We start from the raw sequence: 72,089 nt of genomic DNA, 5'->3' as shown, positions 1-72,089 counted from the left end.
TTATCTAAGCTTAAGACCAAAACTACAAAAATCAAACACAATTAAAAATATGACTTTAGAAAGAGTATTAAAGAAAAAAAAGCGCTTGTAGAAAACAAATAGCACCACCTGGGCCTATTACAACATCATGACGCAATAAATCCAAAGTACGGCGCAGAGCACTAGGAGCACGGCATCAGGAACTGAGACACATAGACCCCCGAACAAACAGTACCTTGGAAACTAAGTCTGTGCCGATGAACTGAGGCATCAGTGCCGAAGTAGAGGCCGGCTGCCACGGTGGGGGATGGGGGTGCAAGGCATCATGCCAGCAAGGAGGCGACATGTCCAAGACAGGGAAAAGGCGGTTGCGTTGGCAGGGGGGCATCAGTTCCGGTGACAATGCAAAGTCAGCGAGTTTGTGGAGTCACTCTCAGCGGTTATCAGCGTCACAATAACAGGATGCAGGCGTTGGCTAAGACAGAGTTGGTGCAAGCACTGGCTTTGGGCACAGCCAATAACTGCAGGTGTAGGCAGAGCGGCAGTGCAGGCCCGGCAGTGCATCGTTGACTTCACGAGTGGTGCCCCAGTACAGGTCGCGGCATCAGAAACAGGGTTTCTTCCAGCTCCCTACAGCAATAACCACCTCTAAAGGCGCAACACAGGCACCACTTGGCAGGTCAGAACTCCCAGCAAGGGAGTTCAGGGGAGCTGGGGGTGAGGTCTTTGTGTCCCAGAGATTTCAAAACAGGAGGCAAGCTCTACTTCAGCCCTTGGTGGATCTTGCTCAAGCAGGGGACCCAGCACACAGCAAAGTCCTTCTCCTTTTCTTGGCAGAAACAGCTACTGCAGGCCAACCCCAGACAGCAAAGAGGTAGTACTATTCAGTTTCTCCAGCTCTTCTCCTTGGCAAAGGTTACTCTCGGTTCCAAAATAAGTCTAAAAGTCTGGGCCCTTCTTTTATACAGAAAAGTCTTTTGTTCTCTGAAGGCATAGTGTCTGTACCCAGCCAAAACCAGTTCTGCTTTCACTGGTGCAGCTTCCTGGCAGGAGGTGGAAACAACACTGTGGAAGGCAGCACAGGCCCATTCAAGCGAAAGGAAATCTCCTATGCAGCCCAGCACAGACTCATACAGACTCTCTCCAGCCCCAGTCACACCAAAAGCCAGACAATACACACCCTAGCAGAAGCACACTGGGTGGCTAAGCAAGAAAATACCTACTTTCTAAAGTGGCATTTTCAAACACAGAACGCAAAAAATCACCCCCACTAAAAGATGCATTTTAACATTGATTTCAGGCATACAGAACTGTATTTCTCCATTTTATTCCCATGGAAGTTATATTTATAAGATGTAACAAATAAACTCCAATTCTCTCCTATGGGACAAGATAGCCTTTCAATAGTAAAAAACAAAATTGGCAGTATTTCATTATCAGGACATGCTACACACATCAGGGCACGTCCTACCTTTCACATACACCGCACGCTGCCCACAGGGTTACCTTGGGCCTACCTGAGGGGTGTCTGACATATGAAATGGGATGTTAGGGCCTGGCAAGTGGGTGCACTTGCCAGATCAACATGGCAGTTACAATGCACACAGGCACTGCAGTGGCAGGCCTGAGACATCTTTTCAGGGCTACTCATGTGGGTGACACAACTAGTGCTGCAGTCCACTAGTAGCATTTGATTTACCAGCCCGGTCACACTTCGTGCACTTTACTAGGGACCTAGTAGTGAATCAAATATGCCAATCAGGGCGGACCAATCATAATACACAGGGAGCACTTGCACTTTGACACTGATCAGCAGTGGCAGAGTGCCGAAAGCATCTAAGCCAGTAACAACAAAATCTAGCACAGCATCAAAAATACAGGATGTAGCAGCAAAAAAAATAATAATAATAATCAGGGGAAACCACGCCTAAGATGCCAAGTCTAACACCCACCATTCTCAAAAACATCCTGACCTCTGGGGGGTTGGCAGATTCATTTTCAGACTCACTGAGATTTTCTTGTGACACTTCCAATGATTAGTCCAAGATGTAGAACTTTGACAGTACTGCAACTTACTCGGGACGCTTTATGTCCTCAGCCAGGTGGTTCAGCAGTGCAATGGGTATCTGATTAACCTAGTCTATATATTGCACCAGGACAGAGTTACAGAGCATCATTAAGGACTCAAGGTTTTTTCCAATTAAAAAAATTGGACTTAGAACACTGCACCATGCCAAAACACAGCTCTGGAACCAGAAGGCGAAAAGGTACTGACTGTCCTCATGCAGGGGTAAATTTAGGAAAAAGGCCCGACACAAATCACCTAAAAAAAAAAAAACTCCCATCGAATCTGAAGGAAAAGGAAAAATAATCACAGCTGGATTTAGTACCACAGGGAACGATATTATTAATTTTCCTTCAGTCCTGCACTATGCTATACTTACCGCTAGGATTCTGCAAACCCATGATGGGTGAGTTACATGGACTCTCATTAGCTTTCAAAATGCTTTGTTGTATCATTGACTCAATCACCGGTGCAATCCCAACAATCGTTTTAGGAACCAAATTGTATTGTGGAGTTCAGTCACTCAGCATTTGGTCTGGCAGCTATACAGACAGGTTCAACCCCTTTTATAAGATCTGTGCGTCTTTTCCCGAAAAGTTGCAGACTTCACATCTGAGATCCAGTGGTAAATCATTTGTCATCAAAGGGTAAAATCCAATGGTTGGCCCGTGTCTTGCCAATTTGAAGGCAACAGTCTAATCGTGCATTTGGAAATCCACACCTTGTGGCATGCAATTTAACTTTCACAATGAATCATGCCCTAAAAGATTTACAGGACTAGATTCACATAACTGAGGTTTCTCCTCACAGGACATTTTAATAGGCACAGTTTTTGCAACTCCTACAACTGGATTTTTTTCCTTAGAGCAGTAGGTTTGTGCCATTCCGCTGCTTTAACAGTGGTACGAGTAGCACCAGTATAAATCAGAAATTATACTGGGTGGCCGTTCACCTCACCTTCAACAAACAGTCAACTCTGTTCTACCTCCAAGACTGTCAAGCCTACAATCTCTCTTCTTCCTCCTCCTCTCCCCCTACCCCGACTCCATCATTGTGCACGATCTGAGCCATAGCCCTCAAGTGTGAAACACAGGAAATAGCTCAACCGGGTTTAGATTTAGGAAGGAATTCTGACTGGAAATCAGGACAGATAGAAATAAATTTAGGATCTACATTCTGCTGTGGAATTGGTGTTTGAGGAACTTGCATCACTGGGACTTGTACATTAGGACCTTGCATTCTCTGTCATGGTACATTTGGTCAGCAGGTGGGTTATTCATATGTGGCTTATTAATTAGTGTTTTATAGAGCACGAACATGACCCATTAGGGTATCAGAGCACTATACAGGTTGAATACAAATGATCAAAAACACTGAAGTGACTGCAAAACAAAAGATTAGGAGAGGAATTTGCCCATTAGGAAGGTTTTGGCCTCCTTTTAAAAGCGTGCCAGAGATGGAATTCTTCTAATGGCGGGAGTTCCATATTATTGGTGCAGCCCCTGAGAAGGCCTGATTGTACATTCACAAGCATGCTGGTTGGAGCAAGATGTCTCTGGCAGAACGGGAGTTTCTGGTTCCTCCAGATACCACGAGTTTCTGGACAAGAAAAGCAGGGGAATTTTAGTATAAAGCCTTGTGAGTGATGCAGGCCAGTTTAAATTTGATTATGGCCTCAAAAAGGAAGACAGTTCAGAGCTTTCAGGTGTGGTGAGATGTGGTCGAATTCACTTGAACCTGTTAGTAGTCTGGTGGCTGCGCTGAGGTAGGCTTTTAGTGGGGCCAGGGAAATCTTGGGTAAACCAGAGAGGGTAGAGCATCCATATTCCAGCCTAGAGATGACTAGTGCCTGGAACACCTTTTGTAGGTCCGGCATGTCAAGGAAGGATTTCAGTTTCCTGGTCATTGAGTTGATGTGGTCACACATGTTCAAGCTGCAGTCTAGGGTTATTCCGAGGGGTTTGGCAGAGTCCACTATGGTCGGTGGGCAGTTCAAAGCTGTGATCACATTCGTTCATTCCTGAATGTCAGGGTTAGTTTTGGGCAGTGAGATTAGGAGAAAATCTGTTTTGTTGAGTTTGAGCTGGTTAGCGGTGAGCCAATGGACAGTCAACTTCAGGGCTTCATTCAGGGAAAGAATCTCCTCAGAAGAGATTTTGATGTAGATTTGGGTGTCGTCGGCATACATAGGGTAGGAGATATGGAGTTGTGCAGTACTTCAGATAGCAGTACCAGGTAAAGACTGAAGAGGGTATGGGGACAAGGTTGATCCTTGGGGGACTCCAACCATTGATTAGGAATCTGAGCAGTTCTGGAAGGACATAAACCATTCCAGGACAGGGCCATCAAGACAAATCCTGAGTTTGAGGCATTCAAGTTTTGTGGTTGACCGTATCGGAAACCAAGGATAGATCTAGAAGGATTAGGAGACAGGTGTTGCCTTGATCAAGGGCATCATCCACAATGTGTAGAAGTGTGGTTTCAGTGCTATGTCCAGGCCTGAATCCGGATTGAAGTCATCAAGTTGGTGATGTGTTGGCTCAACTGCTGTTGCACACGTTTCTTTAGAACTTTTGCTAGGAGTGGGATATTAGATATAGGTCTAAAGTTGTCAGGGGAAGCAGGATCTAGCGTAGGATTCCTGAAGACGGGGAGGACTTGGCCAGCTTTCAGTCAGGTATCAACCCCTGTAGAAGGGAGGTGTTGATTAATGCAGTCCAACTAGGAATGATCGATTGAGGCACAGTGGCTAAGCAGTTAGAGGGGAGGGTCAATAAAGTGGTTTAGGGAGGAAAGTCTGAGACGGAATGTTAATCATAAACATTGAAATTGGTCCAGTGTGTTTGGTTTTTGGGTGAAGTCAGGCGATGGGGGGGGGGGGGGGGGGGGGGGGGGGGGGGGGGGGGAGAGACAAGGAGCTTAGGCACATCCAGAAAGGATTGGTTGTATAAACCCTGAATTTTGAGCCAGATTCTCATTCTTTTCTCTTATGGGATTAAGATGACATTCCTGCTTCAAATGTATTGACTTGTTGCAATACTGAGATTAGATTTCTTCAGTGTAGCTACAACAATTCCAGTACTTGTGTCAATCGGAACACCATGTCCTTTACACTGTTGTGGATAAATATTTTCACCATGCATCACAGGAACTCCCTGCCGATACACTCATTGCATTGTACCAGCATTCTCTATGAATAGGGGACTGACCACCTTTTTCTGCTGTCATATGCAACAACTTCACCTTCAACCACTTCAGTTTCATTTCCAACTCATCAATATTTTGCATATCTCAAAATCTTATTGACTTATTCTGCCAACAAATTAAATCAAGCAAAATTCAGATATCTGTCCTGTCTCAAACCTCAACCCTAAACTTCCCATTTTTGGATTACAGATTCCCCATTCCAGTGTTGTTTGAACATCTACAACATGGGTACTCCCAAACTTTCTGTCGGGGGGCCAAAATTACAGTGTGGTTTGTGGCAGAGGGCCGCACCGGTAGGAGTGAGGGTCAGTGGGGGCAGTCAGTAGGAGGGGTGGGGCTAAAGTAAAAAAATAAATAAAACACGTTTGAAAACAGCCAATGCGACAATGCTGTATTTTAGAGGAGATGTAACTACAAAGAGCACATTTTGATAATACATTTGTATAAGCAAACAATAGCAATCTTAATAGGTATTGCTCTGGGGGACCATGGGTACATTACCTAAAAGGTCCGCAGGCCGCCAAGGAAGGCCTGCCGGGCCGCTGGCAGCCCACGGGCTGTGCTAAGAGTACCACAGTACTACACTGAACTCCACATCCATCTGCCTTGACAATATGTATATGTGGAGTTCAGTATGTGTATATTGTCAAGGTACTTACCAATATATAATTAACCCCACAATATTCTGGGAGTGTATATTTAGGGTGCAATATTTTTGCACAATATTTCTTTTTAATATTCTGGTACTATATCCTGAGCTTAATTTGCAAAGGAATAAGTGCTGGGGCCCAAAGGTTATTTAAGAAGCCCACTGCCCGCACTATCAGAGGTCGGGGTGCAGAATACCAAGGCTGCAAAATTCCACCTCAAGCCTCTTTAATCTACCCCAGACAGTCCCTGACGCTTTATCTCACTCTGGTAGGTTTTATTTCCAATGCTACTTCCTCTCTCTGCTACTATTTTCCGTCTTTTTCTTCCTCCTCATTCTCTCCTTTTGTGAGTTTCGCTCTTGTTTGCATCAAAATCTGTTAAGGGAAAAGAAATGCGGATGTCCCTCCTAATTGCGAGGCGTTGCTTTTCTGAACATGTTACTTACCAAATCTATTTCAAATGCCTCGGAAAATGACACACAGGAAGTGCCTGCGGGTTAATCGCAATACACACAACTAAACAAACAATAGGCACTGGGTGCTGTGAAGGGTTGATGTTATTTTCAGAATACAAAAAGAGCAAAAGTGTAATTCCATGATGCTGTGAGTGGCACATTATCACCTTTCACAGCCCATTTGCTGGCAGGCACCACAGGACGGTCCCCCTCGGTCCTGCCACCTTCTGCACACACCACAGGAGGCGGGCGATCAGGGGCAGCTTCTGGAAGAGTCCAAATGGAAAGGGGGCAAGGGTCCAAAAAGGGATTTAATTAACAGCTCAACTTGGATCCGAGTTCACGCTGCTGCAACCGTCGGTGTTTGCTGACACTAAAACACCACCGGTACGATGTCTGCAAGGTCCGCGGGCCGCCAAGGAAGGCTTGCCGGGCCACACTATGAGTACCCGTGATCTACAACATTCTTTCATGTAAAGAAAGTAGCGTCTCTGTAAGCTCCCAAGTTGTTCTGTCAATCTTAACCCAATCAATGTCTTTCACTGGTATCTTGAAATGAAGTGAGGTGACCCCCTACTAAATTAATTTCAGGTCAGGGAACAGGGGGGACAAAGAACAACAACCTATAATATACAGTATCCCTCTAGACCTAGATTACTTCTTAGTTTTTGTGGGTTCACATGGAAATACTGATTTCCCCATCCCTGCCCGTGACAGAATCACTTAGTAACAGGTCTTGAGGAAGATGGCATTGAAAGAAGACTAAGCCATCGAAACGTGCGTCGACCAGTTTGCATGATACACCCCAGCGTTCAGCACAGCATCAGAGGGTTGAACGGTCCACCCCTGTTTGGCTTGTTCTGTGCATGCTGGTTGGTTCTGGGGTGGATAGTATGTATGTTATGTATGAGAGTGATATGTATATGGTATGCTCAGAGGTGTAAATGGTGTGGGGATTTCTCCTGAATTAATGTGAAGTATAGGTTTTTGTAAAAAAAAATTTCTTCTACTTTGTACTAATTTTGATTTTCCAATGCTAAAACGCTAGAACACATGTAAAAATTTGTTATACATTTTTGTATAGTGGAAATAGCTTTGTAAATATACAAAGGAATAAACCCTTTTTGTATGTTTTTTTGTAACAAAAAAAAAAACAAAAAAAGAACTTTGCCCATAAGTGAAAATAATGAAAAAAATAAATCAAAAAATAAATAAAACTGAATAATAAATATACATACGGGGTTGTACTTTTTCCATGTGAACCCACAAAAACTAAAAGCAATCTAGGTCTAGAGGGATACTGTATATTATAGGTTGTTTCACTGGTATCTTTCCTTGCAAAGGGAAGAGATCGATTTATCTGTGGCACCACAATGTCAAAGGGCATTCAAATCTATCCACAATACCTTTGAAATCTTGACAAATCAACCTGGGTACCACTCCACAGGATTCGATCTCAATGTGGAGAAACCATTGATAAATTACACAATCACGGCACTTGAATGTAACCACCAGGCACTTCTCATCTGGAATGTTAAAGCACTTTCTCCTCCTGGCAGAGGCAGTTCTCCTTTCACTTTCTATTGGTCTTTCTTAGCCCATCTATCTTCCCACTTTTCTATTTCACATCATTACTATGCTATGGATTATTTCTACAATTTTTTTCCTGAAGTTCTCATGCTCGTCATTTATCAAAACATACACAGTAACTTTCCTGCATGGATTTGGTTCTGCTTAAATCATACTCTTTAGCCACTTCAGGCAGTTGCAGAAGTCTGTCCTGCATGCTTTGTGACATCTTTACACATCTAATCTGGAAAGATCAAGATTTCCTGAAATCATCTCTAGTTTTAATTTGGCCTCATCCACCGCATTCTCCCTCCCTGACTGAATCTCTGCTCGATCAGGACCCTACAGCTTCACATGAAGAATCAAATCATCTGTTGCTTTCGAATTAACACCATTTTGAACTCCAGAAGTATTAAACACAAACCTTTCCATGGGAGGCGATTGCTAAACAGACATGATAATTTTGTGACCTCCGAGAGGTCACCTCTACAGGGTTAAGTGATACAGGAGCATCTTGTGGCCATCACCATACTGGGGACCAAAGGAGCTCATCCCCAAACCTCCCTATCCAGGAGGAACTGTAGTTGATGTATTTACTCCAGTAAGAACCATCAGTGAACATGTCATGCTTCCTGGTGAATTCAGTTTATACAACTGAACCAATTGTAACCAGAAGTTACTACATCTGGTGCATTAACAATGGGATTACCAGGAGCAAAAATCCATAAACTCCCTCCCATAGGGAGGTCTTATATTCACTGGAGCAGTGGCTCAAAATTACCACCACCATTCATTCCTACAAATTGGCTTGCATCATAAGGAAGCGGACAGGTTGGCAACACAACCAAAGAGTCACCATCTTTGCATGTACCCTCTACTTTCCCTTTCCAAAGTTCCTCACTTGTCATTGTAGGTTATAACTAGGGCTCCCAGTTTTACTGTATTTATTTTTTTAACATTCCCATCCATATTTTTTGCTCATCCTATTGGTATTTATCCATATTTATTTTGTGAATTGCAAAAATATGGAGTTATAAAATGGTCTATTTCCACATTTATTTAACTGATAAACATGCTCTCATACTTTGCTGCTTGTCATTTTTTAGCAAATTAAGCAGCCAAATATAGCAAAAACACGGCACCTTCAGGTAAATTTGGCAATTATAATACAAATATATTACCATAAACCTGCATTTAGGGAAATCTAAAACTATTTTTAACTTCCCATGCTGCCTATCTGCTCAGCTGTTGTCCTAGAAATTACACACAGCATGGAGAGTCACCCTCAAGAAGCACTTTTTTCTGCATTTTTCCACTTTTAAAAATAAATACAGACAGGAAACACTTTGTTTGTAAAAACGGAATACCAGGAGCCTTAGGTTTTATGGTATTTATTTTTTCAACATTTACGTCTGTATTTATCCATATTTATTTCTTGCTCAGTTTCTGTATTTATCCATTTTTATTTTGTGTTTTCTGTAAAAATGAAGCTGCAATGTGTATTTTTCCACATTTATTTAACTGATAAATGTATACTCGCATTTGAATGTCAAAAAGGTTTTAGCAGTATACAGTGCAATAACGTTATCTGAAAACACCTGCATTGCAGAATAGCATAAACAACTGTATATCTGCACTTACTTAAGCTTAATTAGGAGATCTATTATCTTTTTTCATCTCTCCTACCTCTCAGGCTGAACACCTACTGACCTGGCACTCATGACTGGTAGTAGAAAAAAATCATTCAAAGAATGCCTATTTTCCGAATTTTTCTGTATTTAAAAATAAATACAGACAGGAAAATTAAGTTTGTCTGTATTTATCTGTAAAAATCAGTAAAAACGGAAAACTGGGAGCCCTAGGTATAACTTAGCTTCGATATTAGTTCTCCATCTTGCTGTGCTGCACCCCCATCTAACAACGGCACAGATACACATCACTTTTCCAACTGTTTCTCTTTTGGCATGAGCCATACACACCCAGGCATTAAATGCTTCATACTGTGCAGGCCTAGGTGGCTTCATCTCATATAGCACCCTTAGATTTAACAATTCACAAATTAAATATACCATGGATTCAGCCAAATACGTGTGGAGCCTTACATTTATAGCCAATATTGTGACCCTTCGTACCTTCTGGCAGTGCCTCTCCTCCAACAGGGACTGTCAATTCTGCCCTTCTCTAATCTTTTTTAGCTCTAAAAAGTTTAAATATCCAGCAATCACTAATGACAAGTAAATTTCACTTCAAACCAGGAAATCACTTCAACCAGATTGTTGCACTGTGTCAACAATCAAACAGCGCAACACTTCAGGACTTAAACCACAAACATCCTGCCAATCTCAGCATGGCACATAACAGTTCACTCCTTGCAGCAGTCCACCCTCTTGTACAATTTATGAATGCACCTTTGTCAGCACAAATCATACAAACCAAAACTCAGAATCCAATAAATAACTTCCCTGCTCCACTAGAGAAACCAAAGTATTCAATCACACAAGAACTTGGTATAGACCACACTTTGACCTACACGAGTGAAACCTCAACCAGCAGGAATCAAATCAGTGAATTTGATTTGTGCAACAGGATCCACTAGCCGAACCATATCCTACTCACCACGGTATATATCCCTACTTCAATTGTGCCACAAAAATCTCACGACTGGCACCACCAAACTTTTATCCGACAAATTACAGTGATTTCCACATTATCTCCATTTCCCAGGACCTCAGACTACATCAAGCCCGACCTCAGCTTTGACTGCATTCACATCTCTACCACAACTAAGCCACCATAGCAATCACAGCAAGCTTGACATTAAGTTACAACAACCCCAATAACATTCACACCTCCGCTGCTACAACTTTTCCAAATCACTGGAACTCAGCAAATACTCATATTGAACCATGGGCTTTTGGGACTGGGCTTGAGCAATGCTAAGATACAGTAACTCCATTTGCTTCAGTAGCTAACCATCTGACAAGCTTCCGTCCAAAAGAGCACTGGGCCTTGAAACAGTCAAATGTTTCCTCCATTGGTCACATGGACCGTTGCTAGCTGCCATGAAGCATTGAAAATTTGTTTTTCTAAATCGAAATTAGTTTGTTTTTTAAATCAAAAACATATTTTTAACTTGTGATGCCAGGGTGACTGCTCAAGAAGGACCAGGAATAACTTATCTGGTTAAAGGGTTTCGTTTGGATTACCAATTTGAGTATATATAGAAATAAGTTCAGTATAAGCAGTAATAAAGGCAAACTGAAGTACCTCAGTAGATTAAGGCACAACAGATTATACCCAATTACAATAATCACAACTGTATAAACACAGATGAAAGCACACAGGTGTCCCATAAAGCAACTTTGGAAAGGAAGTTGCTCTATACCAGACTAGATATATGGTCATCTAGTAAAAATGTCTCAATCTTAAGTCTTGTGACAAAAAGAAAGGCGTCCACATGATCAGACTTCAATAAAAGTCAAAAGGAAATCAGTGTTTAGCATAAAGCTTCACACTTGCAAGAATAGGGCAGGCAGAGAGGTCTGTACCTTTAAGTTTAAAGGAATCTGATCTAACTACAAATGTGAGAACACCAATTTAGAAGTAACAAGCTCCCACCACCAGGGACTAATCAGGTCACTGCTTGAATGAATCAGCAAAATCAGCTCAGGTTCACACAGAATCTAACTGCAGCTTCAGTTCTCAAACAGGAGCATTTTGCCATTCCTGGTACATGAACAGGCAGCCTCTTTCAATCATAACTTGGAATTTAAGTGTAAGCCATAAATGAGATTTGCATCTCCATGTTTAACTGAACATTAGCACATGTATATAAATCTCTAGTTTCTACAGTGCATACATTTCAGTAATAAGTTTAAATGTTTTGCACACGTTAAAGTTAAGGCACAGTGAATGTCTTGTACATAGTTTACACTTTTGAGCCGTATGAAGGTGGAGTCTAAATGATTGCTCCAACTGTAATATGACGTGCACCAGTTTGCTAGGCCATGTTCCATAGATTGTTAATTTGCAATTAGATTGTCGTTACCAGTTTCATACAAATTAAACAATTTAGAAATCATACATGAGTCACAAAGCGTACTGCACACAAGCAGCATTATATGGAGGCCAGCAATAATGTATTTTTTTTCATAAGCTTAGTTTTGCCATTCTACAGCATGCTCCAATGTGTGCCACTTGCGAGTTCAAAGTTGTGCCTCTGGTGCCTTTATTTAGAAGTCTTCCTATTCACCCCATCAGGCCAAATTGTATTGCCAGGCACATGAACTGCTGTAGTTCAGATGTAATTGAATGGTGATGTTGAATACCTGTATTTAACACAAATTGCTGGGTGTACGAATACTGGCAACATGCTGCACAGGAATTCTCTTCTCACTCACAAGTGTGCATTAAGTACTGAGGCGGCATACATTTATTAGGCCAATACAAGCCCACCTTCCAGTTCACACCAATTCACTGACAAAATGCCACAGCTATATAAAGAGTGCAAGTTGGTGTGTGCATTCTCCTGAACTATGGCAGGGTGTTTTAGCAGATAATTTGTAGGTATTGAACTCACTAAACAATATTTTTAATTCATATTGTAATCATATTAAACGTATGAATGCAATTATAAGTTGTAGAAAGCTTTCAATTATAATTAAGCTAAAAAGTAATGTGACCAACACATTTAGAGCTATGCTATTAACATCCAATGTATGAAGAGCAAATTTAGTTTAACTTCCAATAGTGCGATTTCCATTATTGTAGCAACAATAACCTCAGGTTTTTTAAGTTTACCTTTGCAAAGCCAATGTTTATGATTAAGGTGAAATTCATCCCATTTCCAAACTGGCACAAAATTAAACCACATGTCTTAATATTTTACATAAGCAAATATATTACTTACTATCCCAGTTCAAGGGCCTATGGCATGGTACAAAATACATCATGTGGTCTTCTACAAAAAGTATGAATGCAGATAGCTGAAAGATAAAGTTCAATGTACCAACAGAAAAGCATGCACATTAATCGAGACATGCAATGTGGTTGCAAGGTATTTGACAGATTGTATTTCTTAATCAGCCTGTAGGACATTTACTTGCACTAATCAGCTTATGTATCCTACAAGAATAGTTAAACATCTAGCTGAAGAAATATGCAATTCAACATTACAATCTACAATGCCGATAGACACTGGTTACTGCATACATAGTTAAAAAAAAATTACACCACATTCTGAATAGTTCATTTTATTACAGTTTTAATTTAACATTGTACATTAAAACCATATGTAGAAGACCAACTGTCTTGGCAGGTTTACAATGGTTTGCAGTACTGAAAATTAGAACCAGCTTCAAAACCCTTAGTGTATTTAAACAAGGTAAGGACAATTTAGGAAGAGATCAAAAAGGTAAATATTTCTACGTAATGTAACGAGTAAATGCAATAAACGTGATTTCACATAAAAGTAATCCTTTATGCAGAGAACAGGTACTCCATGTAAAATACATCAAATACACGTTATCTACAATAAGCAAGAAGCCAAATTTGCACTTCTACACAGAATGGCTGTTCCCTAAATTTGCAGCAAGTTAACCCTGCTAGCTTTCCTCCACTGCAGCCAGGAGTACCAAGCAGGCCATTTTGGCTCCATAATACAAAAAACAGCATTCCATAAGCCCCCTAAACATAGCGCAATACAAAGCTCTTATCCAATTTGGCAAGTGCCTTCAAAAACTTCCCAATAGAAAATAGAACCTCGAGCATTGTGCATTCAAAGTAAAGCTCCAGGACATTATACCTAGTGCTTTTTCCCTGGAGAGGACTATAGGTGTGATGGCAGTCCACCCAAAAAAACAGAAAAGCAGATTCCGTTGTGACCAGAAGCATGGTAGTAAACTGCTGGCAGTCACTCAGTCAAGTCAGATCTGCCCTTGCACAAAACAGGATGCACTGCTGGTAGAAATCAGCTATATACTGGCCAACACTACTCTTACCCTAAAGTGGACGGCAGATCCAGTAGCCACCCTGCAAGCAAGTCACTTGAAAATAGATGTGAGCAATGCTAAATCAACTCCAGTCAGTAAATTAGAGGTCCCATTCTTCAGGAGTATTTGGTCACTTTGAAGAAGACCCTTTGAAGGAGACCATGGACACCAAAGAGTTTTATATAGCAGTTCTTACTTACTCAGATTGGAAAAGGAAAAATAATTAACAGGAAAATAGTCTTACTCCTGCCCAGTCTACAAAATGAAATACTATGGATCCGATTACAAGTTGGGCAGTTAATTCTGTTCCATGTGCAAAACCCTGGTTATGCATGGGACAGAATTAAGAGTTTAGTTTTATTAAACACCTCTGATAATTATTGGAGTTAAATAACGCAACATGTTTAACTTCAGCAGGTCAAACCTGCTGAAATGTAATGGGCGTGTGTGTGGGGGGGGGGGGGGTGTATATTGCATCATGCAGATTTTGATGCATTAAACATCTAAGTCCATAGGTTATTCTCCATAAACTCATAATAGGTGTTATCACACCAGATGAAAAACCCCACGGGTACTTTATCAGGGCGATAACACCCTCAACATGTAATCTTACATTGGCCTCACTTCACACTAGTGGCACTAAATTGTTCAATTTCAAGTTGTATCTTTCACGTATTACATCAATGGAAAGACCTTTATGAACCTAGTGCGAGGGAATCTTCCATGGTGTCATAAGCACTGCGCCCCAACCAGGATACAAGAGCAGCCACACTACAATTATATACAAAACACTTCATTGGCCTACCTGCAAACACAATAAGACAAATCGCACTTTGCCTACTGAAACGTTTACGAGCATTGCTTAGGCTCACGGAGGGAAGGGTAATGTAGCCAGACAGGCTTCAACATAAAGAGGTAGAAAATTTACTGGTTTCTGTTACGTATTCCAAGTCCATCAGCGAGTGTGGATTGCTTACAGACTTTAATTTATTACATTTAACAATTTCTTCTGCCTCCAAGGTCTTAATAGAGAAGTATTGAATTAAATAGCACACCAATCCCTTTAAAATGCAGCAATGATGATCAGACTAATTAGGCCCAAGTAATGACTAGTGGCTCTGATTAATTCAGTTTTGTGAGCTGTGTTAATGGTTATGTCCCAAAGTGGAGAAGAAATAACTGGGGTTATTTTCTATCGAAGTTAATCTGGAGGCGACCTGGCACCGCAGTTCAGCAGAGTTTATTCCTATTACAGCAGTAACAAGTCTGATGTGTGCCTCACTGGTTGCAGAAGAATTACCCAGTGGACAAAACATACAGCAATGAAACTCAACATTAACAGAACTTCGAGAATTAACTTTTTTTTTTACTTCAGGTCGACAGACTAGAGGTCTCACGAGGAAGTCTTCACCACTAAAGCATCACTCCCGGAGTCAGTCAAGACCAGATTGGTGTGTAAATGTATTGAGTTAACCTACAAGTAGTTGTTACCAGAGTTTGTTTATCCAGCTAGGCAATCAAAAGTCACACAGCCAGTGAATGAATGTTTCATTGCACTGACGAGAAGAAAAAAACTTGACAGCTGGAGAAACTTTAGTTCACTTGCAGTAAAAAGGGAGTGCACACGTCTTTATGAAGCAGCATGCGAGGGTTAATGGGAGCACAGCACCAGTCACATTCGAAGGGCCAATTTGATAACCACCCCCGCCCCCCCAAAAAAAGACTTCGTTTGACATTGCAAGCAAGCTTTTATAAGACACTAAAAACACAAGGACAGACGCTTTAGAGTACTGAGCTCTAAAGAAGGGCTCTTGATTCGAGAACACCATTAGCCCCTTATAGAAAGCTAATCTTAGAGACTGAACTTGCAAAGCAGGTGCAGTCTGTACAGGAATCTCCGCTGTGGATACTTGAACAGTTGTGCGATCTGTGAGCCAACCAGAGCCATCGCAAGTGAATAGGATTTAAGAACACCATAAGATTGAGGCAACAGCACAAAAATCTGCTTGACCAATTGGTCAAAACACCATTTCCTAAACATCCATAGAATCTGGAGGCTACTGTCAACAATCGGGCCATGGTAAATCTTTCTTGCAGAAAGCACCCATTGTGTAACATGTACTCAACTAGTTAACCTCCCACTCGATTTCATAGAAATCACTAACCGGAAAACACTTAACATATTCATATAAAAAGATAGATTTCTGTATTCTGAAGAATCTCGGCTGACAGTTTCCAGGTGTTCTGGGGATCATGAGTAAGAATGCTCGATCTTTCCCCTTTCCCTTACTTGTGCAGGGGAACACGGTTGTGCAGTTTGCCCAAGTAGGGAATTCACCTGCAAAGCTGGCAGAAGACTGGGTGGAGAAATGCTACAGATATATTGTGTATCTGTAACAGCGAATATGCAAATGTTCTGGTCAATATAAAGGAAAGTTATACAATCAAATGGTAAAGTACCACAAATGTGGGCTTCTGTTTCTGCATGGCTACCTTTGAAGTTTGCTGCACTAGAAGCACTCTGGCAAAGGATCAAAACTTGGGAAACCACTGTCTATATGATCTAGAACAGTGCTAGGTTTGAAGTGACAAAATGGACAGAAGCAGGGCTGGTTGAAGACAGCGCCCTGAGGCTGCAAAAACCCATATTATATATGAATAGTCGAAAAGTGTAGTCACCGCTGCTATGCATTATTGCAGGCCAAATTGAATCACTCCATTTCTCTGACTAAATACCAAGATTTACAATGCTCTTATTAAATTGGAATGCATGCTTAGCATTTTTTTAGATTACAATCTAATGAGTGTAAATTCTTTCACCTACTTGTGCAGTATTCATATTTGAAGATTCAGCAATCCTGGTAGACAAAACTATTCCAGTATGCAGAAATAAGAAAAGGAGTACTTTGGTCAGGTACGAGTTTCTAGCAGAATGGGCTGGCAGTCAAAGGAATAAGGTTGATTCTAGTTTTGACAAAATCACTAGCTGTGCGCGTTTCTTCAAGTCCCATCAGGATGCATCCCAAAACTATCTCACGGTCGTATCTGTGCTATTGCGCTGTGTTCTGTAACTAACTTCCTTCCAATGTTGTAGAGGGTGATGTCAAAGTAGCTGCAGTATGGGCCATTTCTGTCTGTACATTCTATCCTGCGAGCAGGAATTTGTGTTATACAATTCCTAGGAGTATGGAATGTCCTTGGGAACAACATCACATAATGCAGTGAAAATCTAATTTGACGCGCTACCACCAGCTCATCTGTATACATCATTTGACCAATAAAGGACTGTTAAAAAGTCTGCACTAGTTTTAAACCAATGACGAACAAAAGACATTCATCTAATCATCCTGTAAAAAGTGTACAAGTTTCAAATTGCCCATTCCTAAAGTAAAAAGGGTCACTATGTAGGTTAGTGCTCCAGGGTGCCACACAGACTACTCAATACGTTTTCAATGAAGGGGAAAAAAATTCAAGATTTCACAGCATGTGCTGATCAAAAAAGTCTGAGAGCTCATATTTGACCAAAAAATGCCTCATAACAGTACAAGCCACCTTATCCACGTCTAAGAAAATGCACCATTCAAATGCTGAAATGAACTAAAAGCTTTAGACTGCCCCATTTAAACTAACAATTAAATAGTACATAATTTAAGAAGTAATCTGTCCTGGCATTCGACTACATTTAAGATGGCTCTACCGGATACTCCTACAATATACTGGAGCATTGACAATCAAGCACTACAGTCAAGTTCTGGTCAGAAAATACCTTTATGGTTTAAGTTAGAGGAAACAATGGCGAAAGTACATAGTACAGTACACATATTAGCACTTATTGCCCCCACAGCCCCTCAAAATTAAGCTAGTTTGGTGCTTACACAGTTGGTAATAAAGCCAAAAAACCTGCCTTATTAAAAACAAAACTACACTCGGACATTGTCGAATATTTTCCAATCTGAAAATTTATGTCACTTTAAATGGGTAGTAATCTGCATGCTATCACTATAGCTAGCTCCAATTTTAAAACCCCAAGATCAATACACAAATTGCAACTGCCAACATTGCAGGGAAATGTGTTACTACTATCACAAGATCATACGCCTACCAGTCAAATGCAAACCAGTTTGCCTAAGCTAAGATAAAAATCTACGGCAAATATTCTGCTAGAGCTAGTCCCATGGCACAATATCAAATATTGAACCAGTACATAAGATTACAGCAGCCGCCACAGTATTACACAGGTGGGTGGTTTAGGTGGGAGATATGAAACTTGAACATGAGGGACCGGCACCTATTGCTCATTAGAGGCATGTCTTGATGCAGACGAGCATCACTCCATTTCTAGACCTATTCCTAGAGTCAATCCATGGTCTTTATTGTACAATGTAGATTGCTATAGCCCCTTTTGATCAGTATGACTTTAGAAAGTGACATCTAAAGAGGCAAACTATTTTTAAGTAGCTATTTTCATGCTGTAACATTAACAAGACTCCATTTTATAGCGGCAAATAAATGCAAACAGTCCATGAAACTGTTAGTTCAAGATGTTCAATTTTTAGCAATGCTGCAAGAATGCTTGAAAAATAAGTTCCAGTGGAAACCAGAGTTTACATTTCTTGGTTTGGTTAGTCAGCCTTGATTTGAAATGGTTACATATTTTAGCACACCTTGATCACAAGTGCTTTATTTAGATCTCTAATTATATTAAAAACTGGAAAGTTATCTTCTATGATGCATTGAAAAGACAACACGCTTCAATCTTAAGAACTTTTCAGCGCAGAAATTAGAGTAAAGCTCAGGCGAGGAAGAAATAAATCAGTTCGATAAATTGCCATAGTAGAGCAACGCAGGGCATTTTTTCCATTAGTAACCACTTGACAGCCTAGATATGCTCCATAACTTCATCCAAGATAACGTAGGCTTAAGTATTGAAGTACATTTCAATTTACTAAAAGGAGTCTAGTTTTACTTAGTATTCCTCAAACAAGCAGCAAGACCTCTTGTGAAACCAAAGCACAAGAGGCGCAGAGCCAAACTATTTCGGTCTTCAAGTCTTTAAGAATGAAGCAAGAGTTGACTGTGGTGAAGCACCGAACAAATAAGTTGTACCAGATAAACTAAATACAGAGGAAGAATTCAATGTCTACTTCGTGATATCACAGTATCATTTCAATATAAAATTCTGATTGAAGTGTGCTAAGAGTCCAAAATTCGTAAAGAACTGCTATTTCAACACAGTTCAGATTGCACCCCCAGGAAGCATGATGCATTTTGATTGAGCACCCTCCCCCAAATGACTTGGATCTTTTACCACTACCATTGTAACAGTTACATATGAAAGGATCTCCATGTACTGTTTAAAAGTGTGTGTGGGGGGAAGGGGAAGAGTCATTAAACTACACTGATTGCTTTTGTACCACCCTAATAATTAAACATGCAATCTGCATGCAGACAACTCATTTATGTTAGTCTGTGCGGATAAATATTTGCACATTTGGCAAAAAAAGTCAACCAAACTTCACATTGCTAGTGCATTTAATACTTGTATATAGGGATTTGCAACGCCTATGCATTATCAAACAGTATGTAGTACAGAAAGAAGTCATGGATGAAAAACCAGCAATAATAAAACCACATTCTGTTATGGACAGCTGCCATTTAATGATTTTGTACAAGAAAAAAAAATCTACCTACTTGCATTCGTCACATCCGTCATGCCACCATGTTCATTCCCTATAGCAAAGTCAACCTAAATAGTGACGCTGCCAATGTACTCTATTCCATCACAGGTATGTTACTTAAGTATGCTACCATTTTAAGCTCCTTTTGGAAATCAGATGTATACAAAGAATTGAATCACCGCAGAAATACCATTCAATACCAACGAGGTGCATGTGATTAGAACATAATCAATAAGGCTCATTTAACTATTATAATGCTACCAAATGAGATACCATGCAATTTAGAATTTGGTTCCACTTACCTAATTAACTTTTAAATTATGGCTTTTAGCAAGCATCTGTTCATCTACCGGCCTTCCAGCTTTATTTAGGAAAGGCAATCTAAATTTGCATCAATGTGTCACAAGTAAAAACTAACATGAACTGGTTGCAATGATCATTTACATAGAACAGGTGAAGGAGGGTTAAGATGTGATGAAACTGCCAATTTGCAAATATACACAAAATTGCTTTTAAGTGAAAAAAAATCGGCACAAAGACGCTTTCAGGGCTATTGCCGGTTTGCACATGCACAATTCTTCAAAGCTTTTCCAAACCACCTTATGTCACACATACAGTTTTAATTTAACATGTGGAAATCCAATCACGCAAACATTGAAACTTAGACTGAAACAAGTAATGGTTCAAGAAAGGAAATCATGTTACATGTTAACGGGTGACAATTCTGCATGCAAACCACAACTCATCTGTTTGACCTGTTTAAAGTATACATCGACTTCTACTGAAGCTCCCTAATAAAATAGTGTTTCCTGTATATTAAACATTTGCCTTTTCATTAACAACCCCTCCCCAAACAAGTTTGGAACGAACCATGTAGAATCCAAACATTACATCAAAAACACTGGAAGCATTGCAAACAAATTCCTGGGAAGTCATTTACTCTTTTAATATTTCAAGATAAATACAATAAAAGAAAAAAGCAACTTAACTGCATTTTTTATTTTTATTTTCAGTCTGATGACAAAGGCCTCGAGTGAAAAATCTGTTAACTGCCCCCCCCCATTTGTGCCATTCTGTACCTGCTATGCCGCATACACCGAGCAATCCGACTACCTGCCTAGCTCAAAAGCAGGTTCGGACACCATTAAGGTTACAAAATGTAGCCAACAAATTTGGCATAGAGTACAACAGAGGTAATACAGTTCGTTGCACACAGCCATCAGATTTTTTTGGGGGGGAGGGGCCAGGGAACTGGGAATGGGCAAACTAACTGGCATTTTTAAATCACTTGTGTATTTGTAGGCCACGGATTACACTGAATATTTTAATCCAAATTCAATTATAAATCAGTTTCGTAGTCGATACATTCCATAGTTTATCCTTCTTCCTTACATATTAGAAAGACTTCTTGCCAACATCTTAGAAAGACTTCTTGCCAACATCTTAGTACGGTAGTTTAAGTAATACAAATTTAAACATTGTTCAGCTAAAGTTACCTTCTGCCTCAGGTGCCATTTATCATTTTTAAACTAAAAGCCCAATACTCCCATCTGTCCATGTGAACAAGTACATTATAATCCGGAAAATACTGTAAAACATCCACGAATGACACTTGATCTGGTTTCTTGGACCCACAAGCTGACACCTACAGGAATAGTAAAGGTACAACTTTCAAGATTTCATAATAAATTAAAACCTCAGTGATTTCGAAACTGCCAGTTAACCTGCAACACTATTCAAGGATCCAGCTCTATTTTGAAACAATCCAAAAGGAAATGAGGTTGTTTGTGAAGGCCATAGCTTTGGTGACAATCTGAACCAAATTCTTTAGATCCTTTTTTCTGGACTGCGCTGTTGACTCCAAGTGGGCGATTATTTGGTCATGGCCTTGATAGCAACAGCACATTCCTCCTGCATGGCGCACAAGACAGAGACCTGCAAAATAAATCAAAATATTACTAACATACAATGAAACACCAAGCACAAGTAAAACTTTCACTAAACCTAGCTTCAAAATTTTGCCCAAAAAAAAAAAAAACGAATGGAAGGCAAATTTTTGGGGTCTCACGACTTGTCGGAAGTCACTTTCATAGAGTCCTTATTCTAGCAGTAAGGACCAAATACAATCTCACTGTGCTCAAACATGAAGTAGAACAAGCATTGGCAAAGCCAATAGGTCTTTCGCCTGTGCAAGATCTAGTGTTTTAGCCATTCTGTTGGGCCTGGGGTAGAGGCACGATATTGAGTAAATCTGGTGCACACAAGTTATAAAAAAAATAAAGGCAATGTGGACAAAAATATAAAACCGCCGAATGTGGGAGACTAAAAAACCTCACATGGACTATTTAAAGAATCTGGCATGCACATAAAAAGGAAGTTACACTAATAAAAAATGAAACTATAAGAACACATGTAGGCATATGTTGCCTTTAGTTGCATAAATAAAGGCAGAAAGAAACTTGCATTGTCGAAAAAAGCTAGAAGCACATGGACGAAGTGCACCCACAGGGACTGTTTAAAGCTGAAGAAAAAAGTAGCTCCAAACGAGCAGTGGAAGGACAAGACCTTGAACCATAGTCGATGGGAGGGTTTAGTAGATTAAAAGAAAGCAAAGCTGACCACACCATGAGTGACAATGAAGCCAACCAATGGTAGGCAATCAGCAGGTATAAAGTCCAGACGGTAAATTCTAGAGACAGCACATGCAATGTATACCTAGGCAAGACCTAGAAAACACTGCAGATTAGTCAACAGAAAACGCCACACAAAGCATCAAGTATGCATTGTTCAACTAAATATTCTGTAGTTTTATTTATGTAATTAAGCACCCCTACCATAATCTCTTCTCCCGCCTCATATTTTGACTCAATCTCCTTCCCAAGGTCACCTTCGGGTACCTTCAGATCGTCACGAACATCACCGGTATCAGTAAGAAGAGACAGGTAATTGTCACAAATACCAATAAGCTGTGGAAGAAATGGTTGGAGAAAAATCCGTTAGTAGAGGGAAATTTAAATGACTTGCCATGAAAATTAACTTCATTTACTGAAATACCAAGTGCACTGAAAGAGTCACAAATAGAGATGTAACCCTTTTAGCTGCCACTGAGCGAGAAAGGCAAAGGTCCAATTAACAGCACAGCTAGTGCTGTGCAGAAAGCATGGCATACGACAAAGTACTGAAAACCAAATACTCTTCAATCTAAAGATCCCAGGTATGTTGGAGAACAGGAGAAACTAGGAAAGACGGCATGGAAAAGTTATGTTACACCAACTCCCTGGAACCAGCATATTTAATACTATACAACGAATAGGTTAGCCCAAGAACAAAAAAACTTCCAGAAATTTGTTCCTGGTTTCTTTCAATATAAATATTATAAAGAAAACCTTGTTCAAGACAGCAGGACTGCCTCACAAGCTCCTTTAAATTTACCCCGTTTTCGACACTAACCGCCAGGGGTTCCATTTCTATGCATTGAGACTTTATACCACATGGGCAGGCAGGACATGAGAACTGGCGGAGTCCAACTGCTCTCACAGCTTTTTTTTTTTAAAGGAACACTACATGGGAAATCCAGAGTCTGGGAAGCAAGGGTGGTTGCAATATGGCACCATACCCATTTGGTAAAAAATTTAAATTTAAGTACAGGGAACGGCAGAATGAACAGCCATTAACGCCGTTACCTTTGCAGTGTGGAGGACATGATCAGCTAGTCCTCCACACAGAAGCACCTTCTGGTGCAGGCAACAGAAGAATTTTCTGAAACGTATTCCGCAACGAGTACACAGACGAAAACTGAAAAGGGCATTGAACAAGTAAAGTTAAAGCAGTTTGCACCCTCCAAAGGGGAGCAAAAAGGTCAGAGGAAAGGGTTTTTTTTTTTTAATTGGGCAGAGCACCGATACTTAAGATTCCAAATGGGCCTATAGCATTTTATGGGAGTTTACCCCCAATATCTATGGGGCAGAAAGTCTAGACCAACATTAAAAAAAAGTTGCTCATCTGCATTAAGACACCTACGCCTAAATCCCAACAGTTTATTCCAGCGAGCGCACACAACACGGGTGCAAAGTGCAGGGAAATTTGGTTTTGAATATTTTTGGTGTAGTTTTTACCCATGGACCATCAAAAGGGAAGGAGAGGCTATATCCAATTTCCTCTTGCCACGGTGACTAGCTACACTATTTGCAATCAGTTAGCAACAAGGGAAGCATTTCTGAATCCTAGAGACCCCGGGGAATTCTACCAGTCCATGCTCTGTGAATGTCAAGTTATGGGTTAAAAAAGGCCATTTTACTATGACAAACTCCTTTTAAACAATGATCAAAGTCTTAACACCATACATTCTTACACAACTATGAAACAAGAGCCCTGCGAGATTACCCAAGTTCCTCAGCGGAACAGAATTTACCGTCCAGGCCTAAAAATAATAAGCAGACAGTCTGACCATTGCACTGTTAGCTTAATGTTAATGAGGCGAAGGCAATTTAAGCTCGCCAACTTTGACAGACTGATGTCAAGGAAGTTAGCTCTTATTGGAAATTACAAGTGCTGCAATTAAGGCAAATGTAGACGCTCAAAACGAGCCATCCAGTCTTTAACCCCTTCGTTGCGGCGCAAATTCCGCCGCAGCGCTGGGGGGTTTGCGGCGCCGCCATGCTCATGACGGAACCACACAGTCATGAGTTACGGGTGAGCTGTGCTCATGACGGCGTGGTTCCGTCATGACTCCACCCACTTGCGCTAATCGCCCGCAGGCGGGGAATTAGCGCTGCGTGGGAGGAGCGGCCGCCAACGGCCGCAGCATGACGGAACCACTCCGTCATGAGCACACGGCGCCCGTGGCTCATGACGGAGTGGTTCCGTCAGAAGCATGCAAGGGGTTAAAAGCTGTAAAAATGTTGACGCTCAATTATGACAAATTTCTTACTCCATTTGTTGGCAGTCTAGAGTTTACCCAACTTTATCAAACCTTTGTGGGAACAAAATAGAGTAAATTGCTTATTATTGACCCGCTTCAGCTGCAAGTTTGCTTTCTAGTGAAGATTTAGCAGGAAATTGAGCTTTATGCGCAACTAGGTGGTTACTTTCCTTTCTACTAGATAACTTGATATTCCAAGACCCACAGAAGTGTGGATGGTAAGTTATTTTTTTTTTCAATATTACAAAAATCAAGTTAAAATAATAAATCTTGGTTCCTATACATGTTAAAATACCAAGATCAAGGAAGATAAATATTTGCACAAATTTAGCTAGGAGAAAAGGTTTGAGGCAAAGTCATCAACTATAGAAAGCTGGGGTCAAGTGTTCCCTACCTAAAAATGCATTTTAGTTTAGTTCTCATCCAAAGTGTTTCTTTTAAACAATTTTAAAATGTTCTTAACGTAAAACAAAATTAGCAATAAGGTAGGAAGTATCAAGTCAGTCAATTTGGATGGGGCGGCTTACAATTAGAAATGCTACTTAGCTTTGTATCATCTTTGGCGATGTACAGCTGAAGTTGCTTTAGAGGAGGTTGAACCTTCAGCTCATGCAGAACCCAATGCACAGAAAGAAGGGTATGAAGAACTTGTCTAGGCCCACCACCCTAATCTACACCTTCACTTTTACCTGCATCTCTACCTTTATAAAGGACCAATTGCTACTAAACCCAATAAGGATTCCTTCTCCCCATATTGACAGGAACCTTAATCAAGCATTGGCATAGCCAATAGGTCTCACCTTTGCGGCGTTATAAGTGTTTAAACAGCTATTGGCTTAACGTTTCAAATGTGTTGTAGAGCATTGTGAATGTTGTGCAGCATGTTGAAAATGTATGTAATACTTTATTATAACTATTGGTCACCTTATATAGAACCGAAAAAACAACTGAAGTATTGTACTAAAAACCAAAATTTATACAAAAAGTGATAGTTTGTTTATGCAATGCTGTCAATTATTCCTCTCTTGTTGTAATTAATTTGTTATAGTTTGTTAGGTGTGGGATATTGTGAAATAGTATTTTAATTAGATAGCAGTGGAGAGTTGTGGAGAATTAATAGATGTCAAATTTTTGGCCAAACTGAAGGGGTGTGGAGTGATGCTGAGGTGGTTGTGAGTATTGGCGGAGGTGATGCTCAGGTGATCCGGAATGATATTGAGGTGGTGCTGAAGTGGTGGTGCGCTGCTTCCGAGGGGGATGCATGCTTCATGATACATAGGTGGTACAGAGTGATGAAAAAAACGTGAATGTTAAAAGGTGGTCCATTTTTAAGTTGTGTACTGAGCAAGGGGAGGGAAGGAATCACGCACCACAGTTGTACACTGCAGAGATGTGGAAGGTAGCATGCACCACAGCTAAGCAGAGGCATTTAGCAGCTGGTGCCAGCAAGCACGCACAAAATGCAAGTGCTAATAATTAAGTGCCCATGTGTGCACGAGCAGACACCAGCTCAAATTAAGCCACCAGCAAGGGCCTGCGTTACGTCCCCGGATCGAGCGAGCACCGAAAGCAATGCGGGGAAAGGAAACTTGCACCACAGCTATGCACTATGCAGAGATGTCAAAGTAGCACGCACCACAGCTGTGCAGGTGTGGAAAGAAACGCACACCACAGTGATGACAAACGCTGTTAAAAGGTGCTGTCAATTTTTAAGATAGTACCGAAAAAGGAGACTATAGAGGCCAACTACAGAGTATAGCAAATGTACTGACAATAACACTAATACAACGATAACAGTGCAGGAAGACTGCTGACATGAAATGCGAGTGCTAGAAAAAGCAGCAAGCACTCGTTGCGGTGGGGTCTGTCCCTTGGCTGGGGTGGAGCACAAGTCAGCAGAAAGTCTGCAGTGATTCCAAGAGGCCTTCTCCTAGAGCAGCGCGACCGAAAAAAAGCCAGGTGGATCATCTTAGTGAAGCCACAACATTATATCAACAAAGTCACCAATCACCTTGTTGCAAACCAGCAGGCACTCAAGAGTGCCACAAAATCTTTCTCCAGGGGAGGTATTTGGCAGAAACGCAGAGGGAATACTTTTGCGCCCCGTCATATGACTCAGTAGGGAGCAATTGCTTTTTCACGTCCTACAAATCTTATCCACGAGAGGTCTTATAATTTACTTTACTCTGGACATATGGAGATATACAGTGCATAAGTTGTAAACCTGCTGCTTTAATAAGTCTGGTAATGCTCAATCCAACATCATTGAGGGTCTTTCCCTGTAGGGATTTCTTTAAAAATACAACCACCTCAGTTGTGGAACTGAATCTTTCACCAATTCTGCAATGCCAAGCAGTGTTTTAGCAAAGTCACCTGTAGAAAAAAAGGACCTCCATCTTCCAGAAGGCTGTCGAGTTACTTCCCCATCGTTAGTAAAGAATGCAAGGGTCAAAATAGAAGAAACTGAACCAGACACCTAGAAATTGGCTTGGGCAACGTCTGACTTTGTGATAATTAATACATCTCACTTGGAGACAAGTCAAATTTGCCTTGATTCTGATTCTCGAGCGCACAGAATATTACCAACTAGAGCATAAACGGCTAGTGAACCTAAAAGAAAAAGAAACGGAGCAACACCGTTTCTAGGAGCTGTAATGGTTCAGTTTTAAAGGCACACAGCTTCCAGAAGCTGAAATGGTTTAGTTCGCCAGGCTCAGAAGCCGGAGACTAATTTTCCACACCATGAACTGTTTGTGGGTTGCTGCCAGCCAGTTGCCAAAATAAAGGATAGCAGAGTAAAGTTACTGTCATCATGCTAATTAATAAATGTTCACAAACCGTGGATATCCATAAAAGGGGCATCAATAATATACTCCTTATAATGTTCAAAACGTGTACCATGGATTGCAGTGCACAAACACTGCATTAAGCCAAAAATTCACTGGTGTGGCCCATAGAAAATGACGAAACCAGTGACGCACCTTCACGGTTAGTTCTGGGCTTTCATTCTCACAGCAGGATCTTGTATGGGCTAAGAACAAGGCATTTAATGCCTCAAAGTCCAATTGCCAGGAAAGGTTTGATTAATCCCATAGCACACTCAAGTTAACTCAATACAGATTAAAGGATGCAAGACCATTTAGGGCAATCATAAATGCTCCCAGTTTTCAGTCTTTACTGATTTTTGAAGTTCGAAAACCATCCATTTTCTTATGGACTATGAATAAAATATGGAAAATAGGTTCTTTTGGACAATTTGTAATACTGTCAATCATAAGTGATAGGTCAACAGATGTGCTGATAGTTAAAAAAAGTTATATATTTCCTAATTAAGCTTAAATAACTTCAATAGTAAAGCTGTTTAAGCTGTTCTACAATACAAGCTGTTTCAAATGACCGTATTGTAATGTAAATGGGTAACTCAATGGCCACTCACACATGAGCAAACACTTGTGGGTTAAAAAATGTGGAAATTATCCCACAGCAACTTAATTTTTTTTTGTTTTTTTTTTTTTTTTTACACCAAGCACAAAACTCACAAAATAATTATGGTTAAATACAGACCGAAACATCAAAGTAAATACCATAAAACCGGGAGACCTAATCTTAACAGATCCATGCCAACACATTTAAAGGGAGATGAAAATCATACGGTCTAGAGACCTGACTATCAGCACTGCGGTCCTTGATCTCTCTTCACTACTAATCTGCTAAGGGGCTGCATGGCGGAGACTAAGACTTCACATTAAAAATAAGGCTCAAAATCAATAGCTCCGGGCATTTCGGTTTCAATAACCAGTCTAGGCAGTGCAGTTTATACTTCGCAATCTTCAACGGCAGTTTGTGTGCTACATTAAGCAAAGTTCCTGAGGTTGTAAATGGAGCACGAGGTATGCATTAGGATGCCTCTGGTTGCACGGTCATTTGCAGGCAATCACTCTTGAAGCATGTGCTTTTAAGATTTGACCAACAAAAATTCCTGAAGATGCGTTTCTCAGAGTGTCAGAGGGATGAACTAGTGCAATCTGGTGGTGGAGCCTCTGACCACTTCACTCCTGTGATTAGAAAACAAAATCAACTTCCTGCACTAGACCAACACCTATATTCTTTGCTATACAGTGCTACTGCGATCAGTCTCTAGTATCTCACATAATGGCAGAGAGCCCATGTGATATACAGAGGGAACATTTCCCATGGAACCTCTTAAAGTCAGTTTGTGAGAAAGCTAAATGCTTTTTGGCCCTAGCAAACCCATTTCCTTAGGTTTCAGAAACAGCCAGTGATAGAGATTGATCAGAGGATTATAGCAAGGGGTTTGAGTGGATGCATGACAGCACAAGTCATTGGCAAACAGACAAAGCTAAACATGCCAGAAGTTTTCCAACGTCAGAGACTAGCACAACATCCACACCACTCCATGCACACCAGATATCCGTGCAAGCCAACAAACAGCTCACCATCAGAATCCAAAGCATGCCAAGAAGCTACTTTGGTTGTGAAAGGACTATGCCAAGAAGCTACTTTGGTTGTGAAAGGACTATTGCCTATCTAATAAGAGAGCAAACTGGATGTAGTGTGTAAAGTGCTCTCAGTTACAGAGTCAAGTCACAGAATACTGGGGGCTCAATTGTTTGGTTATGTTGGAATGGGGAGACCACCTTGGGTAATTTGATTAGTTCAAATCCACTCATTGTGGCCCTGGAAATAAGAATCCTGCAGAGAGGGTCTGTAATACCTCTCAAAGATATGGCTACAAGGCAGGCAACGTTCCAGGAAGAACTCGAGGGCAAGAATAAAGTGCTCGAAAGTGGGCTTGATTAGTTTGGTGAAGGAGACTCCAGACTGGGGCAGATGGCACCATCGTTGGAACGCCATGTTTATGGCTCCCATAAAACCTTCAAGAGTGATTTTAAAGAGAGGTTACATGATTCTTTACTTTTATTCAATGTTATGCTGGAAAGAACGTCTGTGCCAATTTAAAGATTGCATGATTAAAATATATATATTTAAAGTGTGATTTTAAAGTGGGAGTGAGATATATGTGTGAAGTTGACCAAGTAGCTGCCCTGCAGAGGTTCGCTATAGGAATGTTACCAAATATCCATCGATTCACCCGTTTTCCCAGAGAAATGTGGTTTTGGAGGGACTGAATGTTCCTTTTGAGATTGATGTAATGTTGTAATGTGTTTGGATACATTTCACGATCCATCTCGCAATATCTGCGTTAGATATTGCATTACCCTTTCTAGGGTAGGTTAAAAGTTTGTTAGTTCTGTCAATGTAGTATAATGTCCTTTTAATATCTAGTGTGTGAAGTGCTTTCTGCTAGTCTAGATTAGTTAAGACGACTTGTAGAAAACACTACATTCGCCATAACTTTGAATTTGTCCCACGGACGGTCTTTTCCGTATACATTTCAAGTAAGCTCTTGCAAGTTGAGCATGTGCATTTTTCCTCCTCTTCCTAATGAGAATAACTAGGAAAGAACATTCCATGAAAAAACTGTAGCAGACATGAATGCAACCACTAAAGGGAGGATCCATGAGTAGTTACTAACTACTCGAGAATCCCCACTGGACCAGGCAGTGTTTTTGAAGGGACTCTTTAAACCTTCCATAAACACTAACTGGGATTCTAAAATCGTGACTGTAGCCGCTTTGTAGATATGCAGCAATGGCTGCGAGATGTAGACATGTGTACACCAAGTCTGCGTTTTGTGTAGGTAACATAGTACGTTCTGCGCTGCAGACTTTGCAGCATAGCAAACTCTGGCAATTGGTGGTCTTGTTTGTAAAAAAAAAAAAAAAGTGTTTCTAAAAAAAATGTCCATACATTCAGAGATAAGGTTCAGATATCTAAATTCTAAGATTTCAGGAACAATATTGGTAGGTTGACTGGAATCCTGGCACCCAATTGTCCCTTGATTTGTAGTGGATCCTGCCTGCCTATTGGAGAGTCTCGTGGAGGGGGGGGCGCTAATGAGAAGTCTAGCAGGGTGATGTACCATGGTGACCTTTCCCATAGAATTAATCAGTCTTGTTGAGCTTCCTCACTACATACAGAAGTAGTGTGAGAGGCAGAAAAGAGTAAGCAAAGATCCCTTATCAGTTCAACCAGTGCATTGCCTTGTGACTGAATAAACTTTGAAATTAAATTTGTCATTTTGCGCTGTGGTGGAAATCTATTTCTGGTGTTCCCCATGCAAGCACATATAGCAACGGGACAAATTGGTCCCACTCAGACTTGTTCCAACATCCCGCTTCAAAGATGCGCTAGATTGGGGTCGACCCCATTCTGCCAGCAGGTGAATGCAATGTTGTAGCGACCGTTTCCATATGGTCTGTGCTAGCTGCAGAGAAGGAGCTCCTCTGTTACCAATTCATTCGTCACTATTATAAACACCGTGCAAATGAGGAAGAATCAGTGCACCCATTTTATTGTCAGGATGTTCAAGATTGTTACTTGCGCAACAGGGTATGTAGAAGCCCCGACCCTTTCAGCAGATTGCTGCTGTTCCACCATTGAAAGGAATGATGCCCTGTGGGCTGAAACACTAGATCTTCTAGATCCTTCGTTTAGGACCACTGACGCCAGTAACTCTTGTATGGGGCACATAGACATAGGTCTTAACTTGCAGGTGACGAGGTAGAAGAGCCAGTTGGTTCTGGAAATTGAGAACACTCTTGGATTTGGGGGGAGGCTTTGGCTGCGACCGTATTTAGAATCGCCCCCAGATGCATTCGGAGGTATGGATTGTGAACCCAAACCTGTGGAGCTGGTTCATCGTAGCCTGTATATCTTTGCCAATTTGTTTCCTCTCAGTTGTGTGTCGGGGGGGGGGGGCCTTCGAGAGTGTGGCCACCACTGCCAAACATTTAGTGAGTACCCTTTGTGCCATTGTCTCCGAAGGGTGGGACTTTGTACAGATGATGTCCAATTACCACAAACCTTGGGTAAGTGCTGTGAGCAAGATGGATGGGAATGGTGAAGTATGCATCTTTTGGGTAGATGGGCGTAATAAACTCACCTTTTTGCAATAGTGGGATGAAATCCTGTAGTGTAAACATTAAAACGTTCCGATTGGATGCATCTATTTAGAGGCCTGAGACACAGTACATGCTATAGAGTCCCAGCCATCATTGGGATTAAGAGCCTTGATACTTCTTTGGACCTGGTTTGATGTAGCTACTACTAAAGTAGTCTGCTGGGAGAACCCTAATGTAGTGGACCTGAGAACAATGGCTTATCTACTGTACATTTTAAAAGCCTGGCAGGTGTATTTCCACCAGGGTTGTTCCCTTTTGGCCACAATGAATCAGGAGGTACTTCGAGTGGACAGGTCTAATAGTGGCCTTAATGACATACGGTTTTGGAACAAGGAATTAACTTGTGTAGTAGACCCCTTGTTCGATTTGTTTGATAGGACTTTCTATTGCTTGCTTTAACAGTAACTCGAAAATCCTGTTGTAGAGTAACTCCTCTAGAGTCTTTACCGTGGTGTTCATGGAAGTATTTTTAGTAACCTGATGCAATCTGTGCTCTTATAATAATTTGTCGGAGATGAGCAACCTCCATTCTTTAAGGAAGAATCCCCAGTGTAGCCCAACTGCTGTTTTATGCTGGGGTGTGCTTGATGAGTCACTTTGCCACTGCCCTAGAATTAATTGAAGGTCAGTCCACTTCAACTGCCTCTCCCAGGAAGCGTTATTGTGGAGGGTATTGCCATTGCAGCAGTGTCTTGTGGGCCCAACAGCTGGTTATGGGGTTCCATGTCGAAACTCTACGCTATTCAGTGGCATCTTGGTTGGTGTAATTCTTGTTTGACATTCTTGAAAATGAACAGCTCCATTACCTTTGTGTTTCCATGGTCTTTGCTAAAAAGCATTGTCAATCATTGGTTAAAATGGATTCTCGCATGTAAAAGGCATGTTGATGCAGAAGACTTGCACTTCAGACTTGGCCCAGAGACCCTCAGTGAGGGATGTCTTCTCATGGTGGTTCCTCTGCACATTTGTCCGCCGGCCATGTCTTCTGCATAGAGGGCTGAATTTAGGCATGTGTTGGTTATCTCCTCTTACACAATTGTTTTTGCCATCTTGTACTCCTCGGGTGCTGCATGGTCGGCTTGATTTCCTCCCATCGTTTGTGACCACTGCTGTTGAGGAAAGGATCGCATTAAAGCTGACGATTCTCTAGTGAGTGGCAGCTTCTCTATACACCACCCTTCCCACAATCAGCTTGCTCTCCCTACATAGTGGAGGTCCCAGTGATGTGACGGCATTTCTGCCTTGTGACTAAGACAGTCGGACAATTTTTCCAAGAGTGCTTGCTGCTCAGCGCCAGAGATCCCCTTTGGGCATCTGGCTTCTTCACCCTTTATATATTGCTTCCCTGGATTAATGAAAGTATGATGGTTTGCATCCATCTGTACTCCTGGGTTTGGGCCAGTGCCTCTGCCATCTACTAACTGCATCCACACTGAAGTAGCCCTTTTCCCAGGCTGTTACATTATGCCTCAGGGTCTGCTACCCTATATGCCTACTGTAGGAAGCTAGCTCTTTACATAGTATACCGAAAATATGATGGACTGTGCAGAAGTCCAAGTATCCCTTCTTAGTGGACAGTGGCATACTCGCAATTAAACGTGCTCTTAGGGGTAGTGTGTTCAGGCAGCCTTAGGCTTAACGGTAGTAGATATCTACTGCACATGATACACACGACAGACTCTCGCCAATTTATAAAAATAACATGTCTTTATATAACTTTAGGCACCAAGATCAAGTAAATACGTTCTGATATAGGACTTTACAAGTTTGAAAAGCTGTAAGGTTAGCCTAGGGAGGAAAGGCATGTACTGCATACACGTACATTACATCGACTTACAGGACCGATCTTCCAGACTTGTGTTGTGTATGGGGCAGGGTCCAAGGCAGCACAAAAAGGTCACCTCTGGCAGCACTAGGGGCGGCCAGAAACAGGTGCAATTCTGTGTAAGGTGCCCTGTTGAAGTCAAAGTGGAAAGGTCCGTTCCAGCTGAAACAAGGGGGCTCAGGTCTCACAATGCTCAGGGACGTGGGGGCACCTTTGTTCCTCTTCTCTTCGGGCCTGGGCAGACGGGTGAAGAGGTGTCCTCAGGTTTCTGGTTTGTTACAGAATCACAGCAGAGGGGGCCTGCAAAAAGGCAGCAGGCAGGGTTAGTAAGTCAACTGTGGGCAAACCCAAGATGGGCTTAGTCTCTGGGTACCATGCTGGCACTTGGTACACTTCAACTGTGGCTAGAAGGCACAGGTGCAGTAGTGTTTTGAGGCCAGGTTTTTGGAAGTGGAGCCCTCAGATCTTCTGGGGTGCCTGCAGGATGCAGGGGGATCAGCTGTGCTACTCCATGGGAGCTCCTGGGACTTGGGTAAAGGCTGGCAGTCCTCCCAGGCTTTTGGAGGCACAGGCAGCTGCAGAACATGTCATCTTTGGTGCAGTTGTCTAGGACAGTCAGGCCGGCAGCGTTGGCGCAAAGCCAGCTGCTGGTCTTTCCTTGCGGCTCTTCAGTGTCAGTCTTCCTTCAGGCTGTCAGACTTGCTTTGCTGGTGCCAGTAGCTCCCCATAAAACTGTATTTATGCGTTCGAGAAGTGTAGAGTGGTAGCCACTGGGCTACCTACCCCTGGGGTCATTGTGCCTAGCAAATGCGTGACCTATCCGTTATCATATATGAGAGCACTTTCAAAATGTGAGTTCAGCGTGCCTGCTCTAGAAAAAAAATGCAGATTTGATTTAACAGACCAAAATTTTGCTTTATGTATAAGAATCTTGCCTCCAGTGACCACAGAGTGGGGACTGTGGCAGACATGGGAGATATGCCCCGCATCTGCTGGCCCCAGCACGAGTGGGCATTTCGGTGATCCTTGGAGCTGTAGGCGCCCAGCCATCTGGCAGCCTGTTGGGGTGCCCTAGAGTGGCTTCCTGCCATGAACTGATGGTGCGTTGATACCCCCGGGCTGCCACTAAAGACAGACAAAGGGTCTGCAGTCAGCACAACCTTAGCGGTGTGGCCACAGCTGAGGGTCCTGGCATATCAGGACATCCTGGCCCAGCGTGAAGCAGCCGCGGGGACTGGCCACAAGGCAGGACCAATGGCACACCCCTGGTGGGGTCCAAGCCCTGGGCTCCCTCCAGGAGTAAAAGCGCCTCTCCTCTTCGCAGTGTGCGTAGCCGAAACAGCGAGTGCACCGCCAGCCAGCAACACAACCCAGCCAGCTACCAATGGGAGAAGCAGCACCACTGCTGAGCGGTGTGCGCCTGAAAGAAAATAGTGCTCACCGACTACATAACGCCGACCGTGTAACACTGCAAGTAAGAGGTCCAGTCGTTATGGGTGGTCACACAAGGAGACAGGGCGGTAGGCACGACCTAAAAAGGGGGTCCCAAAACTATTCTCAATTTCTGCACCATTAGATAAGTTCACCTTTATGATCAACCTTGACTTTGATGCAGATTCTCCCCCCCACCCCCGGCCCCCCCAAGCAGCAACAATCCAACTTCGGGAAGATTGTTCACCATTTTACCATTTTAGACCGTTTCAGAACTGAACCAGGAACGTCAACAAATGAAGGAAGAAACAGCCTCCATGTTTAAAGTAATTGTTCAAGTGTTCAGTTACTTATATTTCATCGCCTGAGAACCTGTCACGGTGGCTGATGTCTGTACAAGCAAAGGAGACTTAACAGTGTCAAAGATTTTTCTCCAATATTCAAAGTTTTAGGTTCAAACAACAAGCAATAGCAATGCGTTGATCTATGTTCCTTTGCAACATACTGGTCAGACTGGTTTAAAATGGCAATTTTCCAAAACTATGATTGATCTTTAATCCTAATCATAGTGGTGTTGAAACAAAAAGGAAGCAATTACAGTGTAACAGATCACAAGAAACTAATTTTGATATTTAAATTCCTTAACTGTACACAATTTGCTTAGAACTATAAAAAAAATTGTGAAACTAACTAAGAAATGGAAACCCCACAATAGCTGATCCAAACTAGTGCCCTCTTCCCCATATTGAACCCGATACAAAATCTGAAATAAAATGCCCAGGGTAACATTAGGGACATGGAAAAGCAGTACCTTGAAGTGACTATTGCCAACCAGGATTAATTGACTGATTTGTAAAAGACTCAACAGCAGTCAAGTAACATCTCAAATAAGCCCTTTGCAATTGCTGGTCGCCAAGAGTGTCCTATTTACCCCAGTTAAGTGGAAGCACAATTAATGACCCTTAAGGCTCCTAACTAAATAAACGAAGACTGATATAGAGCAGATTTAAATCTGATCTTGGCAAAACGTTACCAGTGACCTGTCAAACTACCCCTTTATTAGGCACCCAGCTACTTACCAAGCATATACTGTTGATCTATCTTGATGGGCAATTCCAGACCTATCCATAAACAGTCACAACCAACAGTATTTACAACTGTTAGTGAGATAGTGTTGCCATTCTTAAAGTCTTCCGATGAGGACACTCACAACTACAATCAAAAGTTTGCATAGAAAATTGTGGTACTAGGCCTTAACTTGTTCTAATGACCTTATTTTTACTAATACATTAACGCAACATGCCAGCTACAGAGACCTACATGCCATCAGAAGTGGCCACTACATACAGCTACCCCACTAATACAAAACCCTTGTCTAGGGAACACCCAGTCCCATTTAAGCGTAGTCTTTGTTTAGCACCCCTGAGACAATGACAAACACATCCACAGGAATGCAAGACCTAATGGTACGTGGATTCACAAACCCAGTTTCAAGATTTTAGAGTGGAAATGTAATCACTTTTGCAAAATGCATAACCACCCCCTTACAATTACCAAAATTAACTGTAGGAACGAATAGCTCCTGGACATCAGGGCTAAAGCTAGGCTTGTGAACAACAAGGAGCAATTCAAAGACTTGTAACAGTTTTATGAACTACAAAGCTCAACTGTAGTGTTAAAAGGTTCTTACATTGTCCAGGGCTGAGCGCATGATGGGATGAGAATGAGTCAGTAGCAAAACAGCATCACCACGACACCCCATGCCCCAATCGAGCACACCACCCCTCCCCCCCAATCGATAAGCATCCCAAACTAACAAATCCCCAACTACCCTCTTGACACTGTCACAGTAGAGCTAATACGGGTTCCATTGCAGTGAATGAAACTAACAGCATTGCCGTACATATGGGCCTGAATATCGTGTTTATTTATTTTATGTAAAGAACAGTTGGTTTACTCACTTGGTAATCTTGTCTTTTGATATTTGGAACATCCATGTTGTGAGTGGAAGGGCAGATATCTTCATATTTCTTACCACTGAATATATCAATTCCAACAAGGTGAACCTAAGGAAAACAAATAAGACAATTCAGGATACTGCTTACAAATAAAAGCCCAAACAGGCAACGGTGATATCAAAAGGACGGGTAATGCATTAGCTCGAAGGCAAGCATAGGAGCATGGGATTTGTACTTTCAGATTTAAAATATCCTGTTATACATTTTAGCGGAAGCACTTCTTCAGGGGGCAAAAGGATGCAGACAGCATAACATACTAAAATAATTTGACAATCCTTGAGAATAACCATGTCAAGTGAATGGCTGAAGGCAATACAAGCAAAAATTATTTGAAAAGGCTAACTCAAAAGAAGGGGCTGATTTTGTCAGACCTACAGCATCAAATTGACAGTTGAATGAATCTATGTTTGACAACGCAATTAGACTGATGCTTGACAGTGCATTGAACTAGAGATACAATTTCATGTCAGTCGACATGTCAATAAGCAGAAAGGGAATTTTGTCAAGTGTAAAACTGAATAATCTAACCAAGTTTTTTAACTGACTCAGAGGTAGTCAAAAATGTGCTTCAAAGTTTAACTAAAATTAGTGTAATCTTGTTAAAATCGGTCCATACGTCAACCAAACCTTGGTTAATGCAAATGCAATTAAATAAGCATTGGCAAAGCTAATAGGTGTTGCCTCTGCAAGAACTATTGGCTTCGCCAATGTGTTTTCGCCATGTTGCACACCAGTGAGGCTGCGGTTCAGAACGGCTTAAAGTTTGTGGTGAAGTGTCGTAGTCCGGAACTGAAGAGTACAGTAGTGTGTGGTAGAGTGCAGTGGTGTAGAGCATTGTGTATTGGAGTAGAGTGCCACAGAGCGCAGTGACAGTGTCCTGTATTGTAGTCGTGCAGTGTTGTGTATTGAGTCGTGCAGAGTGCAACGGTGTACAGTGTTGCGCACTGGAGTCGTGCAGGGAGTGGACAGTGTTGCAGAGTAAAATGGTACACAGTACACCGGCGCAGAGTGGAGTTGCCTAGACTGGAGTGGTGCAGAGCAGAGGCATGGAGTTAAGTGCAGTAGAGTATTGGCATAGGAGTGGTGCAGAGAAAAGGAGTGGCATAGATTGGAGCATGCATGGTGTGGTAGCACACTTCCATTACAGGCAACACATCTTAAATTGAAATCACCATTACATTTGATCAGACATACGGTTACACTGAAAAGTATACAGTGCACAAATGGTGCATGGAAATGTCATCTAGTGTATAGATTTGATCATTTTTAAAAATGTGTTTCCACCACACTAGTCACCAAAAAAAGTGCCTCATTTTGGCTTTTCTTGATTTGAGACATTTAAAAAATGTTATGCGCTAGAAAAAAAGAAACATTGAGAAGCCTCTCTAGATCACTCCGGAGCCCGCGTGATTGTCACAAAACTTCTCACTGAGACAGAAAGAAAAGTAAACATTAAGCTCCCTGGAAGAGCGCCTCACATTTGACCTCAGAATACACAGCAAATGTGACAAGATAGGAACACGATTTATAATTCGATTGACAAATCGAGCACTGGTTGACAGATACCGTAAATGGGGGTGGGGGGCCTCGAGCAGGACAGCCTGAAACAAAAATCGTTTGTTGATATTTAATGCATGTACTGCAAAAATTGATAAACTTCAAACAAATGAACTACTAACATCTATCAAAAGGGAGAACATAGCCCCTCTTTTAAACCAAACTCTTAACAATCCCTTTCTTTGTGTAAGCAGGAGTCTGTGCTACAACGAAGAACAATAAATCTAGAAGCTGCGGTTAATAGTTCGATGCAGGACTTAAGCAAACCTAACAAACGAAAACGTATCTGGGATGATCAACTCAATGTTCGCTCTGCAAATATAGGTTTGCAGAGCACAACATATGGTAACCAAAATCCATTACCCAAAAGTCAGAACATGATGCGAGTTAGTCACCAGCACAAAAGCTACTTTCAACGAACCATTCGAGTCCATAAAATGTGCCACAATAAAAGTTAACATTCAGAACTCATAACCAAAAGGATGCAAAGGGTAAATAGGTCAGTAACTCCTGAACTGTACAATTAAAGGGTAGTCGCCATAACATTTGGAAGGTGACAGGTAACCCAGCAATTAAGTGACAAACCTAATATGGATACGTAGCTAAATGGAAAACCGTAAGACAGAATAAGTGATGTGCATACCATCTACATTGTTGCTTCATTAAGAAAGCTTGGTTTCTTCCGACAAACGTACCAGATGCCCAACGTACATATTTGTAATGGCAACCTACAGGGATCTGAGTCAGATTAACGGTCATTCTTGTGCACGCATATCACATCGGTCGTTCAGCTTGTACATCCATTCACCACAGTTTTACATCCAAAGCCTTCATAACACCTGGCTACGCTGAAATCACCACACACTTCATGCAAAATACAAGCCTAGCGGCGATAGGCCTGGTTTCCCAAACTGTGACAAACCAACATACAATAACGGGGTGTTAAAACGAGACCGTGCATTACCATCACTTGCAAAAGCACATGTTATAGTACAGATTATATATTACCTTGGCATGTCCGTGCTTGCCAGTTTTGGAAGTTGACATTTCAACGATCTTGCAGGGACGTCCCTTCAGTACCACAAACCCATTTTTGCGCAGTGCAGAGCACTGCATAGGGAAAGTGGTGGAAGCCCCAGCATCTCCAGTGGTGAAGTCAATGTCATCAGCCATGGCGAGGAGTTTGTACCAGTACTGCAACAAGGACATCAACTTTTGTTAAAAGAAAGGACTGTCGAAATGGGACAGAGTACAGACGACTACCTGCAAGCGCTCAGGTGCAAACTTACATTGAGATATTAAAATAGTTTAGCACCATGGTTTCAAATACAGAAAAAAGTATACCTGATAACTGGCACTTTTTTTTATTTAAGTACGAAAAAAAGTCAAAATACGAGACCTTGGATAGTACAGTTGTAAGAGGAGCAGTGCAACATTTAAGTGGGTCTGAATTGATTAGAAAGGCGAGAATTCGCCCCATAGCATGCATCGAAAAGATCTATTGAGCGTAAACTTGCATCCCGTTACACTGCCCTAAAGGCTAATTATGGTGTAAAAAGTGAGCACTTCCTAAAAGACAGCGTACATCGCTTGGAGTCACAAACGAGACCTTGTCTCACTTAGCTTCTTGGAAAGGCACCGGTTGTGTCCCGAGCCCTGTCCACGTGTCTAAAGAACCTGGCTCAGGAAACGGAAACAGGCCTACTGAACGCGCAGCATCACTGCCTAGTACCGAGAGCAGACACCCACTCAATGACCTGTTGACAGTTCTCCCGGGATCGCCCCGCGCGGCCTCGAAGCCAACCCACAAAGCACATGCGATGCCGTCTACGGGGCCGACCAGAAGAAGGGACGTGCCCCGCTGTGGCAGTAAGGAAAACGCGGCCTTCTTCCTAAGCGGGACTCGACCTTTGGAGCACGCTTTCCATCAACACGAGGAGCTTACGTAAGGACGGGGCACACTTCGTTTATCTGAGAAACTAGCAGTTTCCTAACTAAAGCTCCCACCACTGCACCCCGGCGCACGTAGAGCATTGGTACCGGGTGGCAGGCACAGACTGGGGCCGCGCGCTCCTGCCACCCGACAATATCCAGCGAGCGGGCCAACATAGCCCCCGCTCCACCCAGGGAACTCCCGCCATCCAACGCCACAGCAAGCGTCTTCCGCCTTGCTCCTATCCCCCCGGGTTCCTAACCCCAAGCGCTGCCAGCATAGGCCTCCCCGCCTCCAGCAGCCGCCCCCTCCCCACCTCAACCAAGCGCCGCACCAGCCGCCACCCAACTCCCGCTCCCTAAACGGTGTGCTTCAAAAACGGCTCGCCGGCGCGCCAAACCGGCTCTTGGGGGTGCTGGGGGAGAACCCACGCGCCATGCCTAGCCCTTACCTTCCAACAAAAAAAGGAACGTCACTGCGCATACGCGCCCAATTTCACTGCGGCAACCCTGCGAGAGGGGGAGGGCCTAGACGACAAGCTCCCAGCCACCCTTCCACTTCCGGCTCGCAGGCCTGGCGTGACGCAGCCTGTCCCTCCTCGCGGCCTGCCTGGGCACGGGGACCGCGACAGAGAAGACAGACTACAGCCGAAAGGAACCACTGCCTGCCCTTCAACCTTTTCATTGTGATAGCAATCTTACCTAACACTGTGACTCCCGTTTCTCACCTCCAAAGGATTGTCAACCAAATCCGCTGTAATATTTGGCAACTGTTTTAGTTTTTTTGAGTGAGTGAAAAATGATTGTGCAAAAGTATAGGCAGCTGATATTTCAGGGGGAAAAGTACTTCTGTTTTTACATTCATACCAGAAAGTTTGAAGCATTTGCATTGCATGACTATATAGTGACTGTTTACTTCCATTAAACCGCATGCCTCCTCTCCCTCAAATCAGCGTCTTTCTTAGAGAAATGATACTTTGGCAACATGGCGGACAATTTTGACAGTTCAGAGTTGGCTGGTTTTACTTTGGGTCCGTCTTTACTTTCCACAGCCACTGTGGCCACTGGGGTACCTTCTTGCGGGCTGACACCCCGTGCAACCCCGCCTTGCAGCATGCAGGCAATGGCCACGCCCCATGCTGCTGTGAGTGGCTCACTGCTCCAGGCTCTGCCTGCTGCTTTCAGACGCATCAGTTGTACTGCTTTTGCAGCGGCAGCAGTTATATTAGTGCTGCTAGGCCTGGCCCGAGGTTGGAAAAAACCTGGCTCCTGGTACCGCCATTATCCTGCCCAGTCATTGCTGACGCAAGAATCCTTGTGTAGAAGTGGGCCTGGGCGCTGTGGTTGTCAGTGGATGTAATTACTTCTCTGACTTGGAGAAGTAAGGGGGCATAAGGACACCCCATGCAGAATCGTTTATTGAACACAACTGTTTCCATTAGAAGTTGTCACTTTTTAAACAAACTACTCCTATACGAAAACACATGCAAGTGAATTGCATTTAACTGAGCGAATAAACATGTTGGTTGCAGCAGCAGGACATTTATGGTTTTCACTAAAACGAATGCCACAAGATATTTTAGCTGCTTTTATAGAATAAAAAGCTTACACGGTTCAGATGCTCCTTATAATATTTTTGTTTGCAATGTTAATTTTTAATGAAGACAGCCTATAACCCATTCAGAGGAGAGTAAAATCGGTGATATCAGTAAAAAATAGCACTATGGAATCCCATATAATTGGAGGTAAAAAAGAGCTAGTCGAAGCGGGTGAAGTCATGAGGACAGGAGTCTGAAGGTCAACATATAGCATTTGTTTGTTTGGCAACAAGGAACAATGTGATAGTACATCTGTTCTGGCTTACTTGATTGGCTACGGACTGCTTTTTAAAATATTTTACGAGGTTAAGGCACCCACTGCTGAGATCATTGTTCTATCGAGCAAGTTCCAGGGCATAATACTGGTAGGATAACTCTGATGACTGATGCACTTGCACAAGAGATCTGTATGCTTTATAGTTTCAGGTTTGTCTCACCATAAAATAGCTTGAAGCTTTAATGCACATGCTGCACAGTAGAGTGTGTAATAATAATAATCTTTTATTCGGAGGTAGTCACATCCCTAAAAGATATAATAAAAAGACAAAGACAAGCCTTAAAACACTTCATCAGTACAACTGTGTATCAGACTAAATAATGTGCAAAAAACAAAATCCAATCAATCATTAATGCATCTGGTATTTCTAGATCTGTAGAAAGAATCCGGGGAACAAACTCATTTAGGAAGTAAGAAGTAACTACAGACACAGGGTGGTGGTTGAGGTTTCGTTTATTGTAAGAGATGTATTCTCCTCACGCATCAGTTGCCGAATGAATTACAGTTGGTAAAAATCCTATACAAACCCTCACAACATTTCTAATCATAACATTCTCCCCACGAGAGTAAAACCCACAATGAGGACAGTATCAGTGACCGTGCACACAACACGCCATGTCGCGCTCATGCTCATTGACAGCTCAAAACAAGGACACGCAAAGAAATGTGCCCGCGTGCAACAAAATCTAAATGCTGCTCTTAAAAAATGTGTTACTGCAAAGAGCGCATAATCATTAGGCAACAGCTGCAGATACATGAAGGCAACGAAGGCTTGTCTAAAACTCATCGCTTTCAAAAGAGGTTTAAGACATATTCTCCTAGGGCATGGGTACTCACAAACTTTCTCTCGGGGGCCAAATTTACATTGTTGTTTGTGGCCGAGGGCCGCACCGGTGGGGGCGGGGTGAGAGGGGGAGGGGGGGGGGGCTAAAGCATAAACAATTGTGACCATGAGGTTGAACACAGGTCCCTGCAGCAGACGCCTTTGTCCACTGAGCCACCAGACCCGGCATACACACATCTCTCTCTCTTTCCCTCTCCCTCTCCCTCTCCCTCTCCCTCTCCCTCTCCCTCCCCCTCCCTCTCTCCCACTCCCTCTCTTCCACTCCCTCTCCCTCCCTGTCTCTCCCTCCCTGTCTCTCTCCCCCTGTCTCTCTCCCTGTCTCTCTCCCTCTGTCGCCCTCCCTCTCCCTCCCACCCTCTGTCTCCCTCCCTGTCTCTCTCCCTCCCTCTGTCTCCCTCCCTCCCTCTGTCTCCCTCCCTCTCCCTCCGTCTCTCTCCCTCCCTCTCCCTCAGTCTATCTCCCTCCCTCTCCCTCCCTGTCTCCGTCTCCCTCCCTGTCTCCATCTCCCTCCCTGTCTCCGTCTTCCTCCCTCTGTCTCCCTCCCTCCGTCTCCCTCCCTGTCTCTCTCCCTCCTTCTGTCTCCCTCCCTCTCCCTCTGTCTCCCTCCCTCTCCCTCTGTCTCCCTCCCTCTCCCTCTGTCTCTCTCCCTCTCCCTCCCTCTCTCTCTCCCTGTCTCCCTCCCTCTCCTTCTGTCTCCCTCCCTCTCCCTCTGTCTCTGTCTCTGTCTCTCTCCCTCCCTGTCTCCCTCTCTCTCCCTCTCTCTCTCTCTCCCTCCCTCTGTCATCCTCCCTCCCTCTGTCACCCTCCGTCTCCCACCCTGTCTCCCTCCCTCTCCCTCTCTCCCTCTCCCTCTGTCTCTCTCCCTCTGTCTCTGTCTCCCTCCTTCCCTCTGTCTCCCTCCGTCTCCCTCCCTCCCTCCCCCTCCCTCCCTCTCCCTCTGTCTCCCTCCCTGTCTCCCTCCCTCTCTCCCTGTCTCCCTCTCCCTCTCCCTCCCTCCCTCCCTCCCTCTGTCACCCTCAGTCTCCCTCCCTCCGTCTCCCTCCCTCTGTCTCCCTCTGCCTCCCTCTCTGCCTCCCTCTCAGTCTCCCTCTGTCTCTCTTCCTCTCCCTCCCTCCCTCTGCCTCCCTCCCTGTGTCTCCCACAGACTGCGCCTCTCTGTCTCCCTCTCTCTGTCATCCTCTGTCAACCTCTGTCTCCCTCTCCCTCCCTCCGTTACCATCTGCCATCTCACCCCGTGTGTGTGTCAGCCCTCAGCCCAGGCTGAGACAGCTTCCCAGCGCGCGCACACAGTCGCACTGAGACAGCTTCCCAGTGCTCACACACTGCCGCACCCGAGTACTTAACAGGTCTTTAAAAGACCATTTACATGTTAATAAAGCTGTGTTGAATTTCACCTCTTAGGCCCCTGCATCTCCATGTTGACAGTCACTGGAATCCCCCGGGCCCCCACAGAGCAGAGTCTCGGAGTCCGGGCTGCTGCAACCGGCAGTGTTTGCCTAACACTATTTACATTTTTTTTTTAAAACACAGGTAGGATGTCTGCAAGGACCGCGGGCCACCAAGGAAGGTTTGCCGGGCCGCTGGCAGCCCGCGGGCCGTACTATGAGTAACTGTGTCCTAGGGTAAGTCAAATATTTACATAAAACTACAAAATGTAGGGTGTCCTGCGGGTATCTATTGTTGCAACCACATGGGTCTCTCATCTCATCATGTAAAGCAAAACCAGGCAGCTGAGCTAAAACATGGTGGAGCTGGTTAAATCGAAAACGAGATATTAAAAATCTATCAGAGACATTTCTCAACCTGCATTGGCAATTCTCCATGCCCTGTACTGATTTTAGGAGAGCGTGCCCCCTCACCACTGGCTTTGTTAGCTCGTTGTTTTCACGGGCAGCCTTGGTGTGTTTAAAAAAGAGCTCTTTCACTATACTCAAGCCCCAGTGCTTCACTGAGTCAGGCTTTAAAAAAATGTTTGCCCTGCCCAAAGCAACAGACATCTCTTTAATATAGCCGAACCAGGGGATTTTTAGTGCATGGTCTAGTGATAAACAATCTGATACAATCAGTTGATTTAGGGCCAACTCGTTATTAGACCAGATTTTCACCCAAGAGGTCTGGGGTTTTCCTGCCACCATGTCCGTTATATAATTTACGCCTACTTCCTTATGCACGGAAAACGATGGAGTGCCCTGTGGGACCTTCAATATACGTTTCAGAAACTTATTTTCTGTGATCTGAAGTTTGTTGGTCGCTACATAGCCCCATACATCACTTCCGTATAAGGCCTTGGATATATAAAATGACTGGTAGAGCTTTATAACCACAACCGGGGTCCACGTACCTAGTCTGTGGGCATAGCTAGCAATGGCTCCCATTGATTTGTTCATATCACCTACCTTCGCCTCTAGCAACTGTTTCCAGTTCAATTTCTCGTCGAATAAAATTCCTAGATAATGAAAAGCCAGGACCTTAGCTAAAGTATGGGCACCTGCTTTGAATGTTTTAAAGCTGGTTCCCCGGGGGCCAACTTCCAAGACGTACGACTTTGTGACGTTGTCCGACAGGTCCAACCCACTCATAAAAGCTACAAATCCATCAACCAAGGCCTGTAGGCCCCACGCGGTGTGTGCCATCAGCACCGCATCATCAGGATATAAAAGAAATGTAATTGCTTTCCTACCCACTCGGGAACAGTCTGTCTGCAAAGATGTCAAAGCCGCCTCTAGGCCGTTAATATATAAGGTGAATAAAAAAGGGGCTAAAATACACCACTGGCATACCCCCTGGTGCAATTAAAATAATCAGTGGTTCCTGCCCCCTGTGAGTATCCAACTGTGGCTGTAGTGCGGGCGTGGAGGGTCCTCAATAAATTTACAATAGCAGGCTCGATCCCCAAGGAGTCAAGTAAGGCCCATAGGTTTTTGCGATTCACCTGGTCGAAGGCCGCAGTGAGATCCATGAAACCCAGAAAGAGGGCACCAGATTGAGCAACCGTTTATTTAGCAATTATTAAGTAAAGATGCAAACATTGCTCTGTGGTTGATTTTAACTTTCGGAAGCCATACTGCGTGTCCCAGATGATGATATTCGAGTCAGCCCACTCAGAGAGCCTGTTAAGTAAGACCCTCCCCAGGATTTTGACTGTGATGTCGATAAGCGAAATGGGGCAGTAACAATGGGGATTACACTTGTACCCCTTTTTGAAGATCAGCGTGATCGTGTCAGTAGACCACAACAATGGTAGCCTATTCCTTACAGCTGCATTTAACACCATCAGAACCAGGACTCACACATCAGTGTTGTCCTGAAAGTGATCCGGAGGAACCCCGTCTGGACCCGGGCCTTACTCCGGGCCAGTCCTTCAATACCCACCCTTACTTCATCCAGGGTGAAGATTATAGGAGTATCCGACTGAGGTGACCATATCTTGGTGCCAAGTCCCTCGCCTGTCCCATAATTATAAACTCCTTCATAATGGGCAATCCAGTCTTCCGGGGTGATATGTAGACATAGGGTGGGTTTCAGTGGGTCAGAGAAACAGGGTCTATTTATTACTTGCCAAAATAGAGTGGTGTCCCGCTGCTCATTCGTTTGAATTACTTCTTCCCTACTGCCCTTGAAATGTTCGCCTCCGGTTCTTGAGGGCCACTTTATAAATGGCGCAACAATCAATCACCCTGTCTCTATCCCTAAGGGTCTCTTTTAGGGCCTTCTTTAGAAGGCGAAGGGCCCGTGAGCACTTATCATCAAACCATTTTGAATGTTCGGGGATGGAAACTAATAATAAACTGGACGTTGACTGCGTTATGGCAATGAATGAGTTAATAATCTATTTTCCAATGCTAATGGCTCTAGTCAGGTTTGGATTTCCCTTTGTATAGTTTTAAAAAGAGAATGATTAAAAGCCTTAGGATCTACCTGCGCCCAACAAAGGCGTCTCCCCTGATCAGTGATGTGCTGGGGGGCTTAAACTGATTAACCACCCTTTCGAGCAGTAATTTAGAGGGATTGTGGTTGCTATAAGGGCTATGAAGGATTTTAAAACAGAGTGATGACTCTCCCAACGAGACAGAAACAAAAATATAATCAAAAGTTGTCTCGTAACCCCTACCCTTGTAAGTTGGGGGGGGTAACGGTATTAAAAGGGTCCGGCCTCTTATCTATAGTAAACACTAAATTGTGGTTGTGTAAAAGGCTATTCACTTCAGACCCTTCTGCAGAGTGCTCCATATGCAATCCTTCCTTTATCATATATGTTTGGGTGCTTAGGTGAAGTTGTAATGAACCATGGCAGAGGTGAGAGTTGAAATCCCCAGCTATAATTAAGTTGTCAAGACATAGTCCCTCTCCCTGCAGTGTGTCTAATACCCCTCTCAGTTCTGATAGGCTTGATGGCCCCTCCCTTTCCTTTTTAGCATTGTAAAAATTTACTATGGTCAAGCGGAGCGATCTTCCCACCACTACTTCAATGCCCTGGAGCGCTCAGGAATCCCACTTCAGTTGCTTCTTCGCCCCACCAAGATCAAGAGCCACAAAGATAATCAGGCCACCTTTCACACTACCTGCTCTAGAGTTTGCCGCTGGGAGAAAGAAAGTTTTAAAACCATCTATAAAAAAGTTATTTTTAGTCTCCCAGGTCTCTTGGAGGCAAATGATATTGAATGATCAAATAAACAAAATCCACCTTACATCTGCGAATTTTGCTGATAACCCGGCCACATTCCATGAGACAAGGCTAAGGTTTTTACCATTGTCTTTAATACGGAATGGTAGAGGGGTAATGACATTTACTGATTGGGGTGTGGCGTCTTCAGACAGACGCCCGCAGATGGCGTGCTCTGTGTTAAAATTCGAGGGGACCTCATCGCTGCCGAACCCTGTAAGGGGGACCTTAAAGGGGGTTCATTCATAAAATATCTGATATAATCAACTGGCAGTCAATCCAAATCATTAAGATCTGCCAGAGGGGCATAGCGGTTAGACAATGCATTCATTCCACCCTGCGCACATGCTCCCCCCATGTGCAATAAAGTGCTCCATGGGCGTAATGTTCTGTCGGGGTCTATAAAAAAAGCCCAGCGGTAATAATATAATATCCGATTTGAGAGTATTGTACTGGGTTGAATATTTCAGGAGATTGCGTGCTAGGGCAGGGTATCTAACAGTGATGATCACGCAGTTTCCCTCAAAGCTCTTCCTTGAGGTCCCTATCCAGGAAATTCTAGCCTTCAGGATAACTCTGTGGTCTGTCATGTTAAAACTATTGAGTTTGCCTAAGCAATGCAAAACTTTGTTGATTAGTTGATTCGTGGATTCCTGATTCGCCAAGTTGAGCCCTGGGACCCCTACTAAGACCAGGGTATAGGGTCAGCAATCTGGGGGAGGTTTATCAAAGGAATAAAAGGGGTATCGACGGACATCTTTTGCTCCCTCCCCGCTACCAGGGTAAATGGCATAAGGGGCCGTGCTATAAAAACGTGCAACTTAATGGTCTCCGAATCTGTGTGTCCAATGGGAATATCCTGGTTAGAAAGACCCATAGACGTATCAATGTTGGCGTGAGTCTGGCCTGTACTCTGCTGTGCTGGGAAAGGCTGCTTTGGGCCACTGGCTTGTGCCTGAGGAGGTGAAAGTGAAGGGGTTGTAGTGGTGGTAGACAAGACAGTCTTGGCTTTATCAAGAATAGATCTGACACAAGTCTTGCAATTCTATCACAGAATGGAGTCATTAACTTGGTCAATATCTCTGTACTTTTCTGTATGAAAAGATCCCCAAACTCACCCATGTTCTTCAAGGTGCAGTGCAGTGTTATCAGACCCAATCCCCTTCCGCATATTTGGCATCTCTTCTCCTTTTTTAGTTTTATATTTTCGCATGGAGGGCGGGGGTGCTACTGATTCTTTACCCCCAGCTGGAGCAGATGAAGATGGAATGACCGAGTCACTCTTAGCGCCATGCGGGGGGGGGGGGGGGGAGGCTATAGTGCTAGGACTTGCTAGATCTATCAGCGTGTCCCCTGTGTCAAGCTTCTACATGAGGACACATTAATTTTTGTTAGGCACAGGGAGATTAAGTGATTCGCTCAGAATCACAGAATGTTGCGTGTCCGAGGCGCGAGACTCTAACCTGATTCCCCAGATTTGAGGTCGACCACCCTAGTCGTTAGGCCAACTCCTCTCCCCTCTTCCGAGATGGCACCCACCGCCTTCACTAAAAATGAGTCGATGGTCGATCTCTTTGTTCCAATAGGTGACAGGAGTGCACTGATGATCCTAGGGAAGGGGGGAAGGAGGGAATATAAGGGTGCACTAATTGGCCCTAAAAGGACTAGGGTCAACCAAGCTGTGGCGGGGTAGCAGGGACAGAGTCGACAACCAGACTGGAATGGCGTAAAGAAGGTTTTATTTTAGACAAAGTTCTCTTGTGTCTTTCGGCCCGTCTTGTCGCTGCGGAAGAAGGGGACCCCGACTTGCTCTTTCCGGGTGACTCCAGAGTGAAGGAAGGCGGTGTCTCTGCTGACTTCTCTCCTTAAGGGTCCAGTCCGCAGGAAGGATCTCAGGGGTTGGTAGGCGAAAGGGGAGAGAAAGGAAAACAATAAACAAAACAAGGATTAGGACAAACGTCCTGGCGAGCTGTTGTCAAGGACCGGGGGTGAAGGAAACCGAGTGCTCTTGTGCTCGTAGTTCTCTGGGCAGTGCACAGGGGTTTGGTGCAAGGTGAGGGTATGGGACTCGGTTCAGTGCTTGATGCACCGCTAAAGTCGGTGAGTCGGGGTGCTCAGGGGGTAGGCGGTGTCTTTCTTCCCACCCAGCCCGCTACCTTCCCCCGTACCTGTTCGAGCCACGCTCCTCCCGTGGGAACGTGGCGGGGCGGCTCGTGGAGTCGTTGGCCTCCTGGCGTGTAGCAGTCGTCTCTCCTTGGCTCAGGACCTGCTGTGCTGCTCTCTTGTTCTCTCCTCTCGTCCTCCGAACTCCTCGCACTCCTCTGCTCCAGCTCTCCGTCTACCTCCAGGGAAACGCCGTCCGTCCTCTTCCGGGTTTCCGCGTTCTTTATCCCGCCTATCTCTGCGACGTCATCAGGGGGCGGGACTTCGTCCCACTGGAAGGCCGAATTAAAGGAGCCTCGTTCCGTCGTTGTGGTCCAGTCTTGCGAGGGATACGGGTACCACCAATCTGTTGTAGGCGGCACTGTTGGTTGCTGTAGGGGGAGAGAAGGTGGAATGCGTTCGCCGTGTAAGCGGGATACACAAGGACTGACGTCCGCCTTGTGTGAGTTCTCTTCCCCGTTACACAAGCTTTACCAAGCTGTTTGATTAATGAGTGGTTACTTAGTTTGAGAGCTTCGGGTATATCCTGCTACCAGAATGGCTCCTTTCTCTCCTGCCAGCCCCTCATGTAAGGTAAAGCGGAGTATTTTTTCCCTTGTACTTCCTCAAATCGAAGAGAGTGGGCCGGTCTTCGCCCTGGCACACACCCGGTCGCGTCCCGCGCTGCGGGAGCCCAACCGGCAATTTAAAAGTACCTCCAGGTGCGGGCTGAGTGGCGTCGGTGCACGGCTGCTGCCGTGATCTCTTCTGGGGCTTGTAGTCTGCCCCAAGAGTCAGCAAAGCGTCCCATGCTGCGGGAGCCCAACCAGCAATTTCAAAGCATCTCCGGGCGCAGGCGTAGTAGTGTCGGAGCGCTGCTGCTTCCTCAGTCTCTTCTGGGGCTTGTGGTCTACCCCAAGAGTCAGCAAAGCGTCTGTGTGTAACATGTAGGTCACATTTGTATTGTAAATAGATAGTTTAGCAGGTTACTGCTTTTGTTTATGAGATCCTTGTATTACTTGTGGGTCACAAGTAACTATCCATGTATCTTACTGAGTTATGAACCGTCATCAAAGGTCTGGACACACATTGCAAGGCATACGTAAAAAAGCTTACTGTTGTTCTCTAAGTATTTTGTTATTCTAGGGTTGCTTAATGGTATGCTTTGGGTATAAGTGCTGTATAAATGGTTAGTAGTGTAAATATACTTGGACAAATATATCGGATATTTTTAAGGGCCATGCACATATTTTACATACAGAATTTGCAAAAGTAAAAAAAAAACTGCCTCCAAATTATAATTGATCCCTTAAGCATGTGTGAAGTGACAAGCTAAATGTTTCCCAACGTCATTGGCATCAACATATTGAGTTCTAGGTACCTCCATACCACCATGATATTCAAACAAAAGGAAGGCAATGGCCTTGTAAGTGAAGCATTTAAGTTGGGCCCATCTGGAACTGAAAATAAGAAGCCTCTTTCATCTCTGTAGAATGCTGCTCATAACGCAAAGCATTCAAAGTGAGGCGCCACTGCATGTGTTTCAGAGTACACAAATTCCACCAGACAAAATAATACATTTCACTGGTGATGACCCATAGCCCAGATCAAGCTCAGTAATAGCAGCTGGTTCTGGTATGCAGGTGGTTCCCCCTTTTGTCTTCAACTGAGTACACATTTAAGTGGAATACTTTCCATCATCTGGGTGCAGCATTAAAGGTGGGCAAACCAGAGAATTTCAGAGAACAGCTGAGCCTGGGACTTTGCTTGGCTGCAAGGGTCAAAGCCCTAGATAACTGGGCGAGCTGAGACAGGGTTTTGTTGAAGGGCAGAGGAGGGGAGTTAAGAGTCAAACTGACATATTGGTGGATCTGGACGTGATAGGATAGAACCTGAAGGGCTGGAAGTGCAGACAGCTATACATCACCCTACTTACTCTGACCCAGCCTACCAGTCTGTTGCAGGTTTAGGGCTTCAGATCAGTTTTTAACATACAATTATAGACTGGGATTCATGCCCAGAAATGCCATTACAGGCTCCTTCATTGGACAGTCACGAAGCCATAACATTAATCATGCAAATGAATGGTTTGTAATGCGATTGCAACAGTGACCCCCACATTCTAATATGTGAACTCAGCAGCATGAAGGCAGATATATGCCTTTAAATTAAATGTTTACATGATGTCTGAGTATGATTACTAGTCGTGATCTAAGATGGCTGGCCGTCTGCCTTACACTGAAAACATTTATCACACACACACTCATGTTTTGCTTACCAATTGGCCAGGCAGGCACACCTCCAACTTACCTCTGCTGCGCCACCATCAGTCACCTGGTGCCAAACCCGGAATTTCAACCCTGGTTGTCTGGCTGGAAGTCAGAAACGTACCCACTGGACTATACTGGTTTCCATAGCAGTAGCCTCTCAAATTGTCCCTATATCATGGTCATCCTTTTCATGTGCAATGGAAGCCACAGGCAATGTCACCAGGGCCTGTATGTTGCTTATAGTTACTACTGCAAAGGTACAGATCACCAAGGAACTATAGCTCAGTGGCAAGTCTTGTGCCTTTGGTGGCAAAAGCTCTCACAGGACCTCTGGATATTGTTGCGGGGATTCTGCTCATGCACAGAACTATTCGCAGGAAACCAGGATCTCAGTGAATTGTGGTGTACCAAAAAACTCAACTCAGTACCTAGAACCCCTATCCGACTAGCATCAGTGTCTCATTCGTTTTCCGTATCATATCGAAGCTACCAATGATTTGACAACCCAGAACAAGCAACTTAGAATACTCTCAGGAATGGTGGGAATCAAGAACACCTTTTCATTGTTATTCTCATATCAGTCCACAACGTGAGTAATCAGAGACATGGAAAAGTTTTAAATGTTTTTTTTAACTACGTGCTCTAAGATGCAGTACTTTGGCTGACCTAAGCAAACAAATGATTAGAAATAAAACCATCAGCATTGTTACAATTCCATAAAAAACAAAGGGAGAAATCATATTACAATGATAGTGGAAACAGGTCCTATAATACCCTGTGAACCACCCTCCCCTGGCTAATAATCTAGTTTTATAATAATAGAAGGTCTCTAGGTTTGAATGGGGAACCCCATAGCTCAAAGATCAGCTTAGGTGAATCACATCACAGGATCAGCACTGCTTCCTGTGTCTGGAAAGGTTTTCTCCAAGAGTGCCAGCATCATGCATGCAATGCAATATTAAAGGCACCCGAGTTTCAGATATTTGCAGCTTTGTGCTTGTTGTTTCTAGAGCGTGGGCCTATCAACCTGAATTCAACAGCATACATTGTTATTTGACTGTACACAGTCTTCAGACTTAGGTCGCGGTGCACGTCTAGGGATGTGAAAAACAGACCGTTCTCAAGTGAAGAAAAGCAAGCAAGCAGTTTTACTTATAATAACATCTACCTGTAGTGTCGTGTGCAAAAGCAGCAAAGTGGCAAGATGGCGTTAACATCTAAAACGCTTATGCTAACATAGCAATGTGTGCAGGCAAAACCCTGTCTTCACTACACTCTCCCTTGATCGGACCACGAACAAAATAGGGAAGCAATGCAAGAACTCAGATTTCAAGTTCGAGTGAGACAGATCCAAGTTCATATATGGCCAATCCATATAATTGGTAGTGAAAAGTTCGAAAGGTTTGTTGGGAAAAAAACAAACAAGTCACGCAGGGGCGATATAAAGCCCATTCTGGAGTAAAAAATAAAAAGTAAAAAAAGTTCGAGTTAGTACGTGCGGAAGATGGAAAACTGCATATTTAATCCATCAACATATAGGCACAGTATGTTGCAAGGGCCTCCAAGAGGAATTCATTGTACTCTTCAGTAAATGATTCAGCCATCCAATCTAATAAAGTGAACGAATATACATGTTCTTCGATTACCGGAGCCTCTAGCACCATCAGAGGACAACTTGCGCGTTCTTCGAGATAACTTTGCGCCAGGAAGTCATGGGCTGCTGCAGATATATCCCAATTTCCTAGGATTCCGTGCGCAGCTGCACAGGCCATAATCCCGATAACAGAACAGTCCAACTCATGAGCCACTAAGGGACTCATCAGTCGATCATAATCCAGGGCAGGAGACGCCGTGTTTGACAGGCACAAATCCAGAACCCATTCAAATGAACAATCAAGGCAATGCAAGGCAAGGCAAAGCAAAATAGGTTGCACGCAAGTAAAGTATGAGAACCAGAAGGACAATCTATAGGCTACGCCAGAGGTAGTGTTCCATAGTATTCAAGCATCCGGTTGCACAGTTGGAGCAGCCGGGGCAGGCTGTCGCGTGATACAGATCATGCAGCCATTGCAGAGCAAACAAATCAACAGCAGCACACCAGCAGTCAAGGCGAGGATTAACAGAAGCCCACCGAAGATGCTGGAAAAAAATAGAATGAAAAAATGCCGGTATCACACCAAATATTGTTTGGAACGAGGTCACAAGGCCGGAGCCCACAACTTTGAAAAAATGCACCAAGCCAGTTGTTGACGAGGCATTGAATATGGTGTGAATCAGAGCACCGAAATGAAGTGGGAGATCAGTATTTAAAAGAGCATGCACCTCGATGCGGGTGTTAGCTACATGAAGGACAAACGTTTCATGAGAGGAAGTTAGGGCGACTTCTTTTTGAGACAATAGAGCCCTTATTCTGCTCATCTTGTTGAACTCTGCTTTCAAGGCTGGTATGGAAGGCCAGATGGACACATCGAGTCTCCCATGCAGGGGTGGGAAAAGCACATTCTTACAACAGACTACTCGTTTGGAGACAGTTACAATGTATGGAATCCCTGCTAGCATCCCACAACACGCCTTATTATTTAAAAGCAAATAGCTACCATTAGCTAATAACGTGAAAGTTGGAGTAATTGCTGGCACAGGATTCCCTTTTAAAATGCAAGCTAAATTTGGGGCGTGAACATTGCAAGCGCCATGCAATTGGATGTTCCTGCAAACTACTGAGTGATCAGGTGTCATGAAACATAAAACATAACGTACATAAGGACACGCTTCTTATGAAGCGCCTTGAATTCTCCCCATATAAAAACCCACCCCTGTCCCGTGCAACCAGCACTCCTTGAAAAGAGATCTATAATGTGTTTCATGATGACAAATCATTTATGGTGTTATTGTTGTAATTGCCGTAACTGTAAGTATATTGGTTATGCTGTAGAAAGCTTTATTCTTGTCCTATTGAATAGCGATGTTTTATGGTTCATGATTATATACATTTCCACTTTTATGTCTTGATTTAGTATTTGGATGTTGTTAAATGCAGAGTTAGCGCGCAGCGAGAGAAGCGCACTGCATTCAAAAGCCTGCCTGGTAAATGCAGAGTTAGCGCGCAGCGAGAGAAGCGCACTGCATCCAAAAGCCGACCCGATCTCAAAACCGGGATCGGCAAAGACGTTGACTCGCGCTACGTGCGCGAGTCACGTAAGGAAGGTTCTGGTGTTCTGGGTGTGGCAGGAGTATTTAAAGCCACACCCAGCCACGTTCCAGTGCTTAGCCTCCTGAATTCCACGAAGAACTCACCTGAATCTCGGAGCTACCGCGTCTTCTGTCTTCATCCACAGGAGGGCACCATCGCTTCACCAAAGGGATCTAAGGATAGAGAAATTCAAAGAAGGAAGAGCTAAGTACAGATTTTAGTTTCTGGCGCCCTACGCAAGAAAGCTTGAAGCACTTGAACTATAATTTTTGGAACTCTTGATTCATTGCATTGATAATGCTTGGAACTTGGACTTTCAACTAAAAAGAAAAGTTTGTTAAGAAAAGTAATTTTCGTATGTCTTTTGCGTTGCATGTTTTTACTCTAAATTACAGGTCTGGTGAAGGTTTAAGAAGTATAGGTGCAAACTCAAAAAAGTAAGTGCCTTCGCAGCGTAGAAAGAAAAGTCGTATAGAAATGCTAAAAGAAAATATTCAAAAGCAAGATTAGAAAGTAAACGTTATGTTTGTTTATTTAGATACAAGCAAATAATTCACAAGATGCTGAGTGAAGTCGTAACAACAACTCATCAATCTGCACTTCAACACCATCACAAGACAGCTGGGCGCATATCAAGAATTCCCCAGTTCGCAGGTAGGAACAAGTTCTATTTATAAAGACAAAATTAGAAAGACTAGAGTTAAAACTTAGTGTAAAGTAGGAAACTAGGTTCGCATAGTTTACATTTACATTCTGTTGCCTCGCAGGTCGACAACAGGATTTCCACGTGCGTCCAGTATCCGGCCCTCCTCCCGGGGCTCTATTTAGTAGCCTAGAGTAAGTTAAAATTCTTAGGTTATACAGTAGAGTTCTAGGAAGTTGGCTCATAGCGTCTCTGCGAAACAATCAAGTGCTCCTGAAGGTAAGAGAGTACTTGCATAACCTGACAGAAGGCTAAGCCCACGAAAAAGGTTTCGCCCGGACGCTATGAATCAAGATCCACAGATCTCGTTACAAGACATTGCTGCAATGTTAACTGATATTAAAACAGAGAATGCAGCTTTACGTAGAGATATTTCAGTCTTACAAAATAATAAGCAGGCCACAGCTTCTCCTGGAATAAATCCTTGGAGAGGTCCTTCTTCAGATAAGCCCATTTTAAAACCATCTAGTTTTACGCAAAATATGCAAACTTTGCATAGTGCTTCGGCCTCATCCCCTACACAAATTCAAGTAGTAACACCAATTTCAGTTCCATTAGCTCCCCCAGAACGATTTTATGGTGACAGCGCAAAATTTACTATTTTTATGAATCAATGTCACCTTCATTTTATAGCCAAACCTACAGCGTTCCCCGATGACTCTTCTAAAGTGGCTTTCATTTTATCTTATTTAGGGGGTGATGCAGCCTTATGGTCAGTACCAATTGTGGATAGGAATGATCCATTACTATATGATCTTAGACGGTTTAAAGAAACCATGAAAAAATTATTTGCTAAACATGTCTTTGTTCAGTCGGCCGATCATGCACTTCTCAATTTAAAACAAGGATCATCCGATTTAATTCATTACATCTCCTTATTTAATCGGCTAGTTATAGAAGCTGAATGGCCAGAAGAGAAAAGAGTGTCAATATTTTACAGAGGACTAAGAGATGAATTAAAGGACATGGTTACTCAAATCTTAGACCCACCTGAAGACTGTGGGGAATTTATAGATTTGGTAGTTAAGTTAAATCACAGGCTAAGTGAACGAAAAGGAGAAAAAATCAAGACTGACTCAAAAATGTTTGTATTTAAGGAGAAATCTACTCTGAGAAATGAATCCTCTTCCAAGATAGATATGGGAGAACCAATGCAGATAGGCACCGTGAGAGGCCCTCTCACAAAAGAAGAAAAAGAGAAACGTAGAAAGATGAATCAATGCTTGTATTGCGGAAAATCTGGACACTTCGTAAAAGAATGTCCAACCCGTCCTAATAAAGAAAAAGGGAAGAGTAACGAGGTGGCCCTTTTAGATCAGTCGGAAAACTAGAGTGCTCGACAAACAATGAGGCCATTTTGTCGAGTAAGCAAGCAAGTTTGGCCTCTACTGTTCCTACTATGACATCAAACCATCTTAGTATCAAAGTGACGTTACAAGCTCCTGAAAATAAATCTGTGATATGGTCTATAGATGCCCTAATTGATTCTGGAGCTACAGGTAACTTTATAGACACAAAATTCTTATGTGAATTAGGATTTTCAAAAGTGCAAAAAGATAACCCCGAAATAGTAAGAGCAGTAGATAGAAAAGAGTTATCGTCAGGCCTAATACAATTTCAGACAGACACTTTACTCATGATTTCTTCAGCACAACATTCTGAGAATATATCTTTTGACATCATAGATGCACCACAGTTTCGGTTAATTTTAGGAATTCCGTGGCTAGTTTTACACAATCCTCAAATAGATTGGGTAAAGAAAACCTTGTTATTTAAATCAGAGCATTGTCAAGCCAGTTGTTTACCACAACACGTTTCTGAGTTATTAATACAGGGTTATGATTTTCCTAAAACATCAGAGACTGTGTTAGCTATTCAAGGAGTTCCATCTGAATATTCAGATCTTCTGGATGTTTTTGATAAAAAAAAGGCTAACACGTTACCGCCTCATAGAGATTTCGATTGTCGGATTGATCTCGTGCCAGGTGCAACTCTCCCTTGTAGTCGCATATATGCACTTACTGAGTCAGAAAATCAACATTTGAGAACCTACTTGGATGAATATTTGGAAAATGGCTTTATTAGACATTCTAAATCCCCAGTCTCGTCCCCTCTTTTTTTTATACCGAAGAAGGGGGGAGATTTGCGCACGTGCATAGACTATCGCGCCTTGAACAATGTGACAATTAAAAATAGGTACCCTTTACCATTAATTCCGACTTTATTAGATCAGATAAAGGATGCCACAATATATACAAAACTGGATTTGCGTGGGGCATATCACCTTGTACGAGTCCGAGAGGGAGATGAATGGAAGACCGCATTTCGTACTAAGTTTGGTCTATATGAATATCAGGTCATGCCCTTCGGACTCTGCAATGCCCCAGCAGCATTCCAGTTTTTTATCAATGAAGTCTTGCGAGATTTTTTAGACATTTGTTGCGTGGTGTATATTGATGATATTTTGATTTATTCAAAAAATAAAGAAGACCATGTAAAACAAGTAAGGGCCATTCTTCAACAACTTTTACAAAATTCTCTGTTTGTCAAACTTGAGAAAAGCATGTTTCATGTCACTAAAGTTGACTTTTTGGGTTATATTATTACTCCATCTGGAATAGAAATGGATCCAAAGAAAATACAGTCCATACTCACCTGGCCTAGCCCGACGTCTGTGAAACAAATCCAAAGTTTTTTAGGGTTTGCCAATTTTTATAGGCGATTTATTCATGATTTTTCAAAGCTCATAACACCAATCACCAAGTTGTTACGAAAACATGCAAAATTTGAATGGGATCATTCTGCTGAACAGGCTTTTCAAGCATTAAAAAATCAATTTACCACAGCTCCAATTTTAATGCATCCTGACCCGTCTCAACCATTCATAGTTGAAGCTGATGCTTCACAATTTGCTATTGGAGGAATTTTGTCACAACGACATAAAGAAACTGGACAAATGCATCCAATAGCTTATTATTCTAGGAAATTAACTCCTACAGAACAAAACTACGCCATAGCTGACAGAGAATTATTGGCAATAAAAGCTGTATTTGAAGAATGGCGCCATTACTTGTTGGGTGCTCGTCACCCGGTCACAATATATACTGATCATCGTAATTTACAATCTTTACGATCAGCCAAAGCCCTTTCTGCTCGTCAGTTACGTTGGACTTTGTTTTTTAATGATTACAATTTCATCATTACGTATCGTCCTGGAAAAGACAACAATAAAGCGGATGCTTTATCTCGAATCGGAATTACTGAAGACTGTCTTCAAGGTCAGGAAATGTCACAAAAAATTTTACCCGATCAATGTTTTCAAGTTGGCATAATTGATAAAGACATCATATTTGAAATACGGAAAGAATTAAACACAAAGACTGTGCAAGAACTGAAATCTGACTATCCCATGTTACAGTTGAGAAACGATCTTTTGTATATGGGTAACCAGATAGTTGTACCAAATGTAATTTTACAAGATAAGGTAATGCATTTACATCATGATAACATCTTATCTGCACACCCTGGAATCACGAAAACATATCAGTTAATTAAACGAACCTTTTGGTGGCCAACTATGTTTGAAGATGTAAAAAAGTTTGTTACTACATGTGCTGTATGTGAACAGAACAAGGTTATGCATCAATCCCCTAGTGGTTTATTACATCCTTTACCAATACCTCCACAACCTTGGCATACCATATCTCTTGATTTTATTGTAGAATTGCCAAAGACTTCAACTGGTTATACTACGATTTTAACTGTTATTGACCAGTTCACTCGTATGGCTCATTTTATACCATTGAAAAAATTACCCACAGCTAAAGATTTTACTCATATTTTCATGAAAGAAATTGTAAAATTACATGGAATTCCCTCAGTTGTCATTTCAGATAGGGGCCCCCAGTTCATTTCTCATTTTTGGCAACAATTGGGAAAAAACCTACAAATGGACATTCGTACTTCATCCAGTTATCACCCACAAACAGATGGGTTGACAGAACGAACTAACCAAACCATTGAGCAATTTTTACGTTGTATGATTAACAGTTGTGAAGAAGAGTGGTCGAATATTTTATGGGCCTTAGAATTCGCATATAATAATTCTGATCATGTGTCTATTGGAATGTCTCCATTCTTTTGTTCTCATGGTTATCACCCACAAGGTGTTTGTATTGACAAACCTCACACTAGCTTGACTCCCTCAGTCTCTACTTATGTACAAAAATTAGTGTCTATTCAACAACAAGCTCGTTATCATCTAGCAGGTGCTAAAGAAACACAAAAGAAACAAGCAGACTCCCATCGCTCAATTCAACCATCTTATGCCAGGGGTGATAAGGTGTGGTTATCCACAAAAAATTTAAAGATTTTAGGTGGAAGAAAATTTTGTCCTCGTTTCATAGGACCATTTTCTATAGAGAAGGTGTTAAATCCAGTCAGTGTTCGTCTAACCTTACCACCTCGTTATAAAATTCACCCAGTCTTTCATGTTTCTTTATTAAAGCCTTTTCATCCTTTAACTCGGATTAATGCCCCTCCTCCTGTTGTAGAAATTGATGGGAATCCTGAATTTGAAGTTCGAGCAATTCTTGATTCAAAAAGAATTAAAAAGAAATTACATTATTTAGTAGATTGGAAAGGTTACGGTCCTGAAGAAAGATCATGGGAACCTCTTGCGAATCTTCAGAATGCTCCTCGGTTGGTGAAACTTTTTCACAAAAAATATCCTGATAAACCAAGGCCTGTCCCTTTAGTTTTAGGGGGGATCTTGAGAGGGGAGTACTGTCATGAAACATAAAACATAACGTACATAAGGACACGCTTCTTATGAAGCGCCTTGAATTCTCCCCATATAAAAACCCACCCCTGTCCCGTGCAACCAGCACTCCTTGAAAAGAGATCTATAATGTGTTTCATGATGACAAATCATTTATGGTGTTATTGTTGTAATTGCCGTAACTGTAAGTATATTGGTTATGCTGTAGAAAGCTTTATTCTTGTCCTATTGAATAGCGATGTTTTATGGTTCATGATTATATACATTTCCACTTTTATGTCTTGATTTAGTATTTGGATGTTGTTAAATGCAGAGTTAGCGCGCAGCGAGAGAAGCGCACTGCATTCAAAAGCCTGCCTGGTAAATGCAGAGTTAGCGCGCAGCGAGAGAAGCGCACTGCATCCAAAAGCCGACCCGATCTCAAAACCGGGATCGGCAAAGACGTTGACTCGCGCTACGTGCGCGAGTCACGTAAGGAAGGTTCTGGTGTTCTGGGTGTGGCAGGAGTATTTAAAGCCACACCCAGCCACGTTCCAGTGCTTAGCCTCCTGAATTCCACGAAGAACTCACCTGAATCTCGGAGCTACCGCGTCTTCTGTCTTCATCCACAGGAGGGCACCATCGCTTCACCAAAGGGATCTAAGGATAGAGAAATTCAAAGAAGGAAGAGCTAAGTACAGATTTTAGTTTCTGGCGCCCTACGCAAGAAAGCTTGAAGCACTTGAACTATAATTTTTGGAACTCTTGATTCATTGCATTGATAATGCTTGGAACTTGGACTTTCAACTAAAAAGAAAAGTTTGTTAAGAAAAGTAATTTTCGTATGTCTTTTGCGTTGCATGTTTTTACTCTAAATTACAGGTCTGGTGAAGGTTTAAGAAGTATAGGTGCAAACTCAAAAAAGTAAGTGCCTTCGCAGCGTAGAAAGAAAAGTCGTATAGAAATGCTAAAAGAAAATATTCAAAAGCAAGATTAGAAAGTAAACGTTATGTTTGTTTATTTAGATACAAGCAAATAATTCACAAGATGCTGAGTGAAGTCGTAACAACAACTCATCAATCTGCACTTCAACACCATCACAAGACAGCTGGGCGCATATCAAGAATTCCCCAGTTCGCAGGTAGGAACAAGTTCTATTTATAAAGACAAAATTAGAAAGACTAGAGTTAAAACTTAGTGTAAAGTAGGAAACTAGGTTCGCATAGTTTACATTTACATTCTGTTGCCTCGCAGGTCGACAACAGGATTTCCACGTGCGTCCAGTATCCAGCCCTCCTCCCGGGGCTCTATTTAGTAGCCTAGAGTAAGTTAAAATTCTTAGGTTATACAGTAGAGTTCTAGGAAGTTGGCTCATAGCGTCTCTGCGAAACAATCAAGTGCTCCTGAAGGTAAGAGAGTACTTGCATAACCTGACATCAGGTGTGGAAGTGCACTCTTCTCCTTTTAAATAAACCTCTTTACCCTCCTCATGCACCTGTATGAAAATGGTAGTGACCAAACTTCGTGTAGGAAAGCGGTACCTAGTGGTTCATATCTGCCTAAGGCATAGTGTTTCATAAATGAACTGAACTTAAACAATGGAAAAGGTAGTGTGATTAACCCATGGATAAGCCACACAGCTGAGTTCGATTCGGCCACAGAGAATGGTAAAGGTTCCAACTTTTCAATATGCAATAGTGAATATGTAACATCCTTCAAGGACATGAACTGTTGTTTATCAGTCAGATTAAACGGCAGGAATAAAGATGATGTGTTCATGTAGTCCCAGGGAACTTTGCCAGCCTTCAATGTTTGTAAAGTCCACGCAAACTGCATTATAGAACGCAATTGATTTTGACCATGGTAGAAGACAGACATGTCAACCTGTACAATATCCACAATGGATGAAACAATATTATCTAATGTGTAAATTCTGGAAGAAAGAGTGTTAATGCTATTATCAATGACAGCAAGCATGTTTTCCAAATTTGCTTCATCAATAGCTCTTAATCTAGAAGCAGCTTCAATTTGAGATAATTTCCAAAACGTTGTTGTAAATAGCATATACCCATCTTTTGGACCTGCCACCCACAGGGCCCTTAACAAAATCGTTCAAATCTACATCGTCAGTTAATTTGGACAAATTAAGTTTAACTGACACTAAGGTGGAATGTTTAAGCCAGTTTTCACATAATTTGCCTTCCGGATAGGTAGTAACAGAATGGGAAGATTCAAATCGGGGGTCTACTCTAACCTGTGTATAACCGGGGAGCAGACCCAGAAAACGATGTTGACATGAATCTTAACTTTTCTGCCATAATAACCATCCTTGATGATCCAGGGTGGAAATATTAAAGGATGTATTAGTAATCAGAGACTGCAATTCATCAAGGGACATATCTGTGTGAGTATCCCAGGTTGGATAAGCGCCCAGATCAGGAACAGTAGGCGCATTCATCTTTTTAGAAGTAGCCAACCCAAAGCAGGTGGTCTGAAAAATTGTAGAGTTCAAAAACAACATGTGGTTTGGGATAAGGCACGCACAATGAAGTGCTTCCGTGCCTTGGACTTGCCAGGCTTTAGAACCCCAAACAGATTTAAAGATCAATGGTATCTTTCCACAGCTCATAGCCCCCTATAGCTAATTCACCCATAAAGGACTTTGAATACAGTAATTTCGTATGTGTTAGTGATGGAGCAGGGTTTTTACTTTAAAACCGAATACCTGTTTCATTTTCGCATGTTATAACTAAAAGTACTACTGATTAATTATTAATTATTAAAAGTTTGTCAAATCTTTTCTAATCAACCTTATTAACAAATGAATTACACGTGGGAATGCTATTGCATGGCTAAAATAATAAGTGAACTAAGTTGGTGAGCAAACTGACAGAAATCAATATTGCTTATGTGATGTTATTGTGTTTGCGCTTAAATTAAAATGCATTAATGGCTTTTTGATGTCGCAAATGGCTAGATAAATCCACACACATAAGGGTATTAGCAGGGGAATAACACTGTATAATCATTTCTGTGCAGTAATTCTGTTTTATGTTTATTTTCACTTAAGTTGTTAAATGTGGCCTACTACAAGATGGCTACCACCCGCAGCCTGCATTCGAGTAGATGGAAATTTTACAAAAAGGCTTCGCTCTGCCTGTGACCTTGCACCTCCGATGAACTGAAAAGCCATGAGCATGATGACAAGTCCAGGAAATCTGCCAAGTGCCCCTGGAAGATGGAGATGTTGCAATTTTGAAATATTGACTTCATGAACTTATAATGATCCCACCATTTGATACAAATTTACCCATTAGAAACATCCGTAGATGTATCGAAATTAGTCATGGACATTCAATTTTTCTATTAATTATTTGGGACAATCTATGTGTGAGAAAATCTCGCATAATATCGAAAAAGTACCAAGATGACATTATTTCCGCCATTCATCCGTTCTGAAGAAAGAATTGTAACTTTATAGAATGTAAATTTTAGTATAAATAATAGTAGGCTAGAGAGGTCTAGCGCCACTTCTTCCCGAGCTGATGATCCGAGGTCCCTATGCTGACGGAGAGGACGATGACTCTACATGACGGCAGGAAACTCTAATTCTTCTACAGAGGACCGGTTCTGACTTAGGATCTGACATTTAGACAGAATAGGTAAATATGAGAGAAATGAATTTGCATTTAATTGGCTTTTCTTACAATTTTAGATAAACAAATAATCCTGTTTGAATTTCTGTGTCGGGTGATTATTTCTGGTCATGTTTATTGAATTTATTTGTGTATTCTTTGAAATGTATTTTGCTAGACTTATAAGCAACTAAGCAGATGCCATTGACCTCAACGTACAGGCAGATTGGATAGGTAATAGAAAGTGTTTCCCCTTATACATGGCACGGAATAAGAGTGGTAGGATGAGAGTTGGTGTAATGGGCCCCACCAGCGTGTGATGTGTGTGTGCGTGTGTGACTGTGAGACCGCTCCGTCCGTGGAAGTAGAGGAGATTCGGAAGCTCTGATCTGCACCAGTTTCTTGGTAGCAGAATGATGGTTTGCTATTGTCTTGGTCTGGTGAAATTGCGTGTATATAGGCTTGTTGATTATTGATTGATATTTGTACTAACACTATTTGTTGAAATCGTGTTGAGTTTTATGTATTGTGAACGGCTTCTGGGACGTAGGGAGTCGGTGACAGTTCCGTAGTAGAGCAGAGGGAGTGTTGCTCTCGGAAAAAGGCGGGATTGTTGGCCCTGTATGCAGACAGGGGAAAACGTGTGACAATTGAAGTTGCGCGTCGCATTGTCTGGGTTCGATGAGGTAGCATCGCCGTGTGTTGCCATTAGAAACGTATATTCGGTGTGGGAGAGGTGTGTATGGTAGCGAAGGTTATCTGTGAAACTCTGGTCTTAGGTCTCAGGGATCCGTATGGCATTCCGTTAAAGCTTACCACTGGAGAGGTAATAGGTATTCTCGGAGCTTGTTAGAAGGACAGGGCAGAGGTAAGCGCTGCTTTGTTAACATGTGATATAATTCTGTAGTAGGACAGACTGTTCGCTGTTCTCGGGAAAGACAGAATTCTGTGTGAATGTACTACATTTTCTGGTGTGAAAGTGCGTGAATGAAGGCATTCTGGTTAATTGTAAAACTCTTAGGAGCATTCCGGAGAAAACAGTTAATTGGTGCTTGTTAGAAGGGTAAAGTAGAGGGATGTGCTACTTTATCAACGGAAGTAACGATTCTGTAGTAGGGCAGAGGTAAGCGCTGCTCTCGGGAAAGGCAGAATTCTCGTGGGAAAGGTCTTTTGCTGTTCTATGACTTGCGAAGCAGACAATGGAGATGTTTGTATGTTGTAACTAACAGTCTCGTAGAAGTTGAAACAAAGTCTACCGAGTAGTCTTGTAAAGGAGGGGTAGACGAGAAGGACAGGAGACAGGAGCAGAAGCGACTGCAGCGACTGCTGACGTCAGGGAGACCGTGCTGTGATTGGACAGTGGGTTAGAACAGTGGAAGCACGGTAATTGGTGTGCTAGTGTACGCCGCACTAGGATTAGGAGACATACAGGGTGACGTAGACGCTCCAGGATTGGTGCGTTAGTGTGAGTCGCGCTGGGATTCGCGGACTGAGTCAGTGACGTAGACGCTCCAGGATTGGTGCGTTAGTGTGAGTCGCGCTGCAATTGAACAAGAGATCGTACAGTTGTAGAAAGAGCAAACAGCTTGGGAAAAATAAGAAAAATGTACTACCAGGCTGAGGAAAAGAAGAAGAAATCCTTGCTTAGTAAAGTAAAGAACTGGTTCGACAAGGATAAAGATATAGTGACTAGGGAAGGACAGTTATTGCCCCCGATAAGAACCCCGGCATCCTTCATGGTTGCGAAGTATGGGTATCATACCTGTATTTGGTTGGATAACTGGGTGAAGTATACAAAGGATGATGGAGTGTTAGCGTTCCCGGAACATGGTTCATTCAATCTGGCCATACTGAGGAACTTACGGGAGCAGATGATGAATCTAGAGCCTCGGCCTAGGCCAACGCAGTTTGAGGCACTGACTGAATGGGAAGATGAAATGCATGAACGAGAAAAGCAGAGGGGTGGGGATAACTACAAGTACATGTTTGGGCGAAAGTATGATCGCGAAACCCATCATGACCGGATGAGAAGGTGGCGTGATGCCAGTATGACCGAGGGATTATATCCTGTAAGAACGGCAGAGGAATCAGGAGGGAGAAAGTGTACAGAGAAAGAACATGATGTAGAACCCAGGAGATATGGGGCAAATGAGTCTGATGATGATGTCTTAGAGGACATGCTCTATTAAAGACCACCCCCGTATAGACGAGAACCAGAGGTAGGAACAGCAGTGACCACGATGAGAGACACCCTGCGGATTATTAAGACAGAGGGTATCACCCCTGGGTTGAAAAGTAGTTATTCTCTGGCGGAAAGAGAAAGAGAGAAAGATAGAGAGAGAGAGAAGGATAGAGAAAGAGAGAGAGAGAGAGAGAGAGCGAGAGAGAGAGAGAGAGAGAGAGAGAGAGAGAAAGAGAGAGAGAGAGAGAGAGAGAAAGAGAGATAGAAAGAGAATGAACTTGAGGATGAAAAGACTAGAAAACTAGCAAAAACTACTTTTGAACTGACAGAGAAAATCAGAGAACTGACTAAAAATCTTGAGGCCGTTACAGTGCCTGTGACAATAGGCCCGTTTATGCCAATTTTTGACAAGCAGAGGACGGGCGAGAGTGGTTTGACGGTACCATATGTGGGCAATAGATTGATTGTTCCTCCGGAGCAGGCAGAAATGAGAGCAGGAGAAACACAGTGGAGAACAGGAGAAAATCAGTGGAGACATACCATATGTGGAGGAGAATTGAGTGTGCAGACTAACTCAAGTTTGAATTCTGGATGTGTGGAAGGGAACCGAGGATCAATTTTAGAACCGCAAAGAGTGACAGAACCAGGGGGTGCAGAAACATCTGTGATAACTGCTGAAGATTTGAATGATTGGCTGAAAACTTTACAAAGGAAAGAAAAAGAATCACAGGGAATTGATGTAGCTAGGCTACGTATGGAAATGGAAGAGATGATAGTAGGAACAATCCCTACAGAAACACTGAAGAATTATCAGGAAGGGGAGATCCTCTTCCTTTGCAAGAGTGTCACATGGAGAGCAAAGAACATACATGACAGGTTGAAAGGAATAGCCAGTGAATTGGGAATTGACATGGACAAGGTAAAAGCTTTACAAAAGCCTTACCGAGTGGATTTTACAGATAAGGACATTGAGAATCTGAATAATGCAGGCCGAACAGGACAGATTAAGGAAATGATTGCCTTGCTGAAGAAATGGGGAGATGTAGAAAGATGGAAAGACAGATGGTACCGAAAGCGAGAGGATGGGTCAGATAGAACTTACTCTGCATTTCCCCTGAAAGAAAAAGAGAAGGCAGTGACAGCTTACCCCATGAGAGAGATTCCAGGAGGTGGGTACGTACATGTCCCACGGACGAGACAGGATATTTTATCATTTACGAATGATTTCCCTCGACTAAGGGAAAAGCCCGCTGAGTGGTATAGACAGGTCGACAGATTTGTAAAGCTGTCAAAAGTACTGTGGATTGACCTGAATAGTCTGTTTGATATAATTGTACCAGCAGACCTGTGGGCAGAATGTAAAATAGTCATAGACTGGCCCACTAAGGAATACCCAAGAGACCCAAAAACAGGAGCTCCAGACCCGGAGGTAATGAAGAAATATGAGCAGGTTATGGCCTTCTTGAAAAATAAAGTACCCCCCAAGGAAACAGACTGGGTTAAAATAGATCGAACACACCAAGAATTGAAAGAATCAGTCCATGCTTACTATGAAAGACTGATACTAGCTTTTAAGCAGATCAGTGGAGATGAACATCTGGGTGACAAGGATCTGAGTCATTTTGTGTATAGATTTGTGTATGGTTTGCGACCGGAAATCAGTGAAATGATACGGCAGCACACTGGCAGAGTAAGAAGATTGATGAGATTCTGAGACATGCAAAATACTTCAGTGATGAGATTGAGGCAAAACAGAGGAAGCTAAAAGAAAAGGCAATGTGGGCACAGGTGAAAGTTGCAGAAAGACAGGAAGCTCAGTTGGTTGAACAGGCAAATAACCCAGGAAATAAACCCAGGTTTGGTCCAGGAAAAGGAAAGGGGAACATCGAGGAAGCCAAGAAAAAGTTTCCATGCCACAACTGTGGAAAATTAGGGCACTGGAAATCCGAGTGTAAGAATCCACCGTCTACTAATGATGATAATCCATCATTGAATTCACAGGTGCAGAGTGAGGGGTGTGGTCAGCATCGGCAACAGCAGAAAGCTGATAAGCAGCAGAATCAGGTGCCAAAACCACCCTTGCCACAGAGAAGAGGATCACAGAAGTACAGCCAAGAGTCGGGATTCTACGATGAAGAACAGGTAACCAAACCAAAACGCGCAAGCGCAGTTTCTCAGTACTGGCTGAAGAATGAGGGAAGTGACTCTGAGGGAGACTTCTGACGTTGCCGAAGAGAGGAAGAAGAGTGCGTACTTGGCGCAACTCTAGAAATAGACCAGGCAGGGCCTTTTGTAGATGGGAAAATTAATGGCGAAAGTGTCACTTTTCTAGTTGACACAGGGGCCACGAGATCAACTGTCAGGTCAGCTGATATAAAGAATCTTCCTCTCTCGGATGGAGCTATCCAAGTAGTTGGTGTGTCCAACACACAGATTAAAACTCTACTTACTGAACCAGTAAGGGTTAAAATAGGGAAATTTTCAGACATGCACCGATTCGTGGTGTGTGACACAAGTCCTGTGAACTTGCTAGGAAGGGATCTGCTGTGCAAGATGAATTGTACTATTTTCTGTACTCCAGATGGAATAACCTTTGAGACACCTGATGAGGATGTTCTATATAGGATGACCATGGATAACAGAGAATGTGAGGCTTTGGGAACCTATGCAATATTTAATCCAGATGCATTACCCCCAGAATTGGAACAGACAGTGAAAGAAGCAGTTTGGGATTTTACTGGAGAAGATGTGGGTCTGATGAGAAATGTAGATCCAGTAAAGATTACTGTAAAAGAGGGAGTGGTTTACCCAAACATACCGCAATACAGATTGACACCTGAAATAATTGAAGGAATAACACCCATAATTGAAAAAATGATTCAGCAGGGGGTGTTAAGAGAAATATTGAGCAGCCCATGTAATTCACCAATAATGGGACTGAAGAAACCTAATGGAAAGTTCAGAATAGTACAGGATTTGAGAAAAATTAACAAGATTGTTGTGCCATGTTGTCCTATTGTGCCAAATCCATCAGTGTTTTTGTATCAGATTCCCCATGATGCAGAATGGTATACGGTAATTGATTTGTGTCATGCTTTCTTTTCAATCCCATTGCATCATGACAGCCAGCCAATATTTTCTTTTAGATTTGGAGAACGGATTTTGGCATGGTGCTGAATTCCACAGGGGTATACAGAGAGCCCTTCAATATTTAATCAATTGCTAAAGAAATCTCTGGAAAGTCTGACAATGCCTGAAAATTCGGTCTTGGTCTAGTATATTGATGACCTACTTGTGGCATCAAAAACACGTGAAGCTTGTGAAGTAGACACCATTGCATTACTGAATCACTTGGCAGATGGAGGATTAAAAGTATCTCCAGCCAAATTGCAGTTCTGTAAGAAAGAAGTCCAGTATCTGGGACATAATATTGAGAAAGGCCTGAGAAAAGTGATCATTGACAGGATCAAAATCATTAGAGGAATGAGAGCCCCAATGACACAAAGAGAGGTGAGAATGTTCCTGGGAATGGTGGGTTACTGTCGTCAGTGGATAAGTAACTTTTCCCTGATTGCCAAACCATTGATTAAATTGACCAAAAGTGAGGTGAAAGACCCATTGGAACTAAACCCAGAAGAAATGGCTGCATTCAGAGAGTTAAAAGACAGACTGCCCTAGGAATGCCTGACTATGAAAAGGAATTTGAGCTGTATTGTAGTGAGAGAAATGGATGTGCACTTTCAGTGTTAATCCAGAAACATGGACGTCTGAGGAGGCCAATTGCCTATTTCTCAGCAACTCTTGACCCAGTAGCTGTGGGTTTACCAGGTTACCTGAAAGCAGTAGCTGCTACCTGCAAAAGTCTGGAACAAAGTGAGGGAATCATAATGGGATACCCTGTACGGGTATTTGTACCTCATGATGTAGCAATCCTTTTGACAAGGAGCCGGACACAGTTCATGTCTCATAGTCGGCTGACTAAATATGAGAAAGTCATTCTTGGTGCAACCAATGTAAGCCTGGAGAGATGCGTGAATGTGAATCCAGTGACATTGTTGCCTGATGCTGAATGTGTGGGAGTGAGAAATGATGTTGATCGTGATTGCCTGGATGTACTTGATTACTGTACAAAGCCAAGGCCAGACATAAGAGATCTGCCACTGCCTGAAAGTGATCATGTGTTGTTTGTGGATGGATCTTGTCTGAGAACAGATGAAGGAGTGTTGAGTGCTGCATATGCTGTGTGCAAAGTCTCGGAAGTTGTGGAAGCATCACCCTTAAAAGGAGTTAAATCTGCTCAGGTGGCAGAATTGGTGGCACTGACAAAAGCATGCAAGATTGGGAGGAGTGTGAGAGTGACTGTGATGACTGACAGCCAGTATGGCTTCGGAGTTGTCCATGATTTTGGTCAGCTATGGCTACAAAGAGGTTTCCTGACCTCAAGTGGAACTCCCATAAAGAATGCTGAGGTGGTTGGAAAATTGCTTGAGGCGATACAGCTGCCTAAAGAACTAGCAGTTGTAAAATGTGCCGCTCATGGTCATGGTGATGATTTTGTAACTGTGGGAAACAAGTTTGCCAATGACATAGCACAATACTGTGCAAGAAACAATCATTTGATTAACAGGAGTAAAGAGCGAGAAATGTCTTCTTGTTCCTTAATGTTTACTAATGAGGTGGGAACATGGGAGGAAGTAAAACAGCTGCAGGATGAGGCAGAAGATGAAGAAATGAGAGATTGGGTGAAAGCAGGTTGTGCACCTAGAGAAAAAGATCATGTGTTGGTCTATAGGGATCGAAGACCAGTCATGCCAAATAGCATGCTATCAACAATGGCAAGGATGTATCATGGCCAAGGACACCTGGGAAGGGATGCTATGATAAGAGCCTTTAAGCAAACGTGGTACAGTCCAAAATTTAGACTAATAGCAGAAAGTCTCTGCCAGAGATGTCTGATATGTCAGCAATTCAATCCTGGAAAGAAAACAGTGGTGAGCCTAGGAACAATAGGCAGGGAGGGAGGACCCTTCACAAGAATGCAGATAGACTTCATTGAAATGCCCCCAGTCAACAGATTGAGGTATGTCCTGGTGGTGGTCTGTTTGTTCTACAGGTGGGTGAAGGCATATCCAACAAGAAGAAATGATGGGATAACAGTGGCCAAATTACTGTTAAGAGAGTTCATTCCAAGGTACGGGTTCCCAGTAACCATTGAATCAGACAGAGGAGGACATTTTTATAATGAAATCATGAGTCTAATTTGTGAAGCATTGAGTGTACAACAAAAGTTACATTGTGCCTACCGACCAGAGGCTTCTGCGGTGGTTGAACAAATGAATGGTACCATCAAAAACAGAATTGGCAAAATGTGCTTAGCCACAGGAATTAAATAGCCTGATGTCTTGCCTCTAGTATTGATGACCATTAGGTCTACTCCAGACAGAACGACAGGTTTGAGTCCACATGAAATTATCATGGGACGTGCAATGAGGCATGCATATGT

At 42.8% G+C, this 72,089-nt stretch overlaps 1 protein-coding gene and 1 long non-coding RNA gene across 5 annotated transcripts; one reads left to right on the top strand and one right to left on the bottom strand.

Annotated features, from left to right (window-relative positions):
- Positions 1 to 19,429: 19,429 nt before the first annotated feature.
- EIF5A2 (eukaryotic translation initiation factor 5A2) lies at positions 19,430 to 40,839 on the bottom strand. 3 transcript variants are annotated; one of them, XM_085635465.1, is made up of 5 exons: positions 39,977 to 40,839; positions 39,400 to 39,585; positions 36,778 to 36,882; positions 22,428 to 22,559; positions 19,430 to 21,528 (listed from the first exon to the last, which is right to left on the bottom strand). In XM_085635465.1, the coding sequence occupies exons 2-5, from the start codon at positions 39,562 to 39,564 to the stop codon at positions 21,466 to 21,468; spliced, it is 465 nt and encodes a 154-aa protein (XP_085491591.1). In that variant the 5' UTR covers positions 39,565 to 39,585; positions 39,977 to 40,839; the 3' UTR covers positions 19,430 to 21,465. The 3 variants fall into 3 exon arrangements, with proteins under 3 accessions (XP_085491591.1, XP_085491592.1, XP_085491590.1); XM_085635466.1 differs by having other exon boundaries at positions 40,001 to 40,839; XM_085635464.1 differs by having other exon boundaries at positions 40,776 to 40,839.
- Positions 40,204 to 64,505, top strand: LOC146786039 (uncharacterized). Of its 2 annotated transcripts, XR_014970841.1 has the most exons (5): positions 40,226 to 40,336; positions 44,573 to 44,664; positions 55,846 to 55,961; positions 61,795 to 61,910; positions 63,840 to 64,505. It is a non-coding gene; the product is annotated as an uncharacterized LOC146786039 (long non-coding RNA). The 2 variants fall into 2 exon arrangements; XR_014970842.1 differs by lacking the exon at positions 44,573 to 44,664 and having other exon boundaries at positions 40,204 to 40,336.
- The last annotated feature ends 7,584 nt before the right edge of the window (positions 64,506 to 72,089 follow it).

This window comes from Triturus cristatus, chromosome 11 (assembly GCF_964204655.1).
Source record: "Triturus cristatus chromosome 11, aTriCri1.1, whole genome shotgun sequence".
Taxonomy (NCBI): Eukaryota; Metazoa; Chordata; class Amphibia; order Caudata; family Salamandridae; genus Triturus; species Triturus cristatus.
Note: the sequence above shows the minus strand (reverse complement) of the source record. Positions and strands in the feature narration are given on the sequence as shown.

Bases quoted from the DNA above. Each gene is read 5' to 3' on its own strand.
- EIF5A2 (XM_085635465.1), bottom strand. From the start codon at position 39,564: ATGGCTGATGACATTGACTTCACCACTGGAGATGCTGGGGCTTCCACC. The intron at 22,560-36,777 runs GTGAGTAAACCA...TTTCTTCCACAG, and splicing joins TCAAAAGACAAGATTACCAA to CTTATTGGTATTTGTGACAA. The intron at 21,529-22,427 runs GTAGGGGTGCTT...TTTATTTTGCAG, and splicing joins AGGCGGGAGAAGAGATTATG to GTCTCTGTCTTGTGCGCCAT.